This window comes from Ursus arctos, unplaced genomic scaffold, assembly GCF_023065955.2.
Source record: "Ursus arctos isolate Adak ecotype North America unplaced genomic scaffold, UrsArc2.0 scaffold_1, whole genome shotgun sequence".
In the NCBI taxonomy this organism is placed as follows: Eukaryota; Metazoa; Chordata; class Mammalia; order Carnivora; family Ursidae; genus Ursus; species Ursus arctos.
In genome coordinates this window covers 78,694,410-78,766,498 of record NW_026622763.1, presented here as the reverse complement: position 1 = coordinate 78,766,498, position 72,089 = coordinate 78,694,410, and the positions used below count along the sequence as shown (strand labels likewise).

The 72,089-nt window shown below is 39.5% G+C and overlaps 1 protein-coding gene across 2 annotated transcripts; it reads right to left on the bottom strand.

Moving 5' to 3' along the window:
- Positions 1 to 41,678: 41,678 nt before the first annotated feature.
- Positions 41,679 to 63,691, bottom strand: ICOS (inducible T cell costimulator). 2 transcript variants are annotated; one of them, XM_026492133.4, is made up of 5 exons: positions 63,554 to 63,671; positions 47,602 to 47,940; positions 46,818 to 46,924; positions 45,695 to 45,779; positions 41,679 to 43,723 (listed from the first exon to the last, which is right to left on the bottom strand). In XM_026492133.4, exons 1-5 carry the CDS (start codon positions 63,609 to 63,611, stop codon positions 43,683 to 43,685), a joined length of 630 nt encoding a protein of 209 aa, XP_026347918.2. In that variant the 5' UTR covers positions 63,612 to 63,671; the 3' UTR covers positions 41,679 to 43,682. The 2 variants fall into 2 exon arrangements, with proteins under 2 accessions (XP_026347918.2, XP_044237168.2); XM_044381233.3 differs by having other exon boundaries at positions 41,679 to 45,779; positions 63,554 to 63,691.
- Positions 63,692 to 72,089: the final 8,398 nt, after the last annotated feature.

Below are 72,089 nucleotides of genomic sequence, written 5' to 3'. Positions count from 1 at the left end.
GCTATATTTCTGACAAAACATTTGTGAAGGTCATAGTTCCATAACAAGGCCCACTAAAAGCCTGGGATATAATTAGATTTTTTTTACACTTTTTTTAAAGTTCTTTTAAAAATTCCAGTTAATGTACAATGTACTATTAGCTTCAGGTGTAGAATTCAGTGATTGATCACTTACATATGGTATCTGGTGCTCATCACAAGTACCCTCCTTAATCCCCATCACCTATTTCACCCATCCCGCCCCCACCCACCTCCCTTCCAGCAACCATCAGTTTGCTCTCTACAGTTAAGTCTGTTTCTTGGTTTGCTTCTCTTTTTATTTACCCGCTATGTTCATTTTGTTTCTTAAATTCCACATATGAGTGAAATCATCTGATATTTGTCTTTCTCTGACTGATTTATTTCCCTTAGCATAATACTGTCTCTATCCACATCATTGTAAATGGTAATATTTCATTCTTTTTTATGGCTAATAGTATACACACACACACACACACACACACACACACACAGCTTTATCCATTCATCAGTTGATAGACATTTGGGTTCTTTCCGTAATTGGGTTATTGTTGATAATGGTGCTATAAACACCGGGGTGCATGTATCCCTTTGATTCAGAATTTTTGTATCCTTTGGGTAAATACCCAGTAGTGTGATTGTTGGATCATGGAGTAGTTCTATTTTTAACTTTCTGAGGAACCTTCACACTGTTTTCCAGAATGGCTGCACCAGTTTGCATTCCCAGCAACAGTGTAAGAGGGTTCCCCTTTCTCTGCATCCTTGCCATCACCTGTTGTTTCCTGTGTTAATTTTAGCCATTCTGACAGGTGTGAGGTGATATCTCATTGTAGTTTTGCTTTGTATTTCTCTGATGAGTGATGTTGAGCATCTTTTCATGTCTGTTAGCCTTCTGTATGTCTTCTTTGGAAAAATGTCTATTCGTGACTTCTCATTTTTTAAACTGGATTATTTGGTTTTGGGGTGTTAAGTTTTATAAGTTCTTTATATATTTTGGATACTAACCCTTTATTAGCTATGTCATTTGCCTTCCGTAGGTTGCCTTTTACTCTTGTTGATTGTTTCCTTCACTGTGTAGACGCTTTTTATTCTGATGAAATACCAATAGTTTATTTTTGTTTTTGTTTCTCTTGCCCCAGGAGACATATCTAGTAAGAAGTATGCTGATGTCAAGGTTACTGCCTATATTCTCCTCCAGGATTTTGGTGGTTTCCTATATCTCACATTTAGGTCTTTAACCCATTTTTCTTTCTGTGCATGGTGGAAGAAAGTGGTCCAGTTTCCTTCTTTTGCATGTTGCTGTCCAGTTTTCTCAATACCATTTGTTGAAAGACTTCTTTCCACTGGATATTCTTTCCTGCTTTGTCAAAGATTAATTGACCATATAGCTGTGGGTTCATTTATGGGTTTTCTATTCGTTTCCCACAGATCTATGTATCTGTTTTTGTGCCAGTACGATACTGTCTTATCACCACAGCTTTGTGATTAGAAGATTATAGAACACTCCCCTTCTCCCACATCTTGACACCACACCAGTATTTCAGCAGTGGATAACAGCTGAAAATGTTGTAAGACAGATTCTTCCTGAGGAGGAATACTTAGGGCATCTCAAAGTACCTAGTCCTAGAGAAGTCTTATAGTCTCATAGAGCCTGACTCTTATTACAGCAGCAAATGCTGTGGCATCTACCTTCATGTGGTGAGGGCTTGACACCCGGAATACACCCCAGCAGTACATCACAATAGAGAGGAAAAGCAGAGCCATGCCCGACAATCTTGCCTGTGTCTAGTCTCCTGTAAGTAAGCCTGGGCTTCTCTCATACAAAAAGTTTTAGACACAAAGTTGCTGGTTGTCATATATCACTGACAGAACTTTCCATGATGTTAGTGGGCTCACTAGATGAGTCACTGAAGAACCTTGTTCCCCTACCTGCCATAGCTCCCCATTAGTCCCGGGAGATGCCTGTAAGATTAACCAGGCTTCTGCTATATATGTGTTTCAATTGATCCAGATTGCTGACCTCAGCAGGCCAAACTGGTTCATGATGGAAGGTTCTAAATACCTCTTTCTAGATTTGCACAGGCAAGAAGCTATAGATTTAGCACAGAATGCTGACTTTGCCAATGCTAACAATTTGCAACTGTACAGTACTCAGGTAGAGCTGCTATCTGACGATGCACAAGTGCAGCAGTAAATGGTAACCTTGGTGTTCTCAGCATGAAGAAAATACTGTTAAGATCCTTTCTACAATCTTTGGAAAGTACATTTAGGCTACACATGCATAATACCCAACTCTACTAGTCAAGCTCCTCTCAGTTTCAAGCAACAGAAACTGAACTCAAAATACCTTAAAGGCAAAAGGTAATTTATTATTGGCTTATGTAATTAGGAAGTGAGGGATATAAATTGTTTCAGGAATGACTAGGATTTAAATGCAGTCATTAAGTCTAGGCCTATTTGTCTCTTATTTCTCTTTCTCCCTTTCTCTGAGTAAGTCTAATTCTCTTTTGGCAGATGTTCTCCTTTAATTTCGTGATAAAAGTAGCCACTGTAACCCTAATCCTAGAACATTCTGGTATGAAAATCCCAACAGAAATCCCAAGCTAATTTTTCCCAGAGTCCAGATGATTTCAGAAAAAGACTCTGACTGACTTGCTTGGTCATGTGTCCACTCCGTGGACCAATCACTACTTCTAGAAGGAGTATAATGACTACCCATCCCTGTGGCCAGAGAGTACTGTGACCAATAACTCCATTAGCACCCCCAAGGAATGGGAAGGATTACTTTCCCCAAGAAAAGGTGGAGAGTTGTTGCTAGAAACTATATTCCACCCCTTGATTTCCCAGCATACACATTTAATCTTGATCTAATACATATAATTTCAAAGATGTACCCACCTGATAATTTGATCACCTTCTCCCTAAAGACAGGCAACCCAAAACCACACCTTAGTCTATCATCTTGGAATCATGTAAATTACCCTGACTAGGTTCAGATGTAACTTCTCCCAATGGCGGAGCCTAGGGTTAAATGATAGAGTCAACCATCCTCAGCATCTCCAATATAAAACAGTAGAGACAGAATAGCAGTGGAAATTCCCATTTGATAAGTAGAGAAAAGGAAAGAATACAATGCTGTGTGCCATGTCCCGCTGGACAGAAATCCTCAGAAGGATCTCCTTAAGGCTAGAGGGGTTCTGTGGGAAGCCAATCCCATCCCTAGTCTTGCTTACAAGGAGGCTTTCCCCTGAACATTGAATTCCAAGGCTCTCCCTGAGAGGGGAGTAGAGGGGTATTCTGGGGTCTCATTAGCAGATCAATTCCCAAAGCACAGTTATGGGGGGTTTGGGAATTGCTTTAGGAGTTAGAGCCTCACCAGTCCCTTTTTAGATCTAGAGTTTCTCAGAGGATAACTCCTTAAAACTCTAGTAATCTGTTAATGGAATCAATTCTGGAGAACTCCATTAGCTCAGAACCAATGCCAGAATTCTTGGCCAGTAACAATTTGTAAATCGTAATCCTGACTTTCAGTTTCTGTCTCTTAGCAACAAGCCTTGGTCCTCTGCCCATGTTTCCAGCCCTTTGTTATGTGTCCATCTTGGTCTCTGTTGTAGGACTATATGAGATAATAAATTGGGTTGGTAAGGCAGAGCTAATCTATCCCTAGCTATCAGGGTATATCCCATTGGATAAAGCCTCAGTACAGGAGTAACTATTACCTTTATTTAACAGGAGTAACATAGAGCTGGTAGTATTTAGGACAGCTTTCCATATTCTCTGGCCCTTCTCCGGTTTCAATATAATCTCCTGTCTTTTCTTACACTAAACTGAGAATAAGACAGATATTTTAGCACTTGTAATTTCACAAAGACATGATTATGTGACCCTTGGTCTTGGCATTCTATCAACAGATACATACTGTGCTCTCTCTGCTCTCAACCTGTCCCTTTCTGTCAGGGCAATAGTGAAGACTGCAGAAGAAACCACAACCTCCATCATTCTGATATTTGTCTAGCAAATCCCTTGAGGCTCCAGGCTTGATAAGTTCATAGTCTGAGTCCTAAAATCCCAAAGATGATAACAAGCCAGTAGTACATAGCAAAGATTTGATCTTCCCATTTCGGGATGGGAGACTCACCATAGTCCCCTCCTTCACTTCAACTCAGATAATTCCACATTGTGGGGTCTGTCATTGGCAAGGCCCTCCTTCTAGATACCAGTTTTCTGTATTGACCACACCCCTTTTGCTTCCAAGTGACAGAAATCTAATGCAAACTACCTTAAATAAAAAAGAGAATTTACCAGCTCAGATAACATGGGTAGAGGAAGCTTCCACCACAGTCAGATCTGGGCAACAGTGAAGTTCTCACATCTCCACGTCTCAGCTCTGCTTCCCTATGACAGTCTGTCTCATTCTTTCCTGGAAGATGGCCTCCCCCTGTGTGGTAGGGAGAGGCCTTGGCAACCCCAAACCTATAGTGTTTAGGAGCAGGTATCTCAGCAGCACGAGATTCACCTTTCTCACAGCATCTAGCTATCTGTCCCATGAAAGGTCTCTGGTTGACTCTGACTGGTCATATACCCAACTCATAAATGTATGCCTGTTTACAGATGAATGGCTTACAGTAAAGTGGCAGGCCTGAGCTATAAACCCTCCCCACGGCTGGTGGTAGGGTGAAAGGACAGGAGTTTGTGACTGGAAGCCCCCTACCACTGCATGGAGTGGGGTGGAACTGTCCTCCAAGGGAGAGTCCTCCAACAGTCCTGTCACTAGACTAAGTGACAAATACAAGGAAGACAAATATGGCACTGATTCGACTACATTGACTTCCCTGCCTCCCGGGGCTGAGATTCCTACATCTACTCATACATCACCTTGATGGAGAACCTGAAGATCGACAAAGTATATCAGTTAATTTAAAAAAAATTTTAATTAAAAAAACACCAAAATAAAAACTGACTGTTATTCACAAAGATGTCTAATGCAGATATTTACACTTGAAGGCTGCAGGGAGAGTGACAACTCAGGCCACCAGAGCAGGACCGAGTAGTGGAGTGTCTGGACATACTTCTACCATTCCTCTTGTACTTTTCAGGGGTGGCTTGACTCTTCATGTCATGCTGGCTACACACAGGGATGACATGTTGAGCCTTGCACCTCTATCTTACTTTTGGAACTAACATGTCCAAGGCCTGATGTCTCTCCTCATTGAGGAACCAGAGTTAAGGAATATTTACCAGGTTAGTTTCTGTGGGCAGGACTGGATTGAGCAGAATATCACACTAGAGGCAATGCAGCCAGATTGATAGATCTTATTACAGCAAAAGGCACTCAAAGGTTGTAGCGGGGTACATGGCCTTGACTGCCAGATCCAGAAAGGAGCTGGAAGATGACAAGAGGCGAGTCAGAACAAGTGATTCAGGACTAAGGACATAAATAACACTGAATTCTAGAGATGTGCTTTCATGAGGTTCTTGAAAACTCCCGGGGAGGTCAGGCTTGAAGCTGAAAGGAACTGAAGGTAAAAGTAGGACAATGGATTATGCATTGAAGTCATTTTCTAAGCGCCCAGTTGTTTTACACTGTAAGGTTTTTTATGCATATTTTATAGATTGTGATTTTCAAATGAAAAAAATGTATCTTGCATAATGGTCTAGGATATTTTTGCCTCGAGGCTATTATATTGCTTTTTTTTTAATATAATTGACTTTCTAAATTTCATAGCGGTAATTGTCTTTAGAACACAGGGAGCTTTATAGAACATTTAATTCAGTAGTTTTTATACTAGCTTTTTTTTTTTTTTATCACTAAAATGCTTTTTTGTCCACCAGATAAAATCTCACAAGAAATTCCAATCTGTAAGATGGGGTCATTCATTCAGCAAATATATATATGTTCCTGACACTGGGCTAAATGTTGAAAAAAGGGCAGGAATCAAACTCTGTCCCCCAGTAGAGTCTGGAGGGTCTTGGGAGCCCCTCCTAATTTCTCTTCTGAGGCTGTCCCCTTCTGTCACAGCCTTGGGTTCCAGAGGGTCTGGCCACAGTTCACAGATCCCTCATCTAGACTCACTCCCTCAGAATGAGGACACTGAGGTCAGAGGACAAACGACTCACTTAACCTTTTACAACTTAAGTATTTTACATCTTAAATACTAGCATTTAACAACTTAGGTATCAGAAAGTTTAATTGCATCTTACTTTTGTCTTACTTTAAATCAAAAAGAACATCACCAGTTCCCCCACCCTCCTCTTTAAAAAAACAAACAAACAAAACAAAACAAAACAAAACAAAACAAAAAAACTATTCCTCCTACATCTGCCTTCAGAATTCTTTTGCTTTGAGTGGAGGAACACACAAACTTTTCTTCTTCTTCTTCTTTTTTTTTTTTTTTTTGGTGCTCCCTTTATGCTGTCATTTTGCTTCTTGAAGGCAATCTTATGTGGGAGGGTGAGAGTAGAGTAAAGTTGGCAGAATTACAGCAAATAATGGTCCCTGTAGTGAAGCAGAAGCCTTGGTGTGGAAGAATAGCAGGTGCAGAAATGTGATTAGGATAAAATTATCAGGAAAGAAAGCCTCAAAGTTGAAGGTTAAAATGAGAAAAAGCCACTCACTGAAGATTCTACATGGATAACCAGGGTGTCAGGGAGGGAGGAACACTGTAAATGAGGGGAAGTTGCAGAGGCCATGGGGTGATTGAGATTGTAAAATAAAGACATTTCCATAGGAGCACATTTTCTTCATGGACCGCCTCTTGTCTTGCTGCCCTTGTCATCAAAGAACCACAATTACTGGTCAAACTTGAGATGAATCCAGGACATTGAAATGGAATATGATGTAATTCAAAATACATTAACTGAGCACATACCATGTGACAGGTACTACGGCACACACTGAGGGTCTAAAGGACTAAGAGTTACATCCCAGGAGTGTTCTTGTCTCCTAGGAGCACTCTATCCAGAAAGGGAGAAAGACCCATATGCAAACAAATACAATACTGATTCATTCATTGATCAGTATGTACTCAGTGCTTACTCTGAGCTGGGCACTGGGCTGGGCAACTGGAAATTCAGGCCAACAACAATAGAAACATTTCTTCAACTCTGGGCATATGTGGCTTACAGGGTAAGCAGCCAATCAGATAATCACAGAAACAACTGTAGAATTGCCTCTGTTACAAGGCTATGAAGGTAAGGCCCACAGAGTTACGAGAGAGTGAAATAGCACATTTTATCTAGTAAGGGAATTCAGGGAAGTCTCACCCCAACTGAGATCTGAAAGAAGACTAAGATTGACTAGGCAAAGAGAAGAGCCTTCTAGGCAGAAGAAATAGCTACGTCAAAGTCAGGGAGCAATGGGAGGGAGCTCGGTACAAAATAGGTGAGGTAAGTTGGTACCTATTTAGGAACTTGTAAGCCAAACGTAGGGGTCTTATCTTTATCCTAAGAGTAATAGGGAACCATAAATCCTTTTTAAAAGTTCTATGTAAGAAGTACTGTGGGTACAAAGAGGAAGTAATTAATTCTTCCTGAGAGAGGGGATGTCTGAAGAAGAAAAGACATCTGGGCTGGGCCTTGACAGAAGAGTAGGTATTTTTCTAGGTGGTAAACTGGGTAAAGCTAACCCAGACGATGCCAATGGTATGAGAAAAGGAAAAGGGGGAATGGGAACTTAGCTATATTTGGGAAACACGGGGCAGGACATGTGATATTCCGTTGAGTTGGCAAGTGGTTGGGAGGCTTAGGTGTTGCTGCAGGAAGAGTTAGAAATGATGTCAATAAACTAAACTTGGGCAGTTGAGACATATGTCAAACATGTAGAGAAGACGAGGAACAGGTATGAAGGGAAAGACAAAGCCAGCTGGCCCAAAGAGGCATTGAACTGGAGTCCTAATTTTTTTTTTTATTCCTCCTAAGAATTGTCTTCTCTTCCTTCTCTAGGAAGCCAGGGAGGCGCAATTGCCTGTTCTATCAGAATTAGGTGCTTGCACTCAGATCTGCCTCTGGCTCTGGGCCAAGGAGTCCTCAGATTGCCAAGTTCCCAGCAAGCTACATTCTCATTTCTGTACCATACAGCCATTCTCTCAGACCCTTTGTCTTGATCCCAGTATTTGGCTGCCCAGATTCTCTATCTAGGGTTTTCTTGATCCCATATTATATGGGCACTGCCTTTTTACTTTCATTTTCAGGCTCCCCATTCTGGTTTTTTTGGTTTTGGGGGGGTTTTTACTTCTTCCATCTCGATTTCCCAAGTTCCTTGCCTTTCATTTTCTCACTCGCCAAATCTGACCTCTTGAGACCCTTGGACCTGTCAGTACCCATGGATCTTTTCAATGCCCTCTCCACTACTTTCCCTGCCAATTTCCCTGTTTGGTTCTTCCTAGTCAATTTTCCCTTTTGCCACAAGAACCCTGCCATACGGTGCCATGGTAGAACCCACCTAAAATAAGAGCCACCTCTGATTCTTACGGCTTTGTAGAAATTCCACTGCTACCCCATTCTGTCCTATATTAACCCATTTAACTCTGCTCTTTAGACGATTCAAGGGAAGGTAGCACCGGAAACATTTCAAACGTGAATTGCCACCATGTAGCAGTCTTCCCAGCACCCAGTCAATGACTAAATCAAACAGAAAGCTGACACTGGCGTATATTTCTCCACACCAGCTTCATGATTCTGGGAAACTGAGTTAACTTGAATACGTTCTTTTTAAAATAAAATGGGGCCCTGTTAGGATTTAATGAGATTAAGTAACATGCTTAGCTCAATGACTAACACACAGCTAGTGCTCAGTGAAAGATTGCTACTATTCAATATTTTGGCAGTAAAAATATATATTCACATAACTTTTATTTCATATTTTCCTGGAATTAGATTGCATGGCAACTGGCTAAGAAGCCAAACAAGAAGTAGAAGATGGAGATCAGAAGTCAGCAAACTTTTTGTCATGGGCCAGATGGTATCTTAGGCTGTGCAGGCAACATGCTTTCTGTCCCTACGACTCAACGCTGCCTTTGTAAATAGTAAACAGATGGGTGTGGCTGTGTTCTAATAAACCGTTATTTATGAAAGCAGGTGACAGGGCAGTGGACCAAAGTCTGCTGACCTCTGATGTACATGGTTGTCTGTGATACAGTACTGACTAAGGAATTCATGAATTTGTCAATGACTCTTTGTAATTAATCATCTATGCTGGGTGTGGGCATACAATGGTAAGACAAAGATATACGGTTTCTGTTCCACTGAGATAACAACTAAGTGGAAGAGATAGACATTTAATCAAATAAGCCCATGTACAAATAAAAGTTACAAATGTGATTAGAGCTATGATGTAAAAATATGCTGCTATTAGACATTTGACAAAGAAACCTCTGTTGTTAGCTCATATGATTGGTGGGGATTGGTTAGAAAAGTTTCTCTAAGGAAATGTTGCTTGAGCCGAGACCTGAAAGATGAAAACAAGTTAAGCCCTTCCAAACTTCCTCAATCTAGTTACCAGGCAGAGGACCCAATGTGTGCTAAGCCCTGTGCTGGGAAGAAACACGGAATATCCAAAGGACTGAGATAAGACTGGTCTGGCCAAAGCACATGTAACATCGGGATACATGGCTTAAGTTGCGACTCGGGAGCCTCGATGAGGACTGTGGGTTTTAGCCTGAAAGCAAGGGCAAGCCAATGACCAGCTCTCAAGTGTGATTGAATTTGCATACTGAAACGAAATATCCCTTCAGCTAAGGTGTCAAGAATGGAGTCAGCAGGGGTGGGGGTTGGGGGGGACATATACATTTTAATGTGAGAAATTTCCAGTTATGGCTAGATTATTCTCTTGAAAGAGGGAGCATGGGTGGTTTGATGATTTGCAAGTAAGATTTGCTTTTCTGCATCATGGAAAAGTCATTTGAACTCTTTCTGGTCTATGGAAAATGAAGAAGAAAAAAATGAGTATTTGTATTTCACCAAATACTTTTCATCTTAATGTTTCTCTTTCAGCAGCAAAATGCAGATGCATTTGCATAAAAGTTTACTCACACACAGTTCTGGTGACCTACTGACTCAACTTGTTTTTCAGCTTGACTTATTTTCCACACATGAAACATTTTAGCTCAGATAACAGACAGGTTGTAATAAAACATCTTGTTGTTTGAACTACAATATCATTAATCAAAATGATTTGGAAGTAAATTAAGTATTTTCAAAGATTTAAAAGCTGATAATCCAGCTGTTGGTTTGGTTACCAATAAAATGAGGTTAAAAATAATGTTTTTAGGCTCCTTAAATTACCCATCTTCCTTTTCAATGGCACCAAAAGCGTGCAAGGTTTAAAGGAGTAGTTCTCACACGGGAAGGTTTTGCCCTCCAGGGGCCCTTTGACAATGTCTGGAGGCATTTTTGATTGTCACAGATAAGAAGCAGAGAGGTTGCTACTGGCATCCAGTACGGATGGGCCAGGGATGCTGTTAAACATCCCACAATACACACAACAGAACTGCGCCCAGCAAAGAGCTATCCACACCAAAATGTTAGTAGTGTTAATGCGGTAGAGAAATCCTGGTCTGGAATAATGTTAATCCACAAATTTCCTTCAACTCTGCTTGTTCTGGGTAATGCTATGAAGTCCTTCCTTTTTTTCTTTTCTTGGTATTTGTTGGTGTTGTTTTCTTTCTTTCCTTTCTTACTCTTTTTCTCCTCCCCTGCCTTCCTTCCTTTCCTCCTCCCCCTTCTTCCTCCTCCTGCTTTGTCTTTGCAGACTCACCTACTTTCCATAATCTGGATTGAGATTCTTCAGCTTTTGCAGAAGCCGTGAAATATCTCATGGACCCAGGTCACTTCCATCCTGGTATATCTCGAAATCTACACGATTGACTTACACAGTGACATCTGCCCTCAGTTTGTCCGTCATCTCTCCCTAGTACTCCCTCATCTTCCTGCATCCTGTCCCTTCTCCTGTATCAACCAGCCTGTTAAAAACATGCAATTTAGGGGCTCCTGGGTGGCTCAGTGGGTTAAGTATCCGACTCTTGATTTCAGCTGAGGTCATAATCTCAGAATCATGAGATCGGGCTCATGTGCGGAGTGTGGAGCCTACTTAAGGTTCTCTCTGTCCCCCTCCCTCCACCCTCTCGCACGCTCTCTCTCTCTCTCAAAAAAAAAGGGCAATTTAATCTTGCCAACTCCTATTTATAAAACAAAACAAAAACTTCAATGAATATCCAAGAGAAAGCTAAAAAGCTTTATTGGCCTGGGAGACCGTGAACAATTTCTCTCTGCTCTACCCCCTCCCACTTTTTCAATTTCATCTGTGCCTCTCCTACTCTTCACTCTGGCCATGCTGGATTCTTAGTTTTGAGTATACCCTGCTCTAGTCTGTCTCACAGGCTCTTCCCTCGGTCTGGAATGCTGTTCCCTTTATTTACGTTACCTATCCCCTACTCCTTCTTTAAGTCTCAACTTAATCATAGCTTCTCAAGGAAACATTCCCTGGCTCCAAGATGAGGTACACAGCATCGGAACACTTGAGAATATTTTATTATTTATGCTTTATCTTTTGCTTAATGTTAATGTTGGCCTCCACCAGACTATAAAGCAAACCGTGAGTGGGAGTTCAAAAAGAACCTTGCATTTCAGCCTGTTCCAAAGACTTTTGATCTTTTATTTTGCAACCACATGTCATGGACCTAATGCTCTCTCTAAGAACAGAGTGGACTTGGGCAAAATTTGCAAATAATCCTGACATTTTAACTGTAGCATCACATAATCACATTTATACAATCCAATACAGAGTCCTTCTGCCTCTGATATCAGCCTGGCTAACCGTACTAGACAATTTTTGTGCCCCATTTTGTGTTCTTCTGGACTACTTTACTCTAGCCACTGTGGCAGCAACCAGTCGGTGTAACCTCACCTTAATTTCTCTTATGACTCTAGCTTTTAGCCTCGAGACTGTTGTATCATGGGACACCTAGGGAGACCTGCCTGGGCTCATGCATATGCAGCTTTGAGGTGCAAGGGATTTAATATTCTGTAGGGCAACTCCTGGTTAATGGTTGATGGAGCTAGTGTTCTTCCACTGTCCCACTGTCTTGGGCAGACTATTCTGGAAAGACATTCTAAGTTGTCTTCTGAAGGACCTGGCTGGATCAAGCCTTAGCTGCCTACAGTGATGGTCAAACCAATAATGTATCTCTGAATGAGTTTTGCCTTTTACCCTCTTTCCTCAATCCATCACTAATGCTCTCGGGGACCACTTCCAAAATAAGCTACCTGTACATAAGCCCTTGTCTTGTGTTTTCACTCCACAGAGAATTCCATCTAAGAGAATGACATTGTATTTTGTGGGAGTCATGTGGCAAAGCTATTTAATCACACAGCAAATGAATTCCACTTTGCTCCAGAAATCCTGGATCCATCTGTTACAAGCTAAATAATGGTTCCTCCAATCTATCCATGTTCTAATCTCCAGAACCTGTGAAAATGTCAACCTTAATATGACCAAAGAGACTTGCAGAGGTGACTAAAACAAGGATCTTGAAGTAGGGAAGTTATCTTGGATTATCCAGATGGTCACTAAATATAATCACAAGTCCTCGTAAAAAAGAGACAGGATAGCCAGGGTTGGAAATAAGGTCCTGTGGTGTTAGAAACAGAGATTGGAGTAATGCACTTAAAGATGGAGACAAGAATATAGACAGACACCAGAAACTGGAAAAGGTAAGGAAATGGATTTTCTCCTAAAGCCTAGAGAAAGAAGTTTGAATTTAGCCCCGTAAAACTGGCTTTAGAATTCTGACCTCCGTAACTCAGAATAAATTTTAGTGGCTTAAGCCACTAAGTTTGTGATAGTTTCCTTTTATTAGTATAGCAGTTTACCTCTTTGACCATAATACAATTCAGTACCTCTGTTAATAAAAATAATAATAGCTGCTAATATTCATTAAGCCAAATGCTTACTATGAGTCAGATCCTGTGCTAACCACTTATTTTCCATCTTCCTTAACTTTCACAACAATCTTACACGGTTGATACCTTTATTATCTATCCATCATGGTGGATACCATCCCATGATAATCCAGATCCATCTCTTTCCTTCTCTTCCCTGGAAGGTGGGTCCATATTGATTGCCTCAACTGGCTCCCTTGATCTCTTGCTTCTAGATAAGTTTGGAGAATTGGCGGCAACAGCAGGAGATAGATTGGGTGGGCAGTGAGGTTTCCAGCTCTTTCTCCCAGGTTATTATAGGTTGACTGCATCCCTCTCTGAAGATCACAGATCATGTCACGGAACTTCTACATACAGCTGGCTTGCAGGGTCTTTGCTCCTGCTACCTCTGGTAATTGTCCCATCACTTGTTGCTTTTCCTGAAACCTGCCCACGTTTCTGCAAATAACCTTTAATTAAACACTCCTTAAATCACCCAGTTCATATGTCCTGATTTCTCCATTTTACAATACTCTCCAATTTACAACTAAAGACACTAAGGCTCAGTGTAGTAAAGTAGCTTATACATTTCATCCAAATATAAAATAACCAAAGAATGAGATGATTAGCAGAGGCTCCATCTGCCTTTGCTGTGGTAGGAAGCCTTGCTGATGTCCTCCCAAACTGAAAAATAAAACAAAGTCATTGTTTACGTTGGGTCTGTTGATCACATGCACACTTAATCTGCCTGCATTTTTATCAGGCTATCTCCCTTAACTATTGTGCTCTCATTTGGTAGGTGTACTATTGGGTATTTTTTAATAATATATGCAAATTTTGTGAAAATTATTTTCTATCTTGTTTTGATCATCTTGACACCACATTTTCCTGTTACACAAACATTTTAGAATGTGGTTTGTCCTCAAAGACCATGCCAATTGAGAGGAAATGTTTCTCTGAGTCGTCTGTGAGTTATATGTGGCCATTTTTTGATGAAGTCTGCAATTTTAACAGCTGTGTCCTAAATTAAGAAGAAGATGGGCATTTCTCCAGAGATGAGCTAATTCATCAAGAACCCATCTTGCACATAATATAAAACTTTAATAATTCAGTCCTACTGAGGGGCTGGCCAGACTGAAACATGTTGTTTAAAGAAATGCAGTTTGGTGGCTTTGAAATACAAACAAGAACTTGAACTAGGTAAATAGAGTGTGGCCAAGCACAGTCTAAGGAAATCTGCTTGAATGAATAGCTAAGAAAGATTTATAATTGGTGCACCAATTATTTCTACGGGAGTGGATGTTTTTATGATGCTTGAGGGTACTTAAAAAGTTTGTTCTCATAAGCAATTTAAACATTCCTCTTGAAATACTGTTTGCACTATTATATTTAGCAAATTAATCACAGAATCATAACATTTTAGAGCTGGAAGAGGCCTCAGAGAAAATCCAGGGCAACTTACTTTTTGCAAACAGTTTCTTGGATCATTCTTTGCTCCAAGCTCATAGTACAAGGGCCAGACCTCTACACCCCACCCCAATCCAGCTTTGACTCCTGCGGCACTGGCCCAAAGCTGGGGGTCCTGCAAAACCGACTGCTTCTTGCCTGCAAAAGAAGATCAAAACATGTCATAAGTGAAGTTGTACAAATAGAGCCTTTGTTCTGCTCTACTCTTTGCTAACTTTTTTGCCAGTCACATATCTTCCCAGTCATTTCAACTATGGAAAGCTGAGAGGAGGACCAACTTCTATGTCTTGTTTTGCTAATTTCTTCCAATCTGTACTCCTTCTCTACCCCTCTGGAATCTCGCCCTCCAAAATGGCATTTGCCAAGATCATTAATAACAGAGCTCAAGACTCCTCTGACTTGACCATTCCTTGGTAGTTTTTGGAATGGTTGATGCCTCTTTTCTAGAAACTCTTTCCTCCCTTAGCTTCAATTATAGTGGCTCCCTCCTGGTTCCCTCTGACCATTCCTTCCCAGTCCCTTTTGGTGGAGTTTGTTGTCATCTTCTCTTCTCATTCTACGGTTCTTCATGAGAAATCCCATCACTTTCTCGACTACCTGTAGGCTATTTGCTCTCAGATTCAAGTCTCTGGCCCAGATCTTCAACCGAAGCTCCTAATTGTCTACTGAACACCTTCTGAAGTTCCACAAGTTATCCAAACTCAACATATCTAAAACAGAGCTATTTTTTCCTCCCAAACGTGTTCCATATTTATGTTTTCCTCTCTGTGAATAACAATATCATGCACATAGGTGCTCAAGCCAGAAATATGGAAATTACTAGATCAGCCCATCAATGTTTCCCCACTGTTCCAAGATAAAATCTTAGTGTAACACGTAAGAAGGCCTGTGAGATCTGGTCACTGCTTGCTACAACAGCTTCATCTTTTATAACTCCCTGTCCGTCCCCACATCCGCTCCAGATAGACTGTCCTTCCCATAACCCTCCAACAAACACTGACTCACCGTCCAAGACTCAGTTCAAACATTGTATCCTCTATAAAGGTTTGTCTCATCTATTTCCTCCTCTCTGGAAGACTCAGTCCTTCCCTCTGTGCTTCATCTATGACACTTAGCTATGGATAGTCATAAAATAAGGTTCTGAACAAGGTTGTCATTAGGAATAGGAAGAAAGTACCAAGTCACAGAGAAGAAGCAATACTGTTGAGATTAAAGTTGTCTCTGTTAGGATGAGCTAAGTAACAGTTTTAAAAATGGGAGATATTTCAGAACTTTTCCTTCCCTGATACTTCTTTGTGCAAGATGCTGTCCTGAAAGTGAAATGGCTCTATGACTCTGTTTACATAACTTCTGTGGGTTGTGTTTTTCCTTTGGCTGGCGATTTCTGGAGACCAATATCTTTGAGTACTGCTAATCACAACCCTGTTAGTGGGGAGCAGAAAGGGAAAGAATATAGATGAGGAAACCTGCCCTGAGTGTTTATCTTTCCTGTCTGATGTCTTTAATCGTTTTAAGACTAGACACAGAGGAAAAAACAAGCTGAAATTGCAGGTAAAAAAGTCTGGGGGATTTCACAGAGCCCAGTGAAAGATGAAGGTTGGTGTGGTAAGATGGGTAAAAGGATTAGTCTCTGTTCTTTTTATCTACTTAGAGCTAGGATGGAGTTGTTTGTCACTCTTGTGCCCATGCTGTCCAGCTAAATATCCACAAATAACATATCCAAAGATTCTCCAAGTTACACCAGTCTTTGCTTTCTTTCTCTCAAATTCCCTCCAAGACCTCACACAACCATGGCTACTGAAATCAGAGTTCTGGCAACAATAACAAATAAACATTCATATGTCAGCCGGTCCCCACCCCTGCCATGTATATGTTTATATTGTATACTTGAGGGTTTTTATCTATCTTGTCTGAACTCCTATGTAAAAATTAATGAACGCAGGTCTCTTTCATCTAAAGGTACTTAATACATGGTTTCTGAGTTAGAAATATAAATGTAAGAAAATTCTGAAACCTAAACTTAAGAAGCAAAAGTCTTAACTACCATCTTTCCTGGATGAAGTCTTTCGTAGCTTTCTTCTATTAAGTGTCAGGATGAGTGATCTATAATAAAATCAGCAAAAATTGGTGGCTTTTTTTGGGATTTTACTGAGGAAAAAGGAAACACTCTGCACATGATTATCTTTGTCTGATTGAGTTGAAAGTTTCTGAATGATTAAGAAACTAGAACTTGACTAAGTCAGAAACCATGTGGTCTATAACAGAACACCTTCTAAAGAAAAACAACATAAATGTCCAGATGAAGCAAACAGATGATTTCTGTAACTTCATAACCAGGACAAGCACTCCATTTGCCTTCAGTTCTGGGTAAAGTCCCTGAATTGAGGCCACACCAGGACAAGGCGGTAAAATGTGTTTTCAGCGACTTCTTGGAAAGAGAAAAATTCTCTGTTGAAACTGAGCCCTCTGATTTATTTGAATGATGTCTCCATTTCAGATAGGAGAATGGAGGTGAGGGGAGTGAGTTTTGAATTGTCTGCTTTGCGAGTATAAATGTTTTTTACTTACTATATTTTTCTAATGAAAAGGAAAAGAACATAATTCTCACTAGTGGAAAGCGTGCTAACACTCCGTTGAGTCTGCCATGGGCTAGACACTGAGAAAGGGTCTTTTATACACATTTTCACTTTTAGAAGTAGTAACAATGCTGATAGAATTCTAGTGGCACAGCCACCATTGACTGAGAACTTCCATGTGTCCGTGAATGCTAAGTATTTTATATAGATCACCTCATTTTCAAGGTTTTCAAGATTCATCCATGTTGTAGCATATGTCACTATATTATTCCTTTTTGTATTATCTTAAGATAAAACTAAATCAAACTTGTGAAAGATAACTTTTGTGTCCATTGACTATCCTCTCCTATTGTAGTCTTATTAGCTCCTCTGTAGGTAATGATTTCCACACAATCTCGGCAGTCCCCTGTGAAGACAATCACTACTGTATTTCTTAAGAGGCACATAGCATTGTGTGCATCTTCCATTACCTTCTTTTTGAGTTCTCAGGCCAGATGGCTTGGGAATATACTACTCATTTATAAATCAAAGGCAAAAGGACCCAAAGATCCCAGGCCTGCCCCAGCTTAGGATCAGATTAGGAGAAATTAGTTTTTTAAAGTCTGCTAGCTCTTGTGTGTTTATCACCAAGCTAATTATCTGTTTTACTGCTCCAGGATTTGGGCTTCCCGTGAATTCCCTCTTTTGATTCTTTTGTGCCCATTATTTGATCTTAATGGTACAAAAATGTAATGGAGTGCCAAGAATAGGATTGGACACACTATTACTACCTAGCATTTGAATTTTTTCCCATTCCTTCATTAGATGATACAATGAGAGAATCACAGTACTGGAAGAAACCTTGGTTACCATCTTCTGTATAATAGGTCTACCAAGGTCACACAGCCAGTTAGTAGCAGAGCTAGGGTTAGAGCCCAGGGAGAAGGGTCTTCGTCTTGGTGAACAAAAGATAACATGGATGTACTTCAGAGGATCTAGCTGTGAATCTTCACTCTGCCCCCCTCTTATCTGGGGATCTTGCATAAGTTACCTAACCTCCCCAAACAATTTCCTCACAAAGGTGTAAACACTAAATGAGATAACATGTAAAGTACCAAACATTGTATGTAGTCCAAATTATGAATGAATGTCAATTGCTATCCTTTCCAGGTCAGGGCTCTTTGGTTTTGAACTTTGAGAGGTCCCTCCCAGGTAGTTAAACAAAACCCATAATTTTCAATTGTCTCCTCCACTTGCAGGGCAAGGAGACTGTTTGATCACTTGGCCACCTAGGGCAGTATCCTTTGGTGGTTATAAACTGAGTGTCAGTTAACACAATACCAGAACAGAGTAGGGGCCTATGACTTTGACAGGCACAGGGCTTCCTTCAAGTCCAGAAGATACTTTGTTCCAGTTCTAAAGCCATTAGTCACCTCAGTCTCTGTTATGATTATCCCACCCTAAGATGATCTGGTAGATTCCTAGGAAGTATTTTGGACGGAAAGTAAAAGTTTATTGTTCCCACTTTACAGTTCCCAAGGGTGAAAATGAACCCAGAATGTATTCTGAGCTCCCTCTTAGGCCCTAAAAACATTATACTATCAAAAACAAACCACTAGTTATAATTGAATTTTATTACTTACAGTCATAGTTTTCCCACTACAAAATATTGTCTTAATTTTAAGTAGCGTGCTTACTCCTCAAAATCTAACTGAAAACTTTGCCTCCTACCCAAATGTTCTATCTAGACAACCATAAGCTCTGTCTTGCGGTAATGCTTGTCCCAAACTTCCTCCTTTTTCATTGATTACCGACCAAGAGTATGTTTACATTTTGTTACTTTCCCTAAATATGGATCCAACTGATTCTGAAACACATTTCCCTCATCTTATAATTTTCTACTTTTCACTGGCAGGCCTACTATTCTACTCCTAACTCCTCCTAAATCTCTTTAAGGCTTTTCCAGAGCCCACCCCAAAGCAATCCACCTTCTCAACACTTTTGCTTCAGCCACTTGAAGGGAAAAATAAAGGACACATTCCCTGACAATTACTCAACTTTAGGGGAGCCTACTATATGTAAAAACTGAACAGAATTCTGTCACTGTATAAGTGACCTAATGCAAACTACTTAACGTTTCTTTCTTTTTTTTTTTTAAGATTTTATTTGAGAGAGAGGAAGAGAGCACATGTGGGGGGAGGGGCAGAGGGAGAAGGAGAGGGAGTAGCAGAATCCCCACTGAGCAGGGAGCCCAACATGGGGCTCAATCCCAGGACCCTGCGATCATGACTCGAATTGAAGGCAGACACTTAACCAACTGAGCCATTCAGGTACCCTGTTACTTAACATTTCTAAGCTTCAGTTTCCCATCTGAAGAGGGGAGATAGTGATAGAACCCATTACATAGGGTAGTTTGAGTACAAAGAGATAATGAATATAAAGGACTTAGTAAAGTATCTGGCACATACGAATAACCAATGTTGGCTAGTGTTATTGTTGTCATTAGACAACAGAGAGCACAAAGATACAGAAGACGTATTTCTCACCTTCAAGGTGCTTACAAGTTACTTGGGATAAGAAGACATAACTGTGTGACAAGACAACAGCATCAGAGATTTCTTAATAAATTTTTCAATGCTATTATTTGTCAGATGAGTGAATACTGTGGGCTAGAATACAACCTGGAAAGACTTTAGGTTGATGATAGGTTGATAATGATCTGGACCTTGATGAATGAAATGTACTTAGGTGGGTAGTAAGAGGGGAAATGCATTCTAAGAAGGAGAAACCCTAATAAGCAATATGCAGAGATAGGAAAGTGCAAATGTTTAGAAGACCATGAGTGACAAGTTCAGTGGAGAATCATGCCAGTGTAAATTGGAGCCAGATTCAATTGAGTAAAACACTGAATATAACTGTACACCATGGGCATTTGAGGTTTGAAGACACAAAGCTATGGAAGCTTAACGTGGTGGTGCTATTTAGGGTGAGTTTGGGAGGAACGAATAACAGAAAGTGAACACATTGTTAAAATCACCAAACTTAAGGTGAAGTACAGAGATACAGGTGACCATCTAGAGATGTAAAGTGAAGCTAGATCTGAAAGACACTTAGAGGGAAGAACTGTGTTCTGACTTAGTAGGCAAGGGCAGAGAGGAGTGGGGTGTCATGTAAAGAGGACAGAGACACAGAGCACACTAAGTTTTTAATCCCGGGAGGCAGATTTAATCCCAGGCGAAGGTCATTTATTCAGTCATTTGTTCAGTAATATGAATTCCCCACAGTCTACATCAGAACCTGAAACAGGTCATTGGGATCCAGAGATGAACACAGCAGTCCCTGCCTTCCAGGAAGTAACTGACTTGTCAGAAAGGGAAACTAGCCTGGGGAAGAAAGATGAATATTTACTCATGAGTTATAGATCTGAAAAAACTTAAATGTCATCTAGAGCACTCCTCACTTTGCCCCACCTGGAACAAAATATAAGAAAACTGAAGTCCAAAGAGAGTAAAATTCACACCTCCAGTTACTGTCAGAGCTAACTCAGAATGTGAACCCAGAATTCTTTTGTTTTTTTGAAGGGGAAGTGGTTGGTGAAAGGAAGTGGGAAGGTAGAGTGGTAATCCTGCAGGTTACCTTTATGCTCATGTGATTCGAAAAGAGAGCTGGGCTTCAATTTGGACTTGAGATTAGCCTGTGGAAAGGCCAGACTCACTGGAATATTTGGGGGTAGTGGGGTGGCACATGGGATCCTTTTTTGCCAGCCCCACTCTCCCAGAAACTTCCTCAATGATTTAGGCTCTGGAGAAGGTAGGTGTTTGCAGACATGTAGTGTGGCTTCCCTAGGGACCTCCTCTGGCATTCTCACCCTAGACAGCTGTGGCTTCTGGGGGAGGGTTACAGGCCATCTGAGGCATAAAGAGCCAGTTTAGTTGCACCACTGGTTGCAAAGAGGAGTTTGTCTAGAAAAGAGTAATGCAAATAGATGGCTAAGCCCAGAGGAATGAGAAGCCTTGTCAGATTATCTGCCCCTACAACTGGGAAGAACCAGGACTAGGAGTCTTTAGCCCTAAACCCAGAGTTAGAAACCTCCTAGGGAGACAGCAAGAGCACAGGCCTCTGCAGGCAGCTCTGAGGCCGCTGAGAGTGTCTTCAAATGTGAAGCCAGGAAATGTGGAGTTTGGCTCTGCCACTCACTAGCTGAGTGTGTGGGGACCACCAGCTTCATTAGCTGGGCCTCAGCTTACCTTCTGTAAAATGGCAACTTTAATGTTGGCCCCTTCTAGAAATTCCCTAAAAGACCTTCAAACCAGAGGGGGATCTACAAGTGCTTTGATTTGATCCCTACAGTTAGTGTTCTGGGATGCAGGCCTCCAGAAGCAGGAAGGAAAGGTAGGATTTCTTTCCTTTTTATGGATGAATAATACGCCAGTGTATGTATGCATGTATTTGTGTCATTCATCAATGGACACTTAGGTGTTTCCATGTCTTGGCCATTGTAAAGAATGCTGCAACAAACACAGGGGTGCAGAAATCTTTTCAAGGTAAAGATCATGTTTCCTTCAGATAAATTCCCAGAAGTGGAATTCCTGGGTCATAAGGTAGTTATATTAATAGTTAATTTTTTGAGGAACTTCTATTCTGTTTTCCATAGTAGCTGCACCAGTTTATATTCCCACCAGTGGTACTCAGAGCTCCCTTTTCCCTACATCCTCACCAACACTTGTTATTTCTTGTCTTTTTGACAATAGCCATTTTAACAATGTGAGGTGATATTTCATTATGGTTTTCATTCCTTGTATTTCCTTAATATTGAGTACCTTTTCATGTAGCCATTGGCCATCTGTATGTCTTCTTTGGAAAAATATCTGCTCAGATCCTCTGCCCATTTTAATTGGATTTCCTTTTTCTTTTCTTTCTATTTTTTCTTCTTTCCTTCCTTCCTTTTTTCCTTTCTCCCTTCCTTTTTTTCCTCTCTTCCTTCCCTCTTTCTTCCTTCCTTTCTCCCTCTTTCCTTCCTTCCTTCCTTCCACTATTGAGCTGTATGTGTTCTTACTTATTTCGGGTATTAACCTCTTATTAGCTATATGATTTGCAAATATTTTCTCCCATTCTGTAGGGTGACTTTTCATTTTGTTGATGGCTTTCTTTTCTGTATAGAAGGTTTTTAGTTTGAAGTGGTCCCACTTGTTTACTTGTGCTTTTTGTTGGGTTTGCTTTTGGTGTCAAATACAAAAATTCATTGTTAAGACCAATGTTCAGGAGTTTATCCCCTATGTTTCCTTCAAGGAATTTTATGATTTCCAGTCTTAAATTCGAGTCTTTACACTCATTTTGAGGTGATTTTTGTGTAAGGTGTAAGATAGTGGTTCATTCTTTTGTATGTGGCAGTCCGGTTTTTCCAGCACCATTATTGAAAAGATCTTTCCCCATTGCGTATTCTTGGCTACTTTATCATAAATTGGCCATATACTGTGAGTTTATTTCAGGGCTATCTATACAGTTACACTGATCTATGTGGCTGTTTTTATGCCAATACCATACTGTTTTGATTATTAGAGCTTTATAATATAGTTTGAAATCAGAAAGGATGGTCCTCTTGCTTTGTTGTTCTTTCTCAATATGGCTTTGGTTATTCAAGGTCTTTAGTGATCCCACATTAATTTTAGGATTGTTTGTTCTATTTCTTTAAATTTTTATTTAAATTCCAGTTAGTTAACATATGGTGTCATATTAGTTTCAGGTGTACAATTTACCGATTCAACACTTCCATTCAACACCCAGTGCTCATTCCAAGTACACTCCTTAGTCTCCATCACCTATTTAGCCCATTCCCCTACCCACCTCCCCTCTGGTAACAATCAGTTTGTTCTCTATAGTTAAGAGTCTGTTTATTGTTTTTTCTCTTTTCTCCCCCCTATGATTGTTTTTTTTTCTTAAATTACACATATGAGTGAAATCATATGGTCTTTGATTTATTGTTTTATTTCTATGAAAAATGTCTTGGAATTTTTATAGGCATTGCATTGTAGATTGCTTTGAGTAGTATGGACATTTTAACAATATTAATTCTTCCATTCCATGAGCATGGAATATTTTTCTATTTGTTTGTGTCTTCTTCAATTTCTTTTATCAGTGTCTTATAGTTTTCAGTGCACAATTCTTTCATCTCCTTGGTTACATACAATTCTCAGCATTTTATTCTTTTTGATACAATTGTAAATGGGATTGTTCTCTTAATTTCTCTTTGATTGTTTATAGTGTATAGAAATACATCACACTTCTATATACTGATTTTGGATCCTCCAACTTTACTGAATTCATTTATTCTAAGAGACTTTTGGTGGAGTCTTGAAGATTTTCTGTATATAATATCATGTCATCTGCAAATAAAGACATTTTATTTTTTCCTTTCCAATTTGGATGCCTTTTATTTCTTACTTAATTGCTCTAGCTAGGACTTCCAGTACTGTATTGAAGAAAAGTAATGAGTAGACATCCTTATCATGTTCCTGATTTAGAAAAAGTTTTCAGCTTTTAACCATTGATGATTTCTCTGAGCTTGTCACACGGCCTTATGTTGAGGTATGTTCCCTCTACACACACTTTGCTAAGAGTTTTTATCATGAATGGTTGTTGAATCTTGTCAAATGCTTTTTCTGCATCCATTGAGATCATATTTTTATTTTTTAGTTAGTTAATGTAGTATATCACATTGATTTATTGGTGGATATTGAATCATCCTTGCATCCTTGGAATAAATCCTGCTTGATCATGGCATATGATTTTTTTAATGTGTTGTTAAATTTGGTTTGTTAATAAATTTGGTTTGTTGAGGATTTTTACATCTATCTTCATCAGGGATATTGGCCTATAATTTTCTCATAGTGTCCTTATCTGGTTTTGGTATCAGAGTAATGCTGGCCTCATAAAATGAGTTTGGAAGTGCTCTCTCCTCTTCTATTTTCTGGAAGAGTTTGAGAAAGATTAGTATTAATTCTTCTTAGAATGTTTAGTAGAATTACCAGTGAAGCCATGTGGTCCTACCCTTTTTTTTTATTCTGAGGTTTTTTTTATTACTGATTTAATCTTAGTAGTAATCAGAGTGTTCAGATTTTCTATTTCTTCATGATTCACTCATGGAAGTTGTGTGTTTCTACAGATGAACCCATGTCATCTAGGTTGCCCAGTTTTTTGGTGTGTATTTGTTTATAATAGTTTCACTATCTTCTGTATTTCTGTGATATCGGTTATAATATGTCCTCTTTCATTTCTGATTTTCCTTATTTGAGTTTTTTATTTTTTTTTCTTGGTGAGTTTAGCTAAAGTTTTGTCTATTTTGTTTATTTTTTCAAAATTCAGCTCTTAGTTTCATTGATCTTTCCTATTGTCTTTTTAGTTTCTATTTCATTTATTTCACTCTGATCTTTGTTATTTCCTTCCTTTCACTAACTTTGGGCTTAGTTTGGTTTTTTTTTTTTCTAGTTTTTTGAGGTGTAAAGTTAGGTTGTTTGTTTGAGATCTTTCTTTTTTCCTTATGTCAGCATCTATCACTATGAAGCTCCCTCTTGAACTGCTTTTGCTATATCCCATAAGTTTTGGCATGTTGTATTTCTGTTTTCATTTGTCTCAATATATTTATTTCTCTTTTGATTTATTCTTTGAACTGTTGGTTATTCAGTAGCATATTGCTTAATTACATATTTGTGAATTTTCTGGTTTTCTTCTTATAATTGATTTTTAGTTTCATATCATTGTGGTCAGGAAAGATGCTTGATATTTAATCTTCTTAAAGTTGTTAAGACTTGTTTTGTAGCCTAACATATGACCTATCCTGGAGAATGTTTCATGTGCACATGAGAAGAATGTGTATTCCCCTTCTTTTGGATGGAATGTTCTGTAAATGTCTAAGTCCATCTGGTCTAACATGTGCTTTAAGTTCAGTGTTTCCTTATTCATTTTCTATCTGGATTAGCTATCCACTGATGAAAGTGAGGTATTGAAGTTCCCTACTACTATCATATCATATTGCTGTCTATTTCTACCTGTAGGTCTGTTAATATTTGCTTCATGTATTTCAGTACTCCCATGTTGGGTGCATAAATATTTACAAATGTTATGTCCTCTTATTGGATAGCTCAGAATTCTTTGTCATATCATGCCACCATCTCTTCGCACATAGCCCTCACTGTTGAAACCACTTGTGACACTCTTATCATGCATTGACTTGAGATATCATTCACGGGTTATCAAACAAGGGAATGGAAGGCCAACTGCGAACCGTGAGGGAAGGTAAATTATTGCTAACTCACTTCTCATGTGCTGATGCCTTCTTATCCCAAAAAGATTTTAAGTTACTTCCAAGGACCATGTAGTCAATATCTGTGAGAACAAGGACATCATCTGCCATCCAAATGAAAGCCTGCCTCTCCCCTCCCCCACTGGCTATACCCAAACATTCCTGAAGTCCTATCACTCTGTTCCTTCAATATTGCTCAAATTGGTCATTCCATTTATACCGTCACTGCTATTGCCTTAGTCTGGGCCCTCACTGCAGATATCTCTTAATTTTTTGCCTCCCTCATTCCAACCCACCTTTTTCACTCTGCCATCACCGAGCTGAACATGCCCCTCCTCTCCTCTAAAATCACTTATATTTCCTCATACTCTCTAGGAAAAGAGCCAACCTCCTCAGTATGATTTGTTTTTTTTTCTTCCAGAAATTCCCTGCCATTTATTTCCAGGTATTCCATGATCCCACAAAAAGCCACCCACCCTTATCTGAACACCCCAAGATTTTCATCTCCCCATGCTTTTGCACATACTGTAAATTCTGCCTCTTTTTCTCCTTCCTGCCCCCCTGAACTCCATCTTTCAATGCCCACCTCAAAAGTCAACTTCCTTCAATATAGATTTCTATTAATTTTATTTATTTATAGCACATACCAGGACATAAAATAAAAGGATATAATGTTTCATACAGGGTAACATACTATATAGCAAAGTGAAATAAATTCTAAAACTTAACAAATGATATGACAGTAAGATGAAGACAAAAGTGATATTAGGCCATGAAGTGCTTCTCAAACAATTCTACATATTTGCTAGCTCTTCATAATATTCACATAAGTCTCTAGGGCCCCTAACTGTTTGTGTTTTACCCCTCCTCTAGACTGTTAAGTCATTAAGAACAAGAAGTTCATCTTAATCAATTTTGTGCCTCCAGTGTCTCAAATAATATCTAGTAATAAATGATTATTGGATAAATGAATAAATGAACGTTTCAATAGATATCGTACTCATCTTTATACCCCTCTCCCAGTACTGAATAATTTACATGTAATGTATAAAGTGATGGAGAGAAATTCAGAAATAGCCAAATACTTAGAATGTGATCATCTTCTTTGGGGAAAATAGATTAATCCTTGGGAATATGTTAAATATCAAGAAAGAAAACTTGGAAATAAAACAAATGGACAAAGGAGTCAGTGAAAGAGAATAAAGAAAGTGTTGGATGGAAAGGAATAGTAAGGAGGTAGGGGAGACAGGGAGAGTAATGGGCCAACACGGTGAGTATTTGAGAGATACAAGTTGTTCTTGAGTCTGATTTGTTTTCTATTCCCTGTGCCTTTCATACAGTAGGAGCTAAATAAACATAGTCATGTCAGAAGTTGTGCAGAAAAACTTTAAACTCCAAGTCAAGAGCACAGCAGGGTGAATAACTTTCTTGTCTTCAGATTTGGTTTGGTCGCCATGTGAACGCATCTTCATACTAGTTGATATACTTACTGCCATCAGCTTTAATTCATTTCTGGCCACCTGTTCCTCCCAACACTAGAGCTCTCAAAAATAATTTTTTTAAATCTGCATTTTTTATCTGCATTAACAAGCCTGGTTGTGAACTCTTAAGCATTCCTTCCAGATCCCATTTGATTTCTGCATCTGCCTAGGCATTGCTGACTTACTCATGCCCTAGGATGTAACCTATGGGTCTACCTGTGCAGTCTTAGGTAGCCTCACCTCACTCTTTTATGTTCATCTCCTCCCTGTACAGTTAGGCGGCTCAGAAACTCTCCTCTCTTTCCCCATTCCCAGCCTTGACCTCTTTGGCTCTAAGAGAGTCAGAGATTAAAATGCTTTTCATCTCCCACACTACATTTTTAAATTACTCAAAAGGAAGACTGTGCTGCTTTGTTTTTTATTCCAATGAAGCTTAAAATCACTATAAATTCTCAAAAGACTGACAGCTGGTGACAAAAGACAGTGATTACATTGAAATATTCTTTATAAAATCTCTACTGTTTTGTGAGAAATCTCATCCAAATGATTCTGATGAAACTGCTCACTAGTAATTGCTATTTAAGTCCAGGAAGCAGTTTTTTCTATCATCTGTAACATTTGAAAAAGAATTTTCTCTTGAAATCGCTTTTTCAAAGCTTGTATCACATATATTCTTGTTATATAAACCTAAGAATTAGGTAGTTGTTAATTCAAACATACTCCACATGTAGGATTGCCACAAATAAAGCTGCCTATTTAATTTGCTGTCATTCCCGTCTATGAATGCTCATTGGGATAACTCCCTTCTCGCCATCTAACTTTCAAAGGGGGGGAAACCCATAAGAGTCATAATATAAAAATACTAAAAATGGGAAAATGGGAACTTCCAGAATGAAGTAAAATCTAAACAGACTACCTTTAGCAACTCAACAAAGGGTAGAAGATAGAAGTAGAAAATATCTTATGATCTGGGTGATTTTTCTCAGGGACTTTTAGGAGCCTTAGGACTTTCCCAGAAATTAAAAAAAAAAAAAAAGAATTGTAAAAAGCCTGATGGTGCAGCTTTAAGAAGTATAACATCTGATAAAAAATGTTTTTTTTAATGGGAATTCATCTTGCCAATGTAATTTATGGTATTTTTGCATATAAAGATCACCTTGGGAGTAAAAGTACAAGTTTGCAGCCCTGAACTAAATCAACAGACTCTGATGCCCCCAAAATTATCATCAGGAAAGATTTAAAGAAACACTGAAATTCAAGTGCTGGGGATGGAGCTAAAGATTTCTATTTTTTTTGTTGTTGTTGAATTAGAATTTTTATTTATTTATTTATTTACTTATTTATTTATTTTTATTATAATATTTTTTATTATATTATGTTAGTCACCATACAGTAATCCCTGGTTTTTGATGTAAATTTCCATGATTCATTAGTTGCGTATAACACCCAGTGCACCATGCAATACGGATTTCTAAATGCTAAAATAGTAAAACTGTAGAGATAGCAGAGACTTCAGAAACTATTTTGTAAATGAGGACAATGAGCCCTCAAGTGTATTGGACTGGCAGTGAAATGACCGAGTGTGTGAAGATAAGGGCACAGACAAAAGGCAAGAGCTTTAGATAATAAATTATGTGCAAAGGTTAGCGCTAAAGGGGATTGGGTATAATCCCATTTCTATGGGATGCAGTGGTCTCATCCTCAAAGACTGCAAGCTGCAGTCCAGGCTCACCCATGGCACACTCTTGACTTCCTCTCCCTGAGTACAGAGAAGTTGGTGATAATGAAGGTAGTAACACAAAGAAACTGGAAAATGCAAAGCTAGTGATAACTTGGGGAAAATGAGGAGATGTAAGGTGTGAAAGCCAAAAAACTCATGATAATTATGAGAATAGAAAATTGACTAATTTTAGACAAATTATTAGTGAAAATCGTATAACTACATTATGAACTTTCTTTCAAGCATGTAATTAAAATGTGTCTTAATGTATTTTTTAAGTGTCATTTTTGAATTCAGGTTTGTCATTTTTAAAGATTCATATGTTAATTTGATCTACAGCAACACTAAGTACCACTTCTTTAGAAAAGCAAATTATACTATGGAAAAGAATGCTTAGCAAAAACTTCTGTGTTGTTCTCTGTGGGGGCGGCAGAGTTTCTAGATTATAGGCACCAGAACGGAGTCTCATTATCTCTCTGAGTACTGTGGCCTACCTTTGCTATACCTCTATGTAAAAATGGCTCCCAGGTGGCCCCATAGCCAGCTGTGGTTCCAGGTGCTTTTCACGAGCACAGCAGGCTTGAGTTTGAGTTAGGTGGGGTGCTTGAAATGGTAATACTTAGTGCCTCTAGGCACCAGAGTTTGCTGTTGATAAAAAAGATAATAAAAGGAGGGGAAAACCCAAATGACTTCAAATAAGCCTAAACTTCAAAAGTTTCAAAACTCAGAGGCTGGTAATTTGAGTTAAGGATCTTTCGTGGGCTGAACTTGACATAATTAATGCCCCACCCCTGCCTTTACCAATAATGCATTCAAAAAAGAGAAATAGAAACCATCTTTTGGAAATCAGGTAAAGGAAAAATTAGGTCCATTTGGCCAAAAGAGAACTGGAGAAGAGGTTTACAAACCATCTTCAGGGATATACCACGATATCATGAGAGGGTTGGTAGACTTGTCCTAGCAGGCATTCAGTAATAGTGTGAGCTATCTTCATTAATGACAAGAAGAAATTGGCTTAAATTTCAAAAAATAAGTATAGCCTAGTGAATAATTACTGAAAAATACTTATATAGAAAGATCCATCTCTGAGTACTTTAAGAGTAGAGTAAAAGGCAAGAGAATAGACTGTCCTTCACTACATCATATCCTATTTGAACACATCAAAAGTAATTTCACATATAATCACTCTTGTGATATCTCTGGGATTATTTGGAATGAAAATTATTTTCTCTCTGTGTTCCCAAATTCCTACTAATATATTTTATAGAAGGAAGAGAGAAAGACTTGCTCTGGCTACAAGCATCTCTTGCTAAGCCTACAAGCAGCAGAGGGTGGTAGAGGTGGGATAAGAAGTGAAAGTGAATGAGAAGTGAAAGTGCTCAGAATCAGAGCCATCCCAAACCAAGAGAAAACATGACTAATTAGTCTAAGCAGATATCAGGGACTCCACTTCTACCAAAGCCCAAGCTGCTCCATCAGAAGGATAAGAACCTTTGGGACACCAATTATAAAGGAAGACGGTAACTATCGATTCTAACTGTCCTATACCAAGTTATCTGAGCCCAAGTTTATAGAATTCCCACCATCTCTCCACCCCAAGGAGATCATTCTTACTTGCAAAATCCCAAGTCCAGACAGAAAACGTAGGGTTTTTTAGTTGATTCCTTATTATATTAGGCGAAACATATTTTCCAAACTTTTCCTCTTTCCCTGAAGGTACCAGGCTTTCTAAAACAGGAATAATAATGACATCTGATGAAAATTCTCACCTATCAATTCTTCAGAAGACCCCCAGAAAAACCTGTTATCAAGCAAAGCTAAGTTTATTAAATTTACCGAAGTAAAGGAGGATATCACCCCGACAGCCTCAAAATAGGAAATTGAAACAAGTTCTCTGTAGAGTTTTAGGGCCCAGGCTAGATGACTCAAGGGAAGGTTTCTAAGGCAGGAAAATGGTTGAGATTGGGCTGCATTTATGACCAAAAAAAAAAAAAAAAAAAAACCCAAAACTCAATTTGGTGGGTACAACGGGTCATAGAGGCTAAAGCAAACCCTGCAGTCAATTGTTGAGCTGGCGTCATAGGTTGGGTTTTCTGTGAAGCAGACTTCGGGGCACAGTTTAATATTCAGGATGGTTACTAGGAAGTACACTTGAGATCAACGCCTGTGCCATAGAGGGAGAGGAAGCCAGACTGGCCAAGGAGAGAAGTCAAGCTTGTGATCTCTAGTCTCTGTCGATCCCCATATGGAGTTGTGTGTGTATAAAACGAGGCATCAGAAATGTCCCATGTTGGACCACATCATTGGACATGGGCTACCTCTGGAAGGAAGTAATGGGCAAGGCAGCTTTCTGCAGCTGAGGCAATCTCTGAAGGGAATGACAGATAAAGGCTTTCTGCCAACAGCATTCACCAGCAGCTAGGGCAGAGGGATCTGGACAGGGTGGTCCACAGTCTCATCATCCATGAACATGTATTCCCTAAACAAGCAGCTTTGGTTATTGCTTGGCCTTAGCACTGTTTAGCATAGGGATAGGAAAATATGTCTGGTCCCATTATTTAACACAGAAACAAGGAATTAAGACAGTCCAGTTTTCAAAACAAGTTCAGCTTCTTTCCTACTGATATGTAATTTATCTGAAGCTCAGAGAAAGAGATGCCCTTCCTTTATGTCAGTTTGGCTCTTTATCCCATCTATTCTCACCCACCTTTTTCCATTTGTGTATTCCATGTATTATCCCCTTATTCTATGCATATTCCATTATCCCTCACCACCAATAACTTCTCTACATAAAAACTTGGAGCTTTCCTAGTTTAATTAATTAATTTGACTTATTTAGGCTTGTAGATCTCTATATAATCATCCATCTTCCTTTCATCATCATCAAAAAAAAAAATCTTAGTGGCCTCATTTTTCCTACCAGTTCTTTCTATTCTAACTTTACTGTTCTATTGAAACTACCCTTGGGAAGTCACATAATCTCCCTTGATACTTATAGGATTTGCCCCTATTCACAACTTTCCTCTTAAAACTCATTCTTCTTGGCTTCTTGTATTCTGCAGGCTTTTCTTCTGCCTCTAAGGCCATTATTTATTTGTCCTGTTCATTGTCTTTCCTTCCTCCCCATCATTTCTCTCAAAAATGAAGATGTTTCCCATTTAGAGCTTTTCCACTCTAGCTATACTTTCCTAGTTGTTGATGTCTGCTCATAGAAACAGCACCTTCATGAAAATAATATATCCGTGACTTTTTTCAATATCCAATTACCAGCTAGAAGTTTAGAAGTGATTTGTCAGTATTCAAACATCATTTCTAAAAGTAGACTCAACATCTACGCCTTCAAGACTACATTTCTCATGTTTCCTATCTACATCCCTATGTATATTCCTATTCTACGCAGAATGTTCTGTATTAGGATGCCGTCAGAGAAACAGAAACCATACCAGTTATTCCAATAGAGAGAATTTAATACAAGAAATAAGTTAAACAGGTATTGGAGAATTGCAAAGAGAAAGCAAAAGGGAATTCTGGGGTAACACAAAGATAATAACTGCAGGAAGATGCTACCACTTGTGGTGCTGGTAGGGCAGAGGGAAGAGATTAGGGTTGTCAGGACCTAGACCCTTGGGACTGGGCAGAGAGCTCTGCATGGCTGGGAATGATGCCTTAGGATCTCAGAAGAGGTGCCTCATGATGCCAGACTCAAACTCCTGTGGAGGGGCTGGTGCTGGTATCTCTGAGGCAGCTCTATTACAGTCTGGTTCTGGGAGTGTGGGAACAAACTGGAAATTAAACCCAACTGCAGCTTCCAAGGTGAAGAACCATTGTGGTGAGGACCTGACAGGGAACAGCAAGCAAAACAGGAAGGAGTGTATCCCTTCTCCCTGCTCCAGACCTCATGGGGAGCAGCTGGGAAAACAGAAATGTGCTTTGCAGAGTCCCAGCCCCAGCATCCCAGGACAGGGAACAGGGTGAGTCTGGAGCTCAAAGGGGATAGTTTAATAACCAGCACTGGTGTTATAACCTTGTAAACCTGAGATTGGAAACCATGGCCTGTGGGCTGGGTGTTTTAGAATAAAGTTTTATTAGAATCCAGCCTTGCTCATTGCTTTACATATTAGCTATGCTTTCATGCTAGGGTGGCAGAGTTGAATAGTTGCCATGAGACTGTATGGTTCACAATGCTTACAATACGTTATCTGGCCCTTTACAGAAAAAATTTGCCAACCCCTGCTCCAAACCTCCAAAACTGAACAACTCCATTATTTTGACAACTGCACTCCCTTCACCCTCAGTAGAGAATTAACTGCCAAGTTACACCTCTGTAATAGTAACATTCCTAATTCCAGTTTTCTCAGCCATTAGGTTTCCTCTTAGTCATCTCCTTTCATCTGTCTTCTGTCCGTTTACCTACTGCTACCAAATAACTCCTTAGAAACCCCATCTCTGACGATGTTTCCGTTCTGCTCAAATACCTTCAATGCTTCTCACATTTGCTAAAAAAAAAAAAAAAAAAAAAAATTAAACCTATTACCCATGTTCGGGGTCAGATACATTTCCTAGCTCTTGCCCACTATTTTCATACAAACTCCAATCACTGATTCGTCTCTAACAAACTCTACTCTTTACTATCTTTGTGATTTTGTACTGATGCATCTAGTTTGAGAGAATCCAATCAATCAATCAATAAATAACACCTCTACTCCTCACCTGAGTTAAAAACCAATTGAGAAATAGACTCTCAATTGCAGTCAGGAAAATGGAGATCAAAATGTTAAACTTATTATTATGAAAGCTGGGGTGGAGTATGTGGTTAACTTACACAGTGAAAACAGTATACTGGCACTTTCTACTATACTATCTCCCATTCATTACCCAGTTAGACTTTAGGAAGCCCCAAGCGAAAAACTTAGACCTGCAAAATATAACACTATCTAGGATCTCTGCCTCATACTGAGCCAGGATGGAGAGAATATAATAAAAATTAGCACCCCGGTTCTTGAAACTTTGTAATAAATCAACTCTGTCAAATGAAGCAACACGGACTAATAGATGTCCCTTATCATCAGGAGGGGTGGAGCAAGAAATAAGACGGGTAAAAGACATGGGTGTTAGCTAAAGACCCTCCTAGTAGAAAAAAAAAAGATTGTGGAAGGTGGCAGGGGGGTCCTGCATCACTTCCTAATTTTTTTTTCTCTTATTCTTTGGGATTCACCGTGAGTTATAACAACCAAGGGAGTGACAATCCTCTGAAAGGGAGGAGATCGGCTCTTCGTCAAGGCAATCTTGTTTCCACCTTCATGGGCTGCTTCCTCAATACCACCTACTGTTCCTTTGTTACCCTCCTGTGACTACTAGTAGGAAACATAAAAATGCTCCCAATAGTAGATTAACTCCAAATCTACACTATATCCAAGGCTGAGAATTTGCTCCCTCTTCTATTTCCTATCCCAAATTATGCCCCACTACACTGCCCAATATAGCTCACCAGAGGTTAGGCAATATGATTAAATGGCAACACTAACATATTCCACTAATAAATTTGCAGCAACATAAAGGTGCCTGAAATTTGCATATAAACTCTCTCCCATTCCAAAATTCCCAGAAGAAATTGAAGCCCAAAGATTAAATTCTCTTGCAACTTAGAATTCAAATAATTTAATGTATGAAATAATTAATGTCCTTAATTCTTTCTCCTCGGTTCTTATTCTTCTTAGGCTCAGTGAAAGGACTTAGGCTCAGACATCTGATAGAGTCTGGGTTCTTTCAACCACTGCTGCCTGGGATTTTTATTACTAACATGAGCATAATTTCTTGTATTCTCTGACACTTAAGGAACCCAAAGACACACCCAGATTATCACAGCAGTAACACTACACATACGAAATTTAAGATAAGACAAAAAAACAAAACAAAAAAAACCCCGCCCCTAGAAAGTTCATATCAGGTGAAACTTTTTCCCAAACTCAACCTTAGTCTAGACCCACATTAATGTGGCCAAAGATCATGGCAGCAAATCAGTGGTGCTGAGGGAAAGAGGGAAGTCACATAGGAGAAGGTCTCAATTTTAGTCTTTCCAGGATGTTAGTCAGCTGATGTCCGTTATCTAAAATTCATAACTATGAAGTTAAACCCAATAGGGAGAAATTTCTCATAAGAGGTTAATTTCTCCTAAGAGGTTAATGTCGTATCTGAAGGAAAAATCTAAGAACATTCAAGAGTTTTTCTCAGAGAGAGGTGTTGAAGACATCGTAGCCTTCTTAGAAAGTGTAAACTTACAGTGGTTACTGTACAGTCACAAGACCTTATTTCCACTTCCCCTTCAAGTCTTTTGTTTCTGGTCCCTAGTGCCATACCTAGCACACGATCTGTTCAGACCATCATTTCCACTCCCATTTCCGAGCAAGCATTTTCAGTCCCATGATACAATGGCTGCTGCTCCTACCTCTTGAGGTAGAATTATTTGAACCTATGAAATCCATTTCCTAGAAAAGATGTTGCCCTACTCTCTACATTTTTTTTTTTTTTTTTTTTTTTTTTTTTGTCTGCCAGAGTCTTAGCCTTAGTAGATCTCTAAGCTGAGGCTTCTATGAATGTTTCAGAGTATTTTCTTCCTAGGAGTCTAGTGAAAGCTGATTTCTCTGCCTGAATCCTCAAAGCATTACTGTCTTCCCTCAGCTTTTGGACATTCCACGCTTTGAATAGAATTGCATTCTCTGTTTTATTCTTCAATCATGGGGTACATCTGTGGGGGAGGGGTCATTTTTCTCTTCTGTAAATTCTGAAAGTCTCAGTTGAGATTCCAACAATTAAATCTAATACTTAAATGGATCATTTCCTTATTTATCACAAATAGAACTACCATAATTTTTGGACCTGAATATCACCAGTAAATGAATGTTTTGGGGGTTTTCAGTTATTATCAATAATGCTGCTATGAACATTTCATACAGGCTTTTGTGAAGATGTTATTTTCATTTCTTTGAGGAAGATTCCTACTATTGGAACGCGGATCATATGGAAAGGGTATGCTTAACTTTATACAAAATTGCCAAACTGTTTTTTAAAGTGGCTTTACCATTTTGCTCTCCCACAAGCAATGAATAAGAGTTCCAGTTGCTCCATATCTGTCTCCATACTTCATTTTAGTCCTACCAGTGGGTGGGTGGTAGTATCTTATTGTAGTTTTAATTTGCATTAACCTGATAAATAGGGTGCTGAACATCTTTTCAAGTGTGCTTAACATATATACATATATATATCACATATCCAAACCAGCGGCAGGCCCAGAGCCTGAAGATTAGTAGTTTCGTAAGTGGATTACGCAGGCTGGAGTTGTGGGGTCAGAGTAAACTATAGATTCGGATGAGGTAGGGCTCTGAAACTTTAGTGACTGACAGTAACCATTTCTCTTACTCAGAAGGCTTAGAGACCAAGGTTAGTGCTGGCAAGTTATTTATCACTGGAGTGATGATGAGATAACTGCATAACTCTCTGGTTTTAGCAAAGACGTTGATCGGTAGAGATGCAAATAAACTGAAAGAATTTAGTGGAGAATGAAAGGATAGGGTCTGAGTCCCAGAACTCAGGGATATAGCCCTCATCTTCTCTGATCCTTTCATTCAAAAAACAGTTTTTAGCCAAAGCTTCTTATATGTGTCTAGAACTTGGAGGAGAAAGGGGATTACACCGACGTCTCTTATATCAAGGGCAGAGTGGGGTTTCGGGAGAACACTGGCCCTGCAGAGCAGGCAGGGGGCTTGGAGATGGGGACAAGTCTTGGTGAAGAGGAAGAAGAGCGAGAAGGAAACTGGAATTGACAAATCTTCCATCAGAGGCTTTCCTCCACTTGCGGCCCACTGATCCCTCTTCTTTCACTTCTTCAGTCTTGCCTTGGTGGGTGGTAGAAAGTGGGAGATAAGAGGGGAGAATGAGTGTTTAAGGAAAGGAAATTAGGTATGGGAAGTTGGGTTAGGTGAGATCAAGTGGAAAAGAGATAAGCAATGTGTCAAACGTAAAAGACACAGTTTCTGGTCTGCTTCTGATACCCACTAATAATGTAACCATGAGAAATCATTTTACTTCTTCAGACCGTCTCCGAAGTTGGACTGTGGATCCTTGGAAATTCTGTGGTTAGACAGCCTGTGGAGATTCTGTGGTTGTTCCGTTGAGCTTTATAAATGCTTTTCCTTGTGATCAGATTTGAAACCTCAGACCTTGTCTTCACTCATATAAGCTGATTATTCAACCCTTTGAAAATCTGGATGGTTGGATAGCTGTAACATTTTTCTTGAAACCCAGAATTCAACATAAAGTAATTGTTCCTTTAAGGTGTGAGGGTGGGATTAGGCAGGGATGAAAAGGATAAAGAAGCACTTTGATTACTTTAAATCACTCCTTAGGTCCTCGCATACCAATAGGATTTATTCTCAAAGCACTGTTTGGGAAAAGTTAGACTGGATCCAAGCTTCAACTGGAAGGCACTCAATGGTTTCCATAGTTCTCATGTTCATTCACATGGGTTTCTTTATATTAAAAGAGGAGTGCTTCCCAGAAATAGCCATTTTTCTTGATTGTTGCTAGGAAATAAATTCAGACCCCACAGCATTTAATATATACCACGGGATGGAGGCAAATAGAAAATCCCCACCCTGATTTCCATTAGAGGGGAAACTCTGACCCAAAATAATTTCATTAAGTCTAGCCTATTTCCCACACTAATAAAGTGAACAGCCATTAAAAGCTAATGCCAACTTCTTTTAGGACTCTGGAAGTCCCTGCCAGATAAAGCAAGAAAAAAAATTTTATTTCACAGTGATAGGGACCCAGTGACACAAAGGATAGGGTGGGCTCCCAGCTAAGTGAGGCAACTGAATGCTTTCTTAACTTGTATTCAGACTATCCTGACTCCCAAGTATAGTTTGTTCTTCAGGGATGTGCTTACTATAATGGACCGGCGAGCAAACAAACCAATGGCCTTCAGCTCCTTTTGGTGGATGTAATGGAAAGGAAACTGGAATTTACAAATTTGAGTTCACCATTGGCCACAGGACTGAAGTCCATACTGGTCTGTCCCCTCTCCATTCCAACACTTGCCCTTTTAAGAGTAATGAACATCAGTCATTCAGTGAGCTGAAGTCTAAGACTAATTACAACTACAGGATTCAGATTTGGAACAAGGCCCACTGGATAGGGAAAGAGTCTAAAGGAAGTGATATGGTGTTTTGTCAAGGAAGGGTATGGAGTTTCCAAAGAGAATTAGGATTCCCCATTCTCTCCTCTAAGTTTAGAAACCCAGACTCATAGAGGATTCACGACCCCCCAGATACCTGGTATTTAGGGGACTCTGGTTGGCTAAGAAATGGTCCATGAAAGATATTCTAGTCCTAATCCCTAGAACATGTGAATTACCTCATATGGCAAAAAGGACTCTGCAGATGGGACTAGTTAAGGAAGTTGAGATGGGGAATTATCCTAAATTATCTAGGTGGGACCTCAATGCAACCATAAGTATCCTTACAAGAGTTAGGCAGAGGGAGATGCCACAGCAGAAATGGCGAAGGCAGTGTGACTACAGAAGAAGAGATTGGAGTGATGACAAGCCACAGAATGCTGGCAGCCACCAGAAGATTTGGAAAAGTAGAATAAAACAAAAGAGAGAGAGAGAAAGAGAGAGAGAGATTCTCCCCATGAGTCTCCAGAAGAAGTAGCCTTACCAACACTTTGGCTTTAGGCTGGTGAAACCGATTTTCAACTTCTGGCCTTCAGAACCATAAAAAAATAAATTTGTGTTGTTTTATTTTTTTTTGTTTGTTTGTTTTTTAAAGATTTTATTTATTTATTCAACAGAGATAGAGACAGCCAGCGAGAGAGGGAACACAAGCAGGGGGAGTGGGAGAGGAAGAAGCAGGCTCATAGCAGAGGAGTCTGATGTGGGGCTCGATCCCATAACGCCGGGATCACGCCCTGAGCCGAAGGCAGACGCTTAACCGCTGTGCCACCCAGGCGCCCCCAATTTGTGTTGTTTTAAACCACCATGTTTGTGGTACTTGGTTATAGCAGTGGTAGGAAACCTATACAAGTACAACGTGAATTAGAAAGAGAGCTATTTTATCAGGTGCTTTGAAAGGGAAAATGTGGGGAGGGGATGAAAGAGATTACTGGTGGCTTCTCCAAGCTTTCTCCTCCAAGGAGGAGAAAAGGAGGGAGGGGCTGCTTTGACAGCTGCTTGCAGGCATATAAGAGGCACGGAGATGGAGGAAAAGTGGTTTTGTGAATGAAGCTTCGCTGTGCTTTGAGAAATCGTTGCCATTTTGGTGTATTTTCAAAAGACTGAGAAGAGCTATGTGTTCAGTTAAAATTTATTTCTGATGGAGTGTCACTTCTTTCAATGTAATTCTGAGTTGGCCCAGAGGTATCTTGATTTTATTCTAGAGGTTTTAGGGGAACTTGTCTGATGTTTTGGATAGAAGATGGGGTATTTGGCTGCATTTTGAATTCAAGTCCTCTTCCTAGCCTAGCTCAAGAGAACATTTCATTATGACTTCCAAATCATTGGACTACTGATGGAAGAGTGCCATGTCCATTAGACAAGCCCCAGTCATTTTGAACTATGACCATTGAGCCAGAAGAAAAGAGTAGAGAGAGATCATACAAAGAAGTCACATGTAGAATTCAGTATTTTTGTCAAAGAACCATACTTAGATGCCATTATACTCTTCATTAACGTAAAGACTAAAAACTCTCCCTGAGAAACTAGAGATTTTTAGAGAGAGGAAGCAGGAGAAGGAATCCTAAGCTCGTAAGCAGGCTTTGCGTTCAGCGTGGAACCTGATGCAGGACCCAATCCCATGACCCCGAGATCATGCCCTGAGCTGAAATCAAGAGTCGGACCCTTAACTGACTGACTGAGCCACCCAGGCGCCCTCCGAGATTCTTTTCTAGTCCTGCCTCAATGAATGCTCTTTCTTATTGACAGAGGTCAGTGGTGGATGTCCACGGTTTAGCTGGAGGCTTTTGTCTGACTCTCCCTGCAGAGATCGGATTCCTGGTGAATCTGTCTAATTATCTCTACTGGCTACTGGAAAATGGAAAATTCATAAGAAGCACTATGCTAAGGAGACTAAGGGAGAAGTTATGATGTTTAGTCATGGTCAGAGCATGTCCCTGCAATGACACAAGAATAGACAGACTTGGAAGACCAAGAAAGTAAAAATTCACAAGGATTGGTATTAGGGGTTATTTCTAGATTTGGTGACGGACTGTCTCACTGCCTTGGATTTTTACCCTAGGCTTGGGGGCACAAGAAAGTGTCTGAGTTGGAGTTCCCCCAGAAGCAGAGGCTGAGACAAGGATTCCAGAGTAAGCAGTTTATGTGAGAAGTGAAGGAAATACCAATGGGGATGTAAGGATGTGAGACAGGGAAGGAACAGATGCCAATAACGTGCATCAAAACAGTAATCACTGTAGGCAGTTGGAACTTAACATGGTGGGTAACATCTGCCAGCCAATATAAAACATAGGCCATAAGGTGAGCCACCCCCAGTGCAAGGGAGCCACCGTGGTCCCAAGCAGTTGGAGGAATAACCCACCCTGGAGTGTTAGAGCCCAAACAGGGTGAGAAAGGCATCCATGAAGTGGGAGAGCCCAGTGCCAGGAATCAGAACTCAAACTGACTGATTCTAGGCTTGGGCAGCCTGGAATGAGGAGTCAGAGCCCAAGCAGAGGGAGGAAGCTACCATGTCAAGGAAGGGCTACAACCAAGATGGGAGATTCTTACTGTGAGGCTGAGCAAATAAGTAAACATACTAAAGATGGTAAGAGTCAGGGTTCTCACTGTCCTAAGAGGGTCAGGAATAGAAAGGAATAAATCTGGAATGAACCCTGGAGTGTTATACTGGAATTAAAGGCATAGGTATGATCCTGTGTATTTCAACAACTATAGATAGGTACAGAAATAAATATAGATATGAATGTGTATCTGTATGTGTGAGTGTGTATGTACAAAACTTCCATATTTATGTATATATATACATATATACACACACATATATAGGTATACACACAAATATACATGTGATAAAATACAGAGAACAAACTGATGGTTGCCAGAGGGAATGCCTAGATTCTTGGCTTCTAAAAACCATTGGCTACTCAAAGAAACCAGGGCTCTTTGGAGAAATGGCTGATGCCAGCACTGGGATGGGAAAATGCCAGCTGAGCCGGGAGTATCTTCTTCTGCCAGAAAGCAAGGAAGTGCTGCGAGGATGTGGGGGATATGGCAGAAGGATGCCAGACGCAGTGTGGATAGGGCTCCTGCTGGCCAGGGATGGGACAAGGTGAGCATCAAGAGAAGACAATGACAGTAACAAACGTTTACCCACTGAATAAAACAGGAAACCATACAGATAAAAGTGAACAAATAAATACGTTGAAAATTTGACAAGGAACAGAAGATGTAGAAGACGTCAAAGTACCTTCTCATAAGCTCCTTATGAGCTATAAAGAGGAAAAGAGTATTTTAGGTGAAGAAGCTTGACAGACACCACCTTAGTCGAGCGATCGAAATGGACATTATCAGTAATGGAACGGATCAAGGTTGCGGGCCCCCTGACTGGATGCAGGTGAAAACGCAGCGGCGCTCTTGTGCGAGTTTTGCCAAAGATCGATAACCTGATTTTAATGATCAAGAAACCTCAGACTGACCCAAATCAAGGGGCATTTTACAAAATGACTGTTTGTAATACTCAAAAGTGACGGCCGTGCAAGTCTAGACTGAGGATCCGCCCAGACGGAAGGACACCACGGAGAATGACAACTAAATACAAGGGCAGATTCGGAGCGTAACTTTCGCTGTAAGAGACATCAGGACACCAGACGAGCTGAACACGGCCTGAGCACGAGAAGGCAGCACCGTATCAGGGTTAATCTTCTGATGGTGGTGGTCGTAGCGTGGCTGTGGAGAAAAGAGTGTTCTTGTCTATAGGAAATACACGCTGTTCAGAGGCGAATAGGGCATTAGGCCAGAAACTCAGGAAAAGAAGAGTCCTGCTGTACTTCCAACTTTTGTATAAGCCTGTGGTTGTTTCAATATTTAAAAGGGAAAAAGAAAAAACGAAGAGTGACCGTTCTGAGCCGTGTAATACCTTCAAGACCGTCAAGTCTGCAAGCGCTCGCTATCACTGAGGGACCCATTTCCTTCCCCCAAGAACACACTGTGACGTATTTTCGGTGGCTGAATATCAAACGTTTATTCCTTAGTTTTCTACTACTGCTAAAATCTATTCCATGAGTAGCTCCTCTTAAAACAAGTCTTTATTTCACAGAAATTGTATCTCTTAATAATTCACTCTGAAACGTCCAGTGCTGAGGATGAGGATGCTTGAGAGCACAGTGTGGACAACAGGGCCAGGCGGACCCCACTGGAAGGCTCCACGGCCCACCCCCCCACCCCCCCCCCACCCAGCACGCCGCAAACCACCCAGGGAACACTCCGCAGAGCCGACCGGGCTGTCCGAGTCAGCTAGAAACAGAACACCATACTTGATTCAAATTACAAAGGCAGTACTGTACTGTACGCGTCCAGCATCACGCACGCTTACAACATAAGTATGCATGATGGCACATCTGGTATAAGCAGGCCCCTACCAACTTTAAAACGACGAAACAACCCCATTTTACCTAAAGTTACAAATGTTGTTGCACAGACATTGGCTGCTTCAGAAGCATGGGGCATGCGAACAGGAAGTGGAGAAAATAATCCAGCTAAGACTAATCACATATGATGTGTATTTAGGAATCTTTCCAATCAAATTGTATTCAAAGGAAGCCTATCTTGAAGCGCCAGGGTCAGTTTCCAGGCTGAATGCTTCCTAGGAGAGGGAATCATGCTGATGGTCCCTGACACATTTGTGTTTCTTCCCAGACCCTGGAAATACAAATGCAGGCAGACTCACCGTGGTCCCCAGGGTGACTTCTGCCTCTGGGGGCGAGAACAGCTGGTTGTCCTTGGCTCAGGGGAGTTTCTCAACCCTTGGAAATTCCCCCTGCCCCAGGTCTGGATGGCTGCTCCAGGCTGATGGGACCATTTCATCCTGTCAAACCTAGAGGTCAGCACGGCTATAGTTTGGAAGTGACCTCTACAGAAACTACAGCTTTCTGCTGAATGGTCACTGGCTCTTTCTCCAGGACCATGCTTGACAGGGAAAGATGGTTTGGGGGGTTTTTTGGTTTGCAATTTTAATATGATCTACAGAAACAGCCTGGCTTGTAATTAATAGCACCATGAAAATATAGATAATGGTAGAAAAGAGAATCATACAATAAAGTCCCTCCTGATTCTGGGCAATGTTTTGTTGGTTTTTGTGTTTGGGTTTTTTGTTTTTTGTTTTTTTTACCACTAATGGGGTAGAAACAAGTCAACAAAGTAAATCATTTTAACTGAATTTGGGAAAATAAGATGTCTTTCTGGAGCAAAAATATTCTTATAGGGAGAATATAGGCAAATAATATTCATTAGGCTGTAACTTAATATATATTATATGTGTCTTATTGAGAAGTAGAGGGGGGAAATGTAGACCTAGCTCCCTACTCAGAAGGTCTGTCAAGTGGTCATGTAAAAGTATTTTAAAAAGGAAAATTGAAGGCAGATGAAGGCATCTAAACTCTTAGAGTGGGGCACTGGGGTTCAGAAGTTTGGAAAGAATACTGTGTACTAATGTATTATAATAGTACATTATATGTCGACACCTCAGAAATAAAATAGTTACAATTTTGAAGCATCTCCCTCCAGTATCTCATTAAAAAGGAATGCTCATTCCTGTAGGAAGAAGAGGTAGTCTGTTGGTGAAATGTGGACAGATCCTGGCCCTTGGCTGCCCATTTTCTTTTGCAGATTCAGTACCCTTGGCATATCTTGAAAATATCTGTAGGTGTGTCGGTTTTAGTGGCTGGTGCATTGCTAGAAGCAGATATGAAGAGAAGGATTCATCCCAACGAGGTCTATTTGTTGAGCTGGGGTTTCTATAAAACTAGTTGCAAGAGGGTATTTTGATAACCCAACAGTACTGAAACAGTGTGTTAAAGTCCCTTTTGAGTGATAGAGTCACCGGTCCGGATTGAACAAAACCCCAGCAGAAGATGTATGCACTCAAATCAAGGCTGACTCTCTGTGGTCCAGGGAACGAGGGAATCTTGCACTTCACGTCAGGGGGTGCTGGCCAGCCCGGTTCATGCCTGGGTGCCACAGAGTTCCAAATTATGAGTCACACCTGTAACAACGTGTAGCATAACATTTTTAAAAGCACTCTATTCCAGTTCCCTTCAACAAGTTTGTCCCTTTCATCTGCCTCTTGTACACACGCACATGCCGCCCAAACTCTTCTTTATGCTTCAAGACTCAGCACCGGTTCCACATTTTCCGTGAAGTTTTTCCCAGCCCACTCTTGACTCCTATAATAGACATTACCTGAACTCTACACTGGACTTGAGTACTTTTGACACGGTCACAGGCTTCCACCCTCTCTGCAAACACATCAGCTTTCCTAATGAATTACAGACTGAAGACGAGGACTGTCTTGAGCCTCCCCCCTCTAGCCAACGCAGAGTACTCAGCACTGTATTATGCATATAATTATCATACAATAAATATTTGACAGAGGTGCTGAGGCATGCTCTGCTTGAAACTGTGTCTGCATAGTGGTTTCAGAATACAGAGGAGAGACCCTACGTACCCTTAGAAGCTTCCACTCTGGCCGTTTCTAGTTATTGCACTTGGTAGGTGGGGTGTGAAACTGCCCACCTCTGATTCCAGCCACAGCGGGGTAGACACTTCTGCACATGCTGTCCCTTCTGGCACGATAGCCCCACCATGCATTTCTCTGCTTTCTGTCTCAGGACTTTCTCTGAAGACTTGTGAGGCACTGTTCCAAGCATAGAGCATTGCTCCAGAATGCATGAGGGAAAGCTCATGAGCCCCGCAAGCAACCCCAAGGCATCCTAGTGGGGATGGGAGCCAGTGGATAGATAACCCTACTTGCCATCGTTCAGAAGAACAATTCTGGGAGACATCTGAACACTTCTCAGAGGTTCCGTGGCTTCCAGCTGGGATCTCAGTAACACAACCTTCATTTGCTTTTCCTCCTTGCCTGCCTCACTCTCCCTGCTCCATCACCCCTTTTTCCTGGGGTCATCTTCCAAATAAACTACTTATATCCAAGTCTCTGTCTCAGGGTCTGCTTTCAGGGATCCGAACTAAAACGGACACATTATTATAAGCACAGAGATGAAAAGAAAAGTTGTTGTTGTTGTTTTCAATAGCAAAACAATGAAACACAAGCCCTTTGCTAGTGACAAAGCTATAGTAGGAAATCTCTAGGGAGCCAAAGGACTCACTGAACGCCCTGGGCATCAATTTCTCTCACCCCAAAAATGAGGACTTAGCCTGAAGGGGCATTAACTCCCTTCCCATGCTTTAGTTCCATGATTACAGATGTTGTTTGCATCCCATTTATACAAGTCCTTCACCAATGAATGGTGGCAAAAATTCAAGGGCTTCTGTCTCATTACGTCCTTCATCTCATCCCAACCTCAAAGGCACGAGACTTACAAATTTTCCACAAGGGAGGCTTCAAACTTTCTAGATGCTCCTCAGCTTAACAACCCTCGAATTGACAATGTTCACTCTGAATGGAAGAAGTCAAAGGCACACTAACTGGCCTTGTGCAGTCATCCAGACTCTCTGTCCTTGCACCTTCTTTTCATCAGAACAACACCAGCTTCCCTGACAATTCCTCCTCCCCTGGGGAGCACCAGTCCGGTTTTCTCTTCCAAATCTCTGTCCAAAACCCTTGTCCAAATGTTCGTGTATCCCCCACGCCTCACTCAGTAATCTGCACTTCATTGATACCCAATAAATGTTCATCAGGTGACTTAAAGAATTTTTTACCAAGGAAGACTTAGAATCATCCCAGTTTTTAAAATATCAGTTGGAAAACTGCCTCAATACAGTAGTGGCTTATGAATCTTTTGCTTGTTTATTTTTAATAGGGGTTTACAGACTTCATGTTTGTTTTCAATGTACTGCAGAAAGTATAAACTTAAAGTGAAAATTCAGAATTTCATGGAAAAATCTAAAATTGGGCCTTAGAGACATGTGCCCTTCCTCTAAAATAAAAAATTAAAATTCCAGACTTAATGTGAGGAACACTCTGCTCTGCCCAAAACCCCAGATGGAGCAGTACCTGTGAATCCGGGTTTTTTGGCTGTGTTCACTGCTGCCATGAACATGTATTCACTGTTAGGGTCATGCACACTGGATCGATACTTCTGGAAGAAAAGTCAGAAACATGGTTTGTCATCTGCTCTTCCTTATCTCCGTCCCTGGTCTTTTTTTTTTTTTTTTTTTTTTTTTTTTTTTTTTTTTTACTGTGTTTTATTCTTGGTTGAAGTGGTATGTGACAAATGTGTTAGGATACGGCTCAGTCTCCCGACTTGTGGCTAAGTAGGAGAACAATATGAAAAGGGCTTTAAATAAAGAGCCTTCTACCGAATTTCCTTCCTCATTTTTGTTTTTATTGTTCTTTCCTCTGTAGATTTAGATCATGGGCCATATCTCACTATCTTCCTTCTTTCTCTTTCTTTCAAATTCCTTTCTGGCACAGATATACCCACCGTCTGGCCAATGATCACACTATGGATATACTTGGATATTAGCATACTTACGTAATATGCAAATGACATAAGTTCTTTCGTTGAGAACCTGTATTATGAAAGGCTGAAAAGAATAGCCCCCAGGACAGAGAGATAGTTTTGTCATTGCTGCGTTATCTCCCTACCTTTCCTTGGCGTTCTTTAAAAACAGAATCCTAATAACTTGGGAAGAAGCTGGCCATCTCCTCCGCTACTACTGGCACCTTTTGAGGCTTTCTCACTGATTGTTTAATTGGCAAGTTGAGGGAAACATAAAACTGATTGTTTCATCTTTGCCCTGGCTCTGGAAACTTAAAATCAAATGTGCAGCCCGCATGTAATAATTTTTAGAAATCAGAAGCGTCTGTTTATATGTTTCAGTCTTCGTCCTGCCTTTTTGTGTTTTCTTGGCCCCGATTCCCTTATCTTTTTTGAATAATAACAGTAACAGCTCTCTCTGTAAGCCATCAAATCCTTTTTTAGATGGAAGCAGCTGTAAAATAAATAAGCTGTTCTGCCAAGTTAGTGGTTTAATTAGTAGGCATATCTTGTGGAAAAGAAATCGTCTGTCTGTTAATTGAATTACTCTGGCTAGAGCAATATGTGCTTTGATGAGTAAATAACTACCGATATTCTTCAGTAAGGCAAATGCAAGAAGAAATAGACATCGCTCACCTTTTTTGTAAGCCAACAAAGAAATACGCATCCAAAAATATAGACAACAACAAAAGCTGCACATCCTATGGGTAACCAGAACTTCAGCTGGCAGCAAGTCTGTGATTCTGGGTTGGAAAAGAGACATGTTAAGGGAAAACTGAGAGAATCAAATTTCCTCTTTTGGTGCAAAATCACAGGTTCTTTTACCAAATCTAAAAAAGTGATTTAATCAAATGAAGCTTGGCTTCATTACAATCATGGGATCCAATAAATTGTAAACAACATCATCTCAGTACTACAGCAAGAATTTAAAAGCTAAAACCTAAAAGACTCTATGCACACACGTGTTTACAAAAGAGGTTCATAGGATTTTTTTGGTCTATATTTTTGCAGAAAAGTAAATAGGAATAGTAGTGGTACAAAACTCTTATTTTCAATCATCTCATTTCATTCCACAAACCAAAGCCTTAAACTTTACGTGAATAGAGGCAATGGCCATTAGGCCATGGATTTGGGTAATTTGTCTTAATTTTTTTCCTGATTTCTAATAGCATATGCATTTTAAAGACAACGTGATCTATTTCTAACATAGCAGTCTATGTGATCAAATTGCATATTACTGATTAATACGAATTTTTATTATTAGTAAGTTATCCCTTGCATACCTTCATAATAAATGATGGCCATCAATTTCATCAAAATTAAATCTACAAAAGATACTTGTTTACTTGTTTTCGTTAGTGAGAAAAGTTGTTAAAACACAAATGTACTCTAAGTCTGAAAGATGAAAACAATGTCTTACCATAAACATTCAAATATTCTCTGCTAATATTCTTTTTTTGAAAAGGAGGAGGATCAAAAATTGACAGTTCGCAGGCGTAGTAGCTGGCATGAGAACTGTCCAAGTTATTCAGAAAAAAGGAGACACCGTCATTGGATAACTGAGACTGACAGGATTTTGGATTCTTGATGGACTCTGTGTTTCCACTTTCCTTTGTCTTAGTGAGATCACAGAGTACTTCCGTCCCTTTCCACAACTTCATTTTAAATTGCCAGACAGTATCACTGAATTTGCATAAAATTTGTACACCTCCATCGTGAAACATGAACATCTCAGACTTGGCAGAATCATTGATTTCTCCTGCATAAAAAAGAAGAAAACAAAGCAAAAGTGACATTTTACGAAGATGTTACTCTGATAATTGTATTTGAATACAAAAGTAATTTCTTCTTTTCATGGAGTCACCTCTACCACACCAAAATGAAAGAATTTCACAACCAAAAGAACATGACGAAAAATAAAACTGTGCCCTTGAAAAAAAGCCTAAACAGAAATTTGCTTGTTATATATGAATATATAATATGTAATATATTAAATAATATATTTACATAATATAATAAGACAGATATGGTGCCTGCCCTTTCATATTAGAGACGGATGGTAAACAAATAAATACATAGTAAACCATCCTAATTAGTGCTAGCAATGGACTACTGTTCAAATAAAAGTGGTGGGGGTGGGTTCTATTTTTGTTTATAGAATCAAATAATGCCCTTTTGATGTTAAAATTGAAATTGAAGGAAGATTAGCACTTAGTCAAACAAAGGGAGATGTGGGATAAGATTTGGGAAATAATGTAGTTTAGGAAAACATTAAAAAGTGAAAAATAGCTCAGACTAAAAATGAATGATTACATTATACCCTCCTGCCAGAGAGTAAAACAACACATGAATCGTTTTCGAATGATAGAAATATGTCTTCTCTCAACCTGATCCATTGAGAATTGAATCAAGGTCTGATGACAGTAAGGCCCCAGATTTTTGTCTACTTTTTCTTCTTCTTTTTTTTTTTTTCAATAAATTTTAAGCTTATTGGAAGCCAAAGGTGTTTTTGAAAGTTACATAGGGAACACATGGAAAAAAAATGGAAAAGGTTTTAGCCTAGTTGCATATTCTGAGTTACTGAGTTATAAGTTCAAACTGCTCTCTGCTTTCCTTTGTTCTTTTTCTTTAATATAAAAGTTTCTCACTGAAATTGTTTGGGAAAATTATTAGCATGACAGTTTTTTGCTTATGTTTTGAAATCTCTGTCTTTATTCTTGAAAAGAGTATATAACAAATATAATGAATGTTTAAGGAAAAAAAACTTGCCTGCCCTACAGTGAAATAGAAATGCTTTTGTGCATATTTGCCCTTTACATTCTAGATATAAGCTTTATATAGCAAACATATTACTTTGTGTTCTGCTATTGCCATTTAATGGTATAAAATTTCCATTTTTTACATAATATTCTTTTTAATGACTATATATTAGGACATAGTATTAATATATGATTTGTTAAAGCATTCCACTAATGTTGAATATTATGGTTATTTTTAGCATTTTGCTTTTATGACATGTGGCCAAAATGTTCAAACATGGTTATAACACTATGTATTGCCATGCTGCTTTCTGAAAGAAGCCCCATTTGTGAGAGGACGAGCATTAGGCAGGTGGATTCATTCATTCATGGATGCTTGCACTAGTTGCCTTGATTTTATTTAAGATTTAGCACAGTTATTTTCCTTAATATCTGTAGGCTTTAATTTATGGCTCTCATATTACAAGGGAAATAGATTTTCTACTTGGGGATTTGATTGGGAAAATCTGTACAAGTGTTCTAGTTTTTCAGTTATGGCAGTCCAGATTCAAACAAATTCCCACACCCAAACAACCAAAAATGCTGAACAAAAGGTCTAAAAATATTGTTAAAACGCTTAATGAAGTTTCACAAAGAGGAGAAATTCGTAGGTTAAATTTGAAGAACCAGAACACCCAGAGAGATGAGCAGAGCTCAGAAGTTGCTTTTACTCTGAGAGCTTTTACTGTTTTGCCAGGTTCAAGCTTTTGTTTCTATGTCTCAACTCCCAGAGTCTGCAAAGCAAGAAATCTAGAAGAGCCTCTCCTCAATAAGTTGGGATCTCAAAGGGTTCCCTTCCTGGACTCCAGTTAAACCAAAAGAAAACCAGCCCTCATGCAGCTTATAGCTCACCTTCAAATCACTGCAATGGTCCAGAAAACCTAAATCCTTGAATTTTGTTTAAAGTAATTTTGGATTATTATTACCCTTGAGCTTTTGAGAGTAAAAATGCAACTATTCCAGAAAGAAAAGATTTACATCCTAGGCCTCAAATCTTATCTGCAAATAATATTTAAAAACAATGACATGCGGGGAAACAGAACAATAGAAAAACAGACTACAGAAATAACCCCCCCAAAATCATACATTTGAATTATCAGATCCCCAAAATAAACAATTGAGCTTACTGCATTTAAGGCAATAAAAGACAAACTTGTAATAACATCTGCAAAGCACAGGAAACTAAAAAAAAAAAAAAAAGCAAGCAATTTGAAAAAGAATAAACTAGAACTGGCAAAAAACCATAGTAACCATGATTAAAAATTCAATGGATAGGTTCAAAGCATATTAGAGCTAAAGAGAGAATTGGTGAACTAGAAAATTAGGTTGGAAAAATCATTTGAAATGCAGTCCTCATCCAGATTTAAGAATCCCAACAAATCACAAGCAAATTTTTTAAATATGCACATCTAGACATATCATAATGAAAGTCCTAAGAGCCTCCATAGAAAAAAGACTGATTCCCTTCAAAGAAGGAACTATTAGGCCAACAGGTGATGTCTCATCATTAACGATAAAAAGTTAAGTGAAAAATAGTAAAGGCATATGTAACGAGAAACTTCAGTAAGTGAAGCATGCAAGTTATTTCTTGCACAATGACTAAAAGAATAGAAAAAATCTATAACCTAGAGGGACATCACAAAATGCAGTCTAATGATCTGGGGTAAAGGGAAGGAAGTGTTGGAATCGGGAAGGAAAACGCAGGGGTGGAAAATCTTCTGGGTGACGATGTTTTATTTCTTGAGCTGTGGTGATTATGGGAGTAAGTTAGTATGCCTTATAATGACTCATTAAATTGTACATTTGTGTTCGTTTTTCTGTATAGATGTTTTGTTCTGGAATACAAAATTAAAAACGCAGAAGGAAAATTATGCTTGTTTCATTTTAAAAATAGAGCAAACAATGTAGGCAAAAGGCAAAAAGGAAGACTGATAGCACGAGCATAGTGTAGTCTGCATCAGATTCAAAAGACAGGTGTTTTTGCTTGGGGACTTATTTATCTGAAAGTAAATTATGTTGCATGACTATTGTTCTGATGTTTATGCCTCTATAGTCTGCTGCCAATGATAAAATCAGTGGGTTCGTTCTCAGTTTCTTTAGAAATGTTCAGAGCACATTTCCCAAGGACTTTAGAATGACAGCGAGTAAACCACAAAGAGATCTTGGAGCAAAAGTGACGGTGGCCACCATGTAAACACATAGAGATGCACTGCCTTATGTTTCTGAAGATGTTTTGTCAGCAGCTTCCCTTCTCCGCCGTGCCCACACTATGACCCGTAACCCAACACAAGATGAAATGTAATAGTCAGCAGGCAGAGTGGTGAAAGTACAACGCAGTGATTCCCAAGGAAACGAGAGGAAAATTCTGGTCTTGCCATTAGTCAGTCTGTGACCCTGATACCCTTCTGGACTTCAGCCTCTTCATCTGTGAAACAAAGAAGTAAGACCAAAACATAAAATTCTTTCCAACATTTACTCTCTAGGGATCTAGGATCAAAATATCTCTCTGTCCCAGCATCTTACTGGGGTATTCCAAGAAGTCAAGAGAAATGAAAATGAATGAGACATTCACATTGCCTGTAAAAGTATTTAGGTAGGGCTAAGAAGACCACCTAAGTTTTTCTTAAGTGATAGTTCCAAGGACGTGAGCCGTTGACATTAAAGGAGTAACTGGGGATTCCAAAGTGTCATTTCTGCTGGACACTGTGACTTGTTCATTTTTTCATATTTAATCTAAAAAATTCCCTGGTGAGGGGTGCCTGGGTGGCTCAGGTGGTTAAGCATCTGCCTTAGGCTCAGATCAGATCCCAGGTCCTGGGATTGAGACCCACGTTGGGCTCCCAGCTCAGCAGGGAATCTGCTCCTCCCTCTCCCTCTGCCCCTCCCCCTGCTCGTGCTCTCTCTCTGTATCTCTCTGTCTCAAATGAATAACAAAATCTCTCTAAAATTTAAAAAAAATAAAAGCTTCCCAGGTGAGCTTTTTTTATGAAATGTAGTGATAAGACACCTGACTTATGTCTCTACATACCCAATGCTTCAGGTTTTCATCTGGAAAACCATTTGACAACTCAAGTCTGCAATTTGAATGTTTTCAATTAAAGGAGTCAGGTATGATATTGAATCAATTACTTCATAATTACCTTGGCACCTGTAGAACAGATATGCTAAAATGCCTAATTACAAACGCTCCTTAGCCTTTGATGACATGTGAAAAAATAGTATCAAAAAGAGATCATCCCTATAACCATGGCTAAAACATTTAGTGGATGGGCCAACAATGTAAGGATAACCTGAATATATTAGTTTCTTATAACTGCAGAAACAGCTAGAATCTTTTCTCCACCCTCCCTGGATGTTCTCCCCTCCAAATCTAACATTCAACCAGGAGTGCTGGTATCCTAGCACCAATTTTGATAGCCAGTGTTTGTTTTGGTTGAGTATCAGATCTGTTTGGTCAGTTCTTCTGCCATACTGGCAGTTAAAAATTGTGAGTATCCCCCTCACCAATCTCTTTCTTCTTGTTCTCTCCTCCTTTCTCTCAGCTTAATTTTTTTTTTTCACATACCACCTCTTAATATAAAATCATCCTCCATGGGGAGCCTGGTGGCTCAGTCAGTTAAGATTCTACCTTCGGCAGGGTCCTGGGATCAAGCCCCGCTTTGGGTTCCCTGCTTGGCAGGGAGCGTGCTTCTCCGACTCTCCCTCTGCCACTCCCCCTGCTTGTGCACCCATGTTCACGTGCACTCACACTCTCTCTCTCTGTCAAATAAATAAAATCTTAAAAAAAAATCATCCTCCAAAATATTCCTTCTCACAGTCTTTGATATGTTCCTTACCCTCCCTAACATCCCATCTCCATCTCCAGGACCCATAAGTACTCATAGACACTGTCCACATTTCAGAGCCCCATAAACACCTTCTCCTTCACATTTCTTATAACATGATTCAACTTCCACCCAGCATCATAAATAATCAGACCTGGTAAACTTAGAAATTATACAGCAAGTGTAATTCTTTTATTTAGACTACTGAAGACCCAGACAGGTTAGATTATTTGTCTGAGGTCATACAAATTCTTGGGTGCAGACGATTCTGGCTTCAATCTAAGGTTGAACTAGCAACAACCAAGGGACGTGTGATAGGAGCGGGCAACCACATGAAGCTAGATACTTCATGACCACTACAGACTGACTCTTACAGGATCCTATTAAAATCTGTCTACAGGAAGAAGGGCTAATTTTCTGCACCTCTGTTTTGTGTCTGATAGAGTCTATCTACTACTCCTGCACCTAAACTTCAAATGCGCCAAACCAGCATCATCTCTCTGTAGGACTACAAGAGGCTCCTAATTTTCGACTCTCACTCCTGCCCATTTACCATTTATTCTCCTCAGGGAAGCCAGAACGATCTTATAACATTCACAGATAGTGTCATCGCCCTGCTTATAAAACATACATCTCACTTAGAATAAAATTCAACTCCTTAGCCTGGTTTCCATGACCCACATGACCTACCTACCTGTCTAACACCATTTTATACCAGTCATTCACTATATTGCAGCTATCCTGCTCTTCTTTCTATTCCTCAAACACAAGCAACTAGTCCCCTGGACTTTGAATTTGTTGGTTTTTCACCCAGGGTGTTCTCTCAGATCTTCACATGACTGCTTCTTAACTTCTTCAGTGACCATTGACCATTCAATCCAAAGTACACCCCTATGTCATTTTCTATCATATTACTGGAGAGAAAGTATTTATCATTGTCTGAAATTATCTGGGTTTTTATTTACTTGTTCATTGTCTGGCTACCCCATTATAACATCAGCTTTAAAATCAGGCACCTTGTTGATCTTATTCATCAGTCCATCCAAAGCACCTACAATAGCACCTAGTCTGTAGTAAGTCATAATAAGTATTTACTGGAAGGATGGATAGATGAACGAATAAATATGTAGATCTCAGTGATGTTATAAATCTGGGGAGATGAATAGAATATATGATGTAAAAACCAAAAGGCTCTTAGAAATGATCCAGTTAGGCCTTTCATTTCATATTTACACTCACCAAGCTAGACTGGGAGCAGAAAAGTAAGTATCTTGCCCAGGATTACACAGCTCATAGCTGGGACATGAACCCATGATTAGCTATGCCATGTTGTCTTTCTTCTGGAAACAAGTACGTGCAAATGTATAATCAAGCAAAATGCATAATCAATCAATCAATCCCCTGAAATGGAATGTCAGATTCTAATAAAAATTCTGTCTGAGCTTCAAAGAAACAGGTTCTTTATCTGTAGATATACACTAGGTTCATAAAGACTTGTTTAGATGATTGACGATTCTCTTGACTATTTTTGTCTAGAGAGGAAAGGACAAGTTTAAGCCTGGTTGATTATTTAGATCCTCCAGAGTGCATACTTCTTAAATCCCCCAATGTATGGCCGCAACAGGGGCCCCTGAACCAATGATTTTTCCAATATATCCAGATGTTTCATAACCACAGCATGTTAGTGACTTGTGATAAAATACCATGCTATATCTTGTAGCATTTAATACATTATTAAAAACACAATAAAAATATGTTCTTTTGAATCTTGGTGATGGGTCTTAAAATCTGAATAATAAGTATTAGTTTTTGTTTTGCTACCATATCTATGTACTTCTTGTGGGTACTCCTAGATTATGAGTACTATGTCTTCTTAATCACATTGACTACCATGTCTAAAGGGTACCACCTTCCCAATAGAGTTTCAAACCTGTTAACTGCTGCTAACTATGATTTTTATAACATTACTCTTGATGTCAGTAGACTAATGTTTTCAAGAGTAAATTCAGAGTCTTTATATTAGGTGATTTCTTTAGGTTTTCGAATTGTTTAAGGGACATAAAGAATATTCGTATCCCCAGGGTAAGGGCAGCATGGGGGCTGTTAAAAAACAAAACAAAACAAAACAAAATTGGAAGGAAAGATCATTCACCTGAGAATTGTACTGTGGCTCAGAAGAGCTTATTTGTAAATTGGTTCTTTTAATATCTAAACTATTCCATTTCTTCAGTGTAAGGTGGTCTTGCTAGAATCCATCCTGCCAGGACACTTTATAAGCAGTTGTTTATAAAGATTGAAAATCTTTTGGCAAAAACATGTTAGAAAACCCACACAATTGCCGAGGGTGTGAGACTAATCAGCAGTTTGACTTCACTCTCCTTAACTCAGACTTCTAGCCACAAACCTCCACAAAGGTCTCAGAGTGATAGAAAGATAAGATCTCCTGAGTTTGCAATTATTAATAGTGCTTATTAAACATATTTTCTGTAATCAAACAATAACCTTTAGCTTAGCACAGCACGTGAATGTGACATAAAAGGTGAAGTTCTAAAAATTGCAATGTTTATTTAGGTTTTGTTACATTTGATCTTTCGCTAAGAAATTTTGGCTTTTAAAAAAATCTGCATTTACCACTTTTTTTCACCTTTCATAAAAGCGTTGTCATTTCTTATAAGTCTACTGGCTTAAACTTAGATTTTTATACATGCATCATTTCTATACTTACATTACTATTCAAAGGCATCCATATTCTAAAGAAGTGATTAAAGTCAGTAGGGAGGGTAGGCAAAATAAGCCCAATCTGATCTAAGTTGTTTTTTTTTATTTTAAGATTTTATTTATTTATTTACTTGAGAGAGAGAGAGAAAGCACAAGAGAGGTAAGGGCCAGAGGGAGAAGCAGACTCCCCGCTCAGCAGGGAGCCAGATTGTGGACTTGATCCTGGGGCTCTGGGATCATGACCTGAGCCAAAGGCAGCCACTTCACCAGCTGAGCCACCCAGGTGCCCAATCTGATCTAAATTCTGAACATTTGTAGAAAAGAAAGACAAAAAATGCGAAGGAGAAAATAAAAAAGCCAAAAGAGCACACACACACACACACACACACACACACACACACACACACTAAATGTGTGAACTGTTTTTACTCGCCAAGAAACTTTAGAGGGGGAATAAAACAATCCTTCTTGCTCTAAGATATGCATCTTATTATATAATAAAAAAAATGGAAGATTGATTTTCTTCTAGTGAAAACTTTCTTTGTGAAAATGGAAGAATGCCAAATAGGTTATAAAACTCTGTAGCAATATTCATGAAGTAGTTAATTTGCAAATAAGTTACTTTGTTAGTTAATTCATTGTCATTGATTTGAAACTGTCCCACCAGGGAAATCACAGGAGATTAAATGAACCCAAGTCTCTTCCACAGAAAGGGAAGGAGAAAGAATTTTATTGGCACCCAAGAATATCCATATTATTTCCCATCCCTCACCAGCTGTGTAAAGCCCTTTGGGCACATAGACAAGGCACTGGCTGGGTGAACTTGTTACATTTAAGGCTCCAGCTCTCATCTCTACTCCAGTAACCCACACCTTTATCTCAGCCACCCCTTCTCTTGGCTCCCATGCCTTATTTCCAATTTCCTTTAACATCTCTATCTGGTTTCTTCTGATGAGCAAGAGTAGCATTTCCGACCTAAACTCAATATTCACTCCCAAACTCAAACCTCGTCATTTAAGGGAGTCACTGGTCTGACCCTTCTCCCTAACTCCCGATCCAGTTGGCCACCAAGTCCGGTTGACTCTAGCTCAAAGATATCTCTTGAATTCAGGTGCTTTTCTCTATTCCTATTGCCAATTTGGGACCTTTTTGTATCTTCCCTCATCTGTGGAAGCTTTGACTGACCTTCTCAAGAGCATTCTTTCCCTTTCAAGTCCATCCTCCATGCTATTCCCAAAATTTTGTCTCTAAAAAGCATTTCACTCCCCAGCTTAAAGTCCCTATTAGATTGTGGCTTATGAGGTAAAAAAATCAATTGTCTTAGCATGACACAAACTTCTTTTACCATCTGGGGACCATATATGTTCAAGCCATACTAAACTTTTTGGCCATTCTTCTCACGTCCTTAAACTATTCCCATAAATTAGAATATCCCAGTGCTTTTTTATCTTCCTAGAGACCCCCATTCATTTTTTCTCCATTCATTCTTTAAGAACCATTTTTAATTGGTCCCTGAGACCTCCAAGACTCCTATCTCTATACTCTCAACAACACTTAGTTTACACCAATATATTTATAATGCATATCAGTTTAGACCATAATTATTTTGTCTGTCTTCCTCATTTAAACATGAGCTTCACAAGGATAAGTACTATAGTGTGGTCACCTAAATCATCCCAGGACCTGGAACATATTAGAAGCTCAATGAGATAAATGAATGCATAGAAAAACATGGGGGTTGAGCATGGTTGGCAAATGTCCCGCAATGGACCAAGGAGAAGGATGAGAAAAGCAGGGCAAGAGCCTCTGTTAATTGAATATTAGAGAGCACTTATTTCCCAGTCGAAAGACAAAGATTCAAAGTGAATAATGTTCAGCCAATTCTCTGAATTCTCTCTAATAGGTATGGAAGTTAAATCAATATTTAAGCTTTCAAAAGCTTCCAAATAATAACAACAACCTGTAAGCCTTGAGAACTTCTCATGCATTGAATACTGTGTTAAATGCATTACATGAAACTTATGATTTGATGTTAATAACAGCCTTTTGTATCAGATTTTCTATTTTGAGGAAACTGAGGCTTGAATAACTGCCCCAAGGTTATTGAGCCAATATGTGGTGGAACCATAATATGAACCTAGACAATCTGAGACCAGAATCCACATTCTAAAGGAGTCTTTTAGTCTAATCTAGTCCAACCCCCTAACTTTAAAGAAGCTAAAGCACAGATGCCAAAAACACTTGGTTAAAAAAAAAAAAGAAAGAAAGCAAAAAAGAAAAGAAAAGAAAAAGAAAAAAGAAGCAGCTTTTAACATTAAATTTGACTGGGGAGTTATGTTCAGGTATTTCTTTTCCTTCTGGATGTATTAGGTATATTAATGTCCCAAGCACTCAAAGTATTATTTCCATTGATGCAACATATGTATACTGTGATTTTAAAAGTTATCATACACCAAAAATACATAAAATAATTTCTGAGATATGAAATTACTTTGCACTGAACACACTCATTTCTCTAGACATCCTCATTCATCAACCAACATGTGTTGAGCTGCCCTGGGTATTTGAACCTGCAGCAAAGTCTAGTTCCTTGCTCTGACCAGGTCTAACTTCTTAATGATTATTCTGAAACTTATCTGCCTGTAGACATGTAAAAATATGGATTCACACACACAAACCATCATCATCATTCAGTAAGTACAAACAGGGACTACTGTGAGACTTTTGCTTTAGACCTAGATCATACAAAATAAACACAACTTTAGTTAGAGTGCAAGAGACGTTTTGTTTATTGTTTTCCATGAATGGATTTTTTTTTTTTTTTTTTTTGGCATTGAGTCCTAAGAAAATAGAAATGTTGGCTGCAAAAAGTTTGATTTCTCAAATTTAAAGCAGTTACATTTAAATGATCTTCAATTGCTTATGGAAGGCACCATGCCTATGTCCACATGGCTCAGACAAACAAAAGGTTCTATCAGATCTAGTCGTTGACAGAACCAAAATTCTTGAGTCTGTCATCCTCCTTACAACTTGATTTTTCTTAGCTTTTCCTCAAGCAAAGTAGAAACAGGCATGGATACTTTAGAGGTGACCCAGAGGAGGCCCATATCCCCAACATTTGACTCTCTTTACATTTGCAAATCTGGGTCTGTTTTGATCAACCTTACATGCTAAACCAATGGAAAAAAAAAAAACAAAAACCACGTTTTGGCTAACTGTTTTCATTTGTGTTATCTATTTTCTACGTACTTAACTTCCACTTTTCAAAATATAGTTTTGAATTTTCATAAGAAGGTTTCAAATGCCAAAGGTCTTATTTTACGTAGGATGACCAAAAAGTGCGATTTGATAGACTCGATGTATTGGAACAGCACTAGCTCAGAGATGCCTTTTATGGAGTAAATGTGACCCTTTCTCTGAGTATTGAAGGCAAGAGATGATTTTTATTTTTTGATTTACGAAGTTTAATAAATCCTTTTACATATAAAATTCATATCCTTAAGACAGAAAGGTAGCATAAGTTGTGGGTTTTGCACAGTTTCCAAATGTGAATACAGAGGCAATTTTTTTTTAAGTCAAACAAGTCTATGTACCTTACAGTGAGCAAAACTAAGATGAGAATTAGGTCCTCTCTACATACCTACATTCTGTTTCTACCAAGAAATAGGAATATGCTGCTAGCAATTTAAAAACTATAATATTCCATTTCACCTGAGGGAGTTGCTATTAAAAATGGCAAGTTATGAAAGCCATTGTGTTCACTAATGATGAAAAAACAAGGCACTCAAGATCTTACATGAGAATAATAGGTATTCCTAGAAAGATGAGAAAAAGACAAAGAAAACTATATGATCAAACAACTACGGAGAGAATAATATCCGTGAAATTTGAAAAACAAAATCAAAATAAACAAAAAACTCCTCAAGTCTACAGATTTATTTTTTATTTTTTTTTTAAGATTTTTTAATTTATTTATGTGACAGAGAGACAGCCAGCGAGAGAGGGAACACAAGCAGGGGGAGCGGGAGAGGAAGAAGCAGGCTCCCAGCGGAGGAGCCTGATGTGGGACTCGATCCCGGAACGCCGGAATCACGCCCTGAGCCGAAGGCAGACGCTTAACGACTGCACTACCCAGGCGCCCCAAGTCTACAGATTTAAAAGTCTCACCCAGTCCCAAGCAATGCTCATGAAAATCCTCACAGAGCTAGGTGTATCCTGGTGGAATTCCTGAATTCCGATATTGAAATAAATAGCTTAGAAGATTCTAGAGAATTTTTTTTAGGTTACTTACAAAAGAACAAGAATCCTAGAAGCCAGCAGACAGTGGAGGGGGACCCACAAACCATTAAGAGAAAAGACTTCAGTCCAGGAATCCTATTCCCAGAAAAGATAGTAGTCACCCATCAAAGTAAAAGAAAGACTTCTTTAGCCGTGCTGGAATTCATAGAGTCCAGGGTATCTGAAGAAAATAATGGAAGTCTTCTGATCACTGTATCAGAACAGAGATCACGAGACGAGAGCAGAAGGCAAGAGTGATGCTGTCACTGAAAAATGGCAAAGGAAGCGTAAAGAAGGGATTCTTAAAACAGAAGAGAAATACTGTAAGAGGAAACTAGCAATGATCTGCAATTATTATTTCAACAAAGCCCAAGACTGGGGTGGGGGGTGCATTAACAGGGCAGCATGAAGAGTGGGACAGGAAGAACGTTCACAACTTCTCAGGTCAGTGGGGAGTGTGGGGTCAGCACATCAGGCAAGGCCATTGTCATTATTTATTTTAAGCCAATAGTAAATAAATAGACATTCAAGATGCTCCAAACATAATGACTTACTCAGTTAAGAGCTGTGGTCAACCTTCCAAATTATAGAGCTGAAGAGGGAAGTTAAAAGAATCCAACAAAAATAAAAAAGAAGATAACGATAGCAAAGGAAAATAAATAGAAATAAGCATAACCATGAAGATATAAAACCAAGTACAGGCTTATCATGCTGAATGGGAATGGCCTGAATTCATCTATGGCAGGGAAGGGGCGGGAATGTTAACAATTTGGATTTTTAAAAATCAACATGAATGCTTGAAGGGAGTTGTGGGAGGAGCTGAAGGTCCACTCAGATCAGCAGACTTCTCTCTGAGCTCTGGGGAGGAGCTGATCTCCAGACACCAAAGGGCTGTCCTGAGATGATGGAATTCCGGAATCATGCATTGGATGACTGGGAAACAAAAGCAAGGCTCAAAACGAACCTGATGGTTAATCCTCCCAGCTTCCTCCCGGAACACATCATGAGACAGGCACATTTATTAAGCACCATCTGACTTACGTCAGTCCCACTCATGCGCAGCCTCCACACTGCTTTCATAGTGGTCTTTCTAAAATCAGAATTCACAAGGTCACCCTCATGCTTCTCATTGCCCAGAAGGTGTAGAAAGAGGGTCTTCTAAACACAGGTAGAGGTTCACATTTTTTCCAGATCCTTTTATAAAGAGAAGCTTCCTTTGTTCCAGGATCATTAAAAGAAGATGCCTTTGTTAAATTTTACACTGAGAACAATAGTTAAGAAATCACGAAGATTTCCAACCTATTAACTCACCAACCAAATGCAACACTAATGAGAATTTCTCCCCTTTTAAGATTAGGTTATATCTCTTGCTACTTCAACACAATGTGGAAAGAATGTGAATACTGGAGTCAGATACATTTGTGTTCTAATCTTGGTTCTGCCATGAATTACTATGTAACAAATCACTTAGCCTTTCCTGGTCTGAGATTCTTTAAACATCCACTGAAGGTAAGAATACTTTACCTTTTTGTGGGATGAGAAAGCCGACTTTGTTGGGAGAGTTAAAAATATACCAAAGGAAAAGACCTGCAAATTCTTGGTGTAGGCTCTGAAGAATGGATAGGTACTAGATAAATGCGTCACGATGGTATTTTGAACATAGAAACGGTTAGCAATTTACGGTCTCCATTTAGTCACTCATGCCTCAAACCAAAAACTGGCTTGTCACATGGCATAGTTTTCTGTGTGGTGAGAATGAACATTGGTTTTATTCCACTAAGAGCCTAAGATGAGTATCATTCTAGAAGCACAATGTCTTTATCAGCTTAGTCTAGTAACTTGAAATAATTCTAGCTAGGTTGGATCTATCCTTCTACAGAAAAAACACAATTGTTAATTCGAATCTCAAGCTGATACTAAGCAGACTATCAACGACCGTAAGTGCCCAAATGGGCTTAGTGTATTGGGATACGTTTTAGCAGTACAAACCCTTCAATGACTTGTACCAATGTTCTTGGAGGAAAATTCAAAATCCTTTACATGACCCATATAGTCTGATGGTCTCTGGCCTCTGCTTTTCTTTCCAGTATCATCTTGTACCATTCCAAACCCTTCTCCTTCCGCGCTCACACACATACACCTTCTTCCAGTCCCCTGACCTTACTTCATTTCCTCCTGCCACAGGTCCTTTGCACTTCCTCTTCTCCTGATGTGGAATCTTATTCCCCCCTCACACCATCCTCCCCATTTATTCCTGCTTATACTTCAAATCTTAATTTAAGTGTCGTTGCCCCAGGAAAGACTTTGATGAATACCACTCCCTATCCCCACCCCCATACGTACCCAGGCTAGAAGGTTGGTTACATTCTCTGAGATCTGCCTGTAATTATCATTAATTCATGGGCTTATTTGATTAATGTCTCTCTCCCACCCATTCAGTTAGCTTCCAGAGAGCGGGGACTGATGTGGTTTTGTTCATCATTGTACACACAGCAGCTAGCTCTGTGCCTCCTGCACGGCACGTGCCTGGTGCTGTGTGAATGAGCGGCTAAGCGAACGCGTGAATCAATGAATATCAATTCCAAAGCTATTCGTTTGTCGTTCATGCTGCTAAAAGGTTTCACTGGGTTGTAGACAAGGCATAAACAAGCAAGTAGCCCCTCCAGGCTGAGTTTGGAACTTGTCAAGTAGACTCTAATTGTTCACTCTTCATTCGTCTTTACTTAAGAGCATTTGAATCACCTCGAACTACCACCAAATGAAACATTTGACCAATCTGCTTTTGCTTTTTAATTCTTTGGAGAGAAATGTAAACTCTATTTCTTTGTACCACTGCAAAATTTATGTCTAGGTAAGATTATACCTACTAGATTTCTGCTTTCAATTTTAGTGTTAATAGAACTTTCCAATTTAATACAATTTCACTTTGCTTTTGCCAGCCTCAAGAGCATGGCTCAGAGTGAAAGATAAAAGTAATACAAAAATGTACCAAGTAAGAAGCAGCAGAAACATGTTATTTAGTTTAGTTGCAGGTCACATTATTTAAATCGTTTAAATAGTCTGATAAATACCATATAAGAGAGAGAACCGAGGACTGCAGAATGGTGGTTTGCTTTTCTTTCATGTCTCCAGGGGCTAGGGAGGCTTTCTACAGCACCCACTACTCCCTGGCCTTGTAGACGGACCCTGACACTTCGTGTCAAAAAAACCTGGGTGGCAGCCTGGACATTTCTGACTACAGATCATCCAGATAAGATTAAAATCAAAATCCTTTTTTCAAAGCCCCTCCATTTTATTTTCTCCTTCAAAAAGAATTGCCGGTGCAGATGCCAGGACTATTTTGCTTCCATTCAGCTGACACGAGTCATTTTGCCTTTCATCATTCTCGGAGAACAGCAAGCCACGCTTCTACTGTCTCCACTAACAGGTAACTCCAAGCAGGTCCATTTAAAATTTTAACGGTCTGATGAAAGATTTCTTCATCATCTTAAAAAAACACAGTATCAAAGGAAGCAGTACAAACTCCACGCCGTCGGCTGTGCCGCAGCGAAAAACACCCTGAGCCAGGGGCTTGGGGCTCTTCCGCAATTGTTCCTACTTCCAAAAACAAAAATAAAAACAAAAACAACATGAAACACAGAAAAACAAACAAACAAAAAGCCCTTCTACTGGGTACCTGATTTTTCTACCCTTGGTTTTTCTTAACGTTCACTTGAATAATAACTTAATAAGAATTCATCGATAGGCCACTTACCTGTTAGGGCTTCAACTTGAAAGCAGAAGAGAAGGAAATACCAGAGGTCTGACTTCATGTTTGCCAGAAACAGATGCAATCCTCTTCAGCAGTCAAAGCTGACAGCGAATTCATGTTCTCGAGTGTTTTCTATTTGCTGGAAAGGAAGTGGGTTTCGGGAGGGTTTATGTAGTATCACTCCATCAGGGCCGGGAGGTGTCTCACTTGATGTCAGTGGCTATAGGAGAGGCCTTACTGCTTGGGGGGGGGGGGGTTCAGCTGAATCCACTGGATTGCTGATAATTTTGAAAATAGAGGGAAACTTTACCCTCCTTCTGGTTCCAATAAAACAAGAGAAAGAGATGATGCCTATTTTCAGAACTACCCTACTCTACTGAATCAATAGTTACTGGGGATAACAGGACCTAAAAACAGCCACATGATAAATAACATATTTTTTGATAACTTTCTATCTTCTGCTATTTGCTCCAGAGATAGAAAACCTTTGAAACAGGACAAGAAATAAAGGGAATTATTACAGAAATTGAAATGAAGATCTATCTGGAAAAAGAGTGACATAGGAATCAGAGAAATTACATCACATTCACTGTAGATTGTAATTCTCCAAATGATGGAGTCTATTTTAATTCGACTGAAACTCTGTCCTGCATGTTATAGCAGAGTCTATGGCCTCAGATGAAAACAAGAAAGCTGAAAAGCCTGCCCCTGGTCTCTCCATCTCTGCAGGGAGATAGAACAGATGACAACAACAACAGTAATAATATAAATAAGTAGATTTGTACGTACATAAATGTTTATATGGAATATTCATCTTTATGTAAAACATGCATAAAACTAAATGTAAAATAATACATACTTAATATGTATAAAATAGAATAAAATAAAGCTAATATTATATTAGTCTGGATTATTTGTGTAGATGTATTTATATTATGTTTTATACATGTGTTGATTCATTTAATTCTCCTAACCATTCTGTGAGATGGGGACTACTAATCTTCCATTTTACAGATGAGAAAAACTGAGGCATAGAGTTGTAAAGTACTGGCACAAATCAAAAAGCAAGTGGCAGTGCTAGGATTTGGAGAGTCTGGCTCCAGAGTCCTCACTCTTCACCAAAGCGTGTAGAGCCCTCAAGCCAACCATCCAGAGGTCTGAACCAACTTCCAAGATGCTGGATCCAGGTTGGGTTTCTAGGGAATAACAGGGCAAGACCAACTGTCTGCAGAGGAGACATCCAGTGAGAAGCTGAAATCAGGAGGTCAGGGCAACCAAGGTGTCAGTCCAATGTCTGGGCTCTGAAGCAGAATCCAGGTTTGGGGCTCTAGAAGAGCAATTAGGGACACTGGACGAGAGCCAAAGGTTCCACAGGGAAGACCGGAAGCTGATCCTGCAGTGATTTCACTAAGTCTCTGAGGTTTCCCCAGGGACCTTTTTTTAGGGCTCCTAGGCCTCAGTAGTGGGTGTGAAAGAAACTGTTTGAGGTGTTGAGCTAGGCTGAGCAGGAAATACTGGGTCACCAAGACCCCTGGGAACCCGTTACCCTGGTTTCCTTCCTTTCCCTTCCAATGTGTTCCCTGGCAGTGTTGAGAGGACATGCCTCCAGACCCATGGTCCTTGTACTGGAGTCCTTTTCCAGCAGAAAGGAGGCAGTGGAGAATAACAGACTCTTTCTAACCTTGCTGTGGCCTACTACTGGAGCTAAGTCTGGGAAGCTCTTACTTCATCCGCTAAAAGCTACCACAAATTCTAGAGCTCAGCTGTGGTTCCGCAGAGGACAGCAGGGCAGGCATCTAATAATGCACATTCATGGAGCACATACCACGTGCCAAACCCTGTGGTTCACAGGGATGATCTCGTTTCGCGCTCACAACTACTCTGTGACAGAGCTCTCGTTATGACGCCCATTGCACAGTGAGAAAACTGAGAGTTAAAGAGATTGTAATAATTAGTCCAAACTCAAACAGCCAATAAGTAATGGAATCAGGTCAAACCCAGACAATGAAACCAAATTCCATGGGGCACCTGGGTGGCTCAGCCTGTTAAGCAGCCAACTCTGGATTTCAGCTCAGGTCATGACGTCGGGGTCCTGGGATGGAGCCCTGCGTTGGGCTCCCCGCTCTCTCCCTCTCTCTACCCCTCCCCCAGCTCACTCTCTCTCTCTAAAATAATAAATAAAAAAATCTTAAAAAAAAAAAAAAGCAGCTGAATTCCATACTCTTCATCACCACACTATACTCATATGCTTGCCTTCATTTAACTGGTCAGAAATTACTGGGAACATGATTTGGGGGCCTCATATTTTGGTGGAAGAAGGGTATACTTAGGTCCTAGATGAAGTTCTAAAATATTCTAATGCAAAAAAGTTTTCCTAATAAAATTCGGGTACAATGTGTCTATCTCAAGGGAAGAAAATACACATTAGGGTATGGCTCGGCTTAGTTCAACTGGATATGCATATTTTTATTTGTTCTGAGTCAGTGTGCTTTTTCCCAACCAACACGATTCTCTGTAAGCCACTTGGTGATAACTGGTATTAAAAGGGAGCAGGCCTTGCTTTGATGCAAATGTGTCTTATGTCAAAGACCGCTGTGAGTGATCCTGTCCATGCCGCCTCTTCTCAAAAATCTCAGTTAAGAATACAATTACCTGTGGTTTTAAATATTCAGAACTACTTTTCATGTGCTTGGAAAATAAACTGGGCAACAATTTCCGTTCACCCCACAGGAAGCACTTTCTGTTTGCTTTTTTTTTTTTTTTTTCTCATTTTTCATTCCATGACTTAAGAGGGTTTTGATTTGTGTGTGCAGATGCCTGGGGTGAGGGTGGGGAATGGAAAGTCTGTTACGTTAAAAATGGAATGTTTATTATTCCTTGCCTTGTGGGCACCAGCCTTGGTGGTGCTGTGTGCTTGCTTTTTTGAAGTTCCACAGGTGAAGAGCTTTCTTTTGCTTTGCTTGAAACTTACCAAAAGCAGCATTTGCATGTGTAGAGGGGCCCACACGCCAGAGCCTCTGAGCTCAAACAATGGGGTTTTTAAAAGCACCTGCAAAGTTATCTGTGCTTCACCTAAACTTGGTTTGCCATTCTCAGGTAGAAAAGCATTGAAAGAGAAGTGTCCTCCCTAATCAAGAAGGTTTCTCCTCCTCCTCACTTCTCTCTGTTGTTGAGTGGCACCACCATCCCGTCACTTAATCAGCCGGGAACCTGTGTGTCAGCCCCTCTGCTCCTGAGGAATTCACCAGCAAGCCCTGCTGTTCTACTTCCTGGCTGTCAGCCATCTTGATTTCCCTCTTTTTCTGGCCGGGGTCACTGCTTTAGAGGAGGCCTCCAACATCTCTCTCCTGATCTCTCTGTCCCCACTTTTGCCCCCTTTCAATCTGTCTCCACACTACAAGAGAAAGGAATCTTTGTAAAATGTAAATCTAATCCATTTTGCTCCCCTGCTTCCTGTAATTCCTAGATAAGGCCCAAACTCCTTACAAGACGCTTTATAGTAGGGCCCCAATTTAGCCTCATCTCTTGCCACATTTGCTCTCTCTTAAATGCTTCAGCCATGTTGAATGATGTGGCGTTCTTCAAATTCCCCAAGCTATTCTTCCTTCAAATGCCAGGAGCCCTCTTCTTGTCCCAACTCTCCCTTCTCACTACCTCAGCCTCCCTTCCCCAGCAGAACTCCTACCATTCTGCGGGCCTTTGCTTACACACCCATCATTTCATCAAAAAGCCTTTCCTGATCCATTCACTACCAACCACTTCCATAACTAGAGTCCAAAGAAGATGCCTTCTTTGCATCCATATCTGCAATGCTCAACACAGTGCCTGGGTCATAAAAAATGCTCCATCACTATTTGTTGAATGAATGAGTGTTTAAAGAATCCTTGATTTTTGAAGGAACCATATTACCTCAGGAACAATCACCAATTAACACTTTTGCTTTTTGAATCATAATTTGAGGGCAGAAAATTATCAAGACGTTTGTATTTCACACTGAAATTAATTCAATAAATGTAATAAGCATTCTGACTTATCTCTTATCCAACCATTTGTCCATCTCTAAACATCAAAAAAGGATATTCCATTTTAACAGACAAATAATTTCTCAATTAAAAGTTATTAATTCATGAAGCCTGGAAAACTAATTGCACATTTCCATGAACAGTGAAAACAGTCAGTGTAAGATATGACTGTAAAGTGAATTATTAATATTTTTAGCAAAAATATACCAACTTAGTCACTTTGGCAAACAAGGCCTTCATTCTGATGCTGGTGTCATTGCTCAAAACACCATAAAGTACCTTCCTGGATCTCATTCCCTTCAGCCCCTCCAGGGTTCTTGTCCCCTCAGTCCCATCTTTTGCCCCCGGACCACTTTCCTGTAGCTCCTTTCCTTTCATTTAAAAACATGCTAGGATCTCTCCAGTCACTAACACATACAAACACATTTCCTCAGCCCTTACAACCCCTGCCATCTGTTGCTCTCTCTCCTTTCTTAGGAAGGAGATAGCCACACTCAGTCTCTACCCTTCACTACTTCCTAGATATTCTTGCATGCACTGTGGATTGATTTTTGTCTCTATAATTCCACTGAAACTCCTATTCCTAAGCCCATCCTTGAGCTCCACGATGTCAACTCCAACCAATGCCCTCTACCCTTCCCCTCCTTGACCTCTCTGAGTCATTTGATGCTGTACTACCTTTGTTGATACATACCTTCGAGTTATCAGAACCAAGAGCCCTCATCCTCTTGTAGGCTACTTTGTACATGTTTAATCTGATCTATTCTGTGTTGAATAAAGGCTAACTCTCAGAAGGAAACCTTGAGCCTCCTGATTTCAAACATTTCATCGAAGCCCCTTTGTGGTCTGCATATATGGTCAAAACCATTGCTGTCTTCTTTTTAACATCTCTCAGACCCCTTCCAGCTTGGGCTTCTTTGCTAGTTCTTCCCAAGTCTCTCTTCTCCTAAATGTTTATGTTGATATTCCCCAGAATGGTCTGCATATATGGTCAAAACCATTGCTGTTTTCTCTTTAACATCTCTCAGACCCCTTCCAGCTTGGGCTTCTTTGCTAGTTCTTCCCAAGTCTCTCTTCTCCTAAATGTTTATGTTGATATTCCCCAGAATGGAAGCTTCAATCCTCTTCTTTCCTCCTTCTATATACTCTCCCTAAGTGATCAAGCAGATAATGCCCTGTCAATTAAAAAATTCCGTGGGTTAAAATACCTGTCCCATGTCTCTTCTGTGACTCTTAACCTGATTCTGAAAGCTATCAAAACAAGTGTTTGAACCATAATAGCATTGCTGAAATGAGTACATAATCTTTCCCCAAAGACTGAAACTCAAAAGACTCACAAGCTCATATGCATATAGGGGCCAGGCAGATGGAACAAATGAATGAAGTGGACCTGGTATAAGGCAATAGGGAGTGGTGGAAACTGGGGCAAACTGGAGAGCATGCAGGAGAAGCAGCCAATTAGATCCAGCTATACATTGCTACAATGGAATACAAGTCCAATGTAGCCATGTCTGCTGAATTTTTCCAAATAGATTGGAAAGTCTAGTTTTGGTGGGAAATATTCTAATTTTTAAATCTTGCAACTTATTTTAAAAATTTAAAATATAGTGTGAGCCAGCACTATAGGAGGCAGGCAAAACATTCAAAGATCCAGTTTGGCTCATGGCCTATCAATTTTTAACCTCTTCTTTAAAAGATAACTCATCTGGCAGTACATACATATACATACGCATATAAAGTCAGAAGACTCTTGTCCTAGACCTCACTTCATCATTTACCAGCTGTGTGGCCCTGAGCAAGACACCTCATTTGTCTCAACAGAAGTTTACTTGCTATAACCTCAGGGGATTCTTGTGAGGGCCAAAAGCTAATGGATATGAAAGCTCTTAACTATTACATGCTACCAAAAAATCTAATTATTATAATGTTTTGTTTTGTGTTTTTTTTTTAAAGATTTTATTTATTTATGTGATAGAGAGACAGCCAGGGAGAGAGGGAACACAAGCAGGGGGAGTGGGAGAGGAAGAAGCAGGCTCCCAGCCGAGGAGCCCGATGTGGGACTCGATCCCGAACGCCGGGATCACGACCTGAGCCGAAGGCAGACGCTAAACGACTGCACTACCCAGGCGCCCCTAATTATTATAATGTTTTAAATTTCATGACTTTTTCCATAAATTTCTGATATTTTAAAAACACTTTATTGTATTTTGAAACATTTCAAATTTTATACAGGATCAAGATTGGTGACCCTCTTTTTCTGAAAGCATGACAATATCATTGACCTTTTTTGGGTGGCTACTCAGAGTAAGATTTAATAACTTCTTCCCAGTAATGAATGCATTTTTAGAATGTAAAATAACTTCAAGCTTATGAAATTTATTCCATTTTAAAACTGTTTCTTTTTTTTCTTTCTTTCTTTGCAAGGACCTTAAGGGCAAAGGTAGCTAAAACACAACACTGGAACTAGGTAGAAATTATGGAGGTTAAGTCAAATTACATTAGGTTTCTTGGGTTGTGCTTTGTGTGAACGGATGACACCTACTGGCATAAACTGAAAATCTGCTTTTTTCTTTTTAAGAAGAAAAATAAATATTCATCTTTTAAGCCAAAATAAAGAAAAGAAAAAGACACATCCAGCAGAGTCCCGCATGGTCCAAGTGAAATTGCTAGAGGTACAAGTCCGAAATTCCATGGAATCATGAGAAAATGTTCATGATACAAGTAGTAGAAAAAGCAAGTTATATGTATCACATATATATGAGGTTAATGTTTAAATTTTTACATAAAAAACTATAAATAAAAAATATAAAGTATATATAAAATTTTCAAAGGATAGGCACCAGAAATTAATTTGCTTGTATAACAAATGTTTGTTTTTCCTTTGCGTTATTCTGTACTTTTGAAATCTTTTCCTATGACCATGTATCATTCTCATAACAGGAACAAGTAAACACTGTGTGTGTGTGTGATACTTTTTTTCTTTAGTAAAAGTCTTATGAAATTATCTTATGCATGAGGAAGCAAAATACCTAAAGCACAAAGGACAAAGTGATTAAATAGCTTAATAATGAGTTTTGCATTTTGGGCAGGTGAAGCCTCTGATTTGTTCTTCTTTTTAAAAAATATCCAGTGTTACGTAATTGTTTTTCCAAATGAACCTAATCATTGCCAAATGTTCACAAGTTCTTTCTGTCCAACATCCTCACACCTCAAATCCCGTTGGGATTTTTGAGTCAATTTAGTATTGAGTGCCCAGACCTCTATGTTACTACTTCTAATCCCAGAAGCATCCTACAGCCTGGTAATTCATATCTTTCATTAACCATTTTATTTTAAAAGTCCAATGAAAGTTTAACACGTATAAAATTAATCTCATATTTTTTAATCAATGTCCATCCTTATTTCCTAAGCACTATTTCATGTCCTGAAGAGACATTAGTGGCTACAGGAAATTAACACGTAACAGGAGTTTTCCCCAGGCTTCAGTGCGGAACCACTTGAGAAGAGAAGGGCGAGGATCTTGCAAAGGCTAGTGGTGTTCACCGGGAGATTAAATGAGTGATGATAACTAAAGCAAAGGAGTAGCTGTTTTAGATTCATGATAGGTCAAGAAAAATCAGAGATGGCGGAAAAGTTTGATGAAGAAGATAGAGCAGGATGTCTTGATGATTAAGGTAGGTAAAAGAGATGATAAAAGACAGAAAATGTGTTAATTCACATTTGTTTGGCTTGGTAGAAGTTACGTGACACCTACACATACACTACAAGTTAAAAACCAGTGATTTGAACAGAACAGTTATTATCATTCCCATCTTCTGGGAATGGAAACCTGAGTCTCAGAAAAGTTGAATATTTCACCCAAATTAGCTAGGCCAGAGTCCAAATCAGAACTCCTATATACTTGCTTCAGATCAGTGTTCTTGTAAGTGTCTAGAAAGAAAGAGATACATGCTAGATTTACGGAAGATTATCCTGGAGGCTTTGTTCTATGTCAGTCTCTGACAGTTTACAGTTTCCTATGCTTAAAGAATGCAATCAGGAATAATCTTGGACCTCGCCTCTTCTCACGTAACCATTGATCATTCTCCAGATTATAGATGAATTGAAATGTCCAGACCTCTTTGATGTTAGCTTTTCATAAGTCATTTGATATCAAAATGGAAACAAAGATTTGGTGGGTGCTGTTATAAAGTTATGAAAATTAATGTCCCCCCCAAAAAAAGAAAATTAATGTCCCACTTTATTATGAAAACTTCAACCATAAAAGACTTTTAGTTCTAGGGAACAAACTGAGGGTGCCTGGAGGAGAGGTGGTGGGGGGATGGGATAATTGGGTGATGGGCATTAAGGAGGGCACTTGATATAATGAGCACTGGGTGTTGTATGTAAATGATGAATCACTAAATTCTACCACTGAAACAATTAATACACTATATGTTAACTAACTTGAATTTAAATTTTAAAAAATTCCATCTTAAATCTTAGAATTATTTGTAGCCATTATAGTAGGTTTATTA

Excerpts from the sequence above, each read along its gene's own strand:
- ICOS (XM_044381233.3), bottom strand. The coding sequence starts at position 63,611 with ATGAAGTCAGACCTCTGGTATTTCCTTCTCTTCTGCTTTCAAGTTGAA. Across the intron at positions 47,941-63,553 it reads TCAAGTTGAAGCCCTAACAG|GAGAAATCAATGATTCTGCC; the intron begins GTAAGTGGCCTA and ends TTTTTTATGCAG. Across the intron at positions 45,780-46,817 it reads TTTGTTGGCTTACAAAAAAG|AAGTATCGATCCAGTGTGCA; the intron begins GTGAGCGATGTC and ends CTTTTCTTCCAG.